This window comes from Panthera leo, chromosome A1 (assembly GCF_018350215.1).
Source record: "Panthera leo isolate Ple1 chromosome A1, P.leo_Ple1_pat1.1, whole genome shotgun sequence".
Taxonomy (NCBI): Eukaryota; Metazoa; Chordata; class Mammalia; order Carnivora; family Felidae; genus Panthera; species Panthera leo.
The window spans coordinates 88,270,096-88,326,059 of NC_056679.1; the positions used below are offsets into that span (position 1 = coordinate 88,270,096).

General features: G+C 55.3%; 1 protein-coding gene across 1 annotated transcript; it reads right to left on the minus strand.

The window, feature by feature from the left end:
• Nucleotides 1-4,946: 4,946 nt before the first annotated feature.
• WNT3A (Wnt family member 3A) lies at nucleotides 4,947-45,803 on the minus strand. Its single transcript, XM_042905348.1, has 4 exons — nucleotides 45,702-45,803; nucleotides 31,229-31,470; nucleotides 11,746-12,011; nucleotides 4,947-5,486 (listed from the first exon to the last, which is right to left on the minus strand). Exons 1-4 carry the CDS (start codon nucleotides 45,770-45,772, stop codon nucleotides 5,007-5,009), a joined length of 1,059 nt encoding a protein of 352 aa, XP_042761282.1. The 5' UTR covers nucleotides 45,773-45,803; the 3' UTR covers nucleotides 4,947-5,006.
• Between the last annotated feature and the right edge of the window lie 10,161 nt (nucleotides 45,804-55,964).

A 55,964-nucleotide genomic window follows, 5' to 3' on the forward strand; every position in this document is an offset into this window, starting at 1 on the left:
GCCCTGGGGAAACCCCCTCATCCCACTTCCTCTTGCACTGGAGGGAAACTGAGGCCAGCTAGTAGAGTTGAGGGTTTTGCCTCCTCATTCACTCAGGCTCTTCTTCCCCACCCCCCTCGCCCAAACACCAGGCCTGCTCTGCGGCCCCTTGGGGCAGGGTCAGCCCATCCTGGCCCCCTTCTGGTGGGCTCCTCCTCTCTCTGCCCTGGAGCCAGGGAGAGCTGAGACCATCTCCACGGTGGTCTTGCTCCCAGGCCTACAAGGGGGACTCACACTCAGCACCCAGAGGCCAGAGCCTGCCCAGGTCCCTGATATGTTGTGTGTCCTCAGGTCAGCACCTTGCCCTCTCTGGGTCCCCGGGGAACAGAGCCTGGTCTGGCCGACCCCTGAGGGTGGCCCTGCCCCTGCATTGTCCCTTGTGACCTTGTGGCCATGCCCACGCATTGCCCCCCACCCCACCCGCCTCTCCAACCCTTTCATCTGTGGAGCCCCCAGCACCTGATACCCAGCAGGTGCCAATTAGGGCGGCTCCTGCCTGGGCCCTGACTCAGAGGTGCTGTGTGGCCACGCTGTCTGTGTGTGGTGGATGGAGCCCAAGGGTGGCTGGAGAAGGGCACCTGTCACCCCCTACCTCCAGGCCTGACACTGTGCCGAGTGTCTGATCCAGCTTTATAGCCCAGGATGGCCTTCGGGCTGCGTTCAGACTCCCCTGCTCTGGACTCACCCTGTGGAGGAGGCTGGCTGCCTGTGCTCCTGCCTCGGCCTGGGCCCTGTGCACTTAATCACTGGCTCCTTCTTATTAGAGCATCGGCCTACAGCCCACCTGGCCCAGGGGACCCCCGGGGGCCCCAGCTGGGGATCCCCAGTGGTCAGCTGCAGCCCTGGAGCAGGGGCAACCCAGCCTGCAGTACACCTGGTGGCAGCACAGCCAGCAGGAGGCCATAGCCTTGGGGTGGGACATGGGAGGGCCAGCCCAGTGAGGTGTGGTGGGAGGGGTACTGGGAGTTCAGGGCAGGGTCTGTGTCCTGCCCCACTGCCCCGCCTGGCCCCATAGGTTCTGTCCTATGGGATAAGGCCATGACTCCTCACCCCCAGCATATCTCTAATGGCCCTCCCTCTAATCCTACAGGGCTCTGTTGGATTGCTTACTCCTGCCTGCCCTGGGTCTGTGAATCCCTGTCCAGAATCCCCTTCCTGCCCTGGGTCTGCATCCCCTTGTCTGAGATCCCCTTCCTGCCCTGTGTCTGTACCTTCCTGTGTCTGTACCCTTGCCTGCCCTGGGTCAGCACCCCCTTGTCCAGAACCCCTTCCTGCCCTGGGTCTGTACCTTCCTATCTGGGATCCCCTGCCTGCCCTGGGTCTGCACCCCCTTGTCTGGGACCGCCTTCCTGCCCTTGATCTGCACCCCCACCTTGTCCAGGATCCCCTGCCTTCCCTGGGTCTACGCATCCCTGTCCAGGGCCCCTGTCCAGCCAGCTGTGGCCTTTCTGCAGAGAACAGCTCTTCGCCCCTGTGCCCTCAGGGATGCCCTGGGGCCCAGACACTCCGGATACTGAGCTGGCGGGCACAGGGCTTCTCTCCGTCTGCCCTGGTGAGGCCTCCTCCAGCCTGCCCCAGCCCCCTCCCTTCCAGCAAATGGCCCCTGCAGGGTGGCTGTGCTGGGCCTGACCTCTAAGAGGGTGGGGGCTGGGTCTTCAGCTCTTAGCTTCCTATCATCTCTCTCCCATCCCTCACCCATCCCAGCCTGTGCCCCCACCCCTGACCCCTCTGCTTTTTCCCTCCCTGTGCATTGGTCTGGCACAGCACACAAATGGGGCACAGTAGGGCAGAGACAGGAAGAGGGATCCTGCACCTGGCTTGGAGAGGTAAATGTGTGGCCTTGGGAAAGCCCCAGCCCCCACTGCTGCTCAACCCTGCAGACCCCACATACCCCGAGTAGAGTGGACGTGGGTGGGCAATAGCCACGGAGAGACCAAGTGGGACTCTGTCCAGAAGGATGCCTTGCTTACCCTGGGGCTCTCCCTGCCTGGCCTGAAAGGAGGGTAGGGGGCCCCAAAGGCAGGGTCACCCCATCCTCATCCCCAGGTCTTGAGCATGGTGCTGGGATGCAGCCCACCATACACTTAGAAGATGCTGACCCCTGCCAAGCCTTGCACACTTGAGCTATGTCCTGCCACAGAGGGGAGGCCAGGCACCCAGGGTCAGCTCTGGCCCCTGGCCTGACGTGGACATGAACAGGTGGGGGCCCCTGGGGGATCCGGGCCTCGTGCAGTGGCTCTCTGCCAGCAGGAGATGTTCCTCATGGCCTCCAGGCTGGATTCCAGCCAGGTGAGCTGTGGTGTCTAAGTTGGCCTTGGCCAGAGGCAGGAGAGGCCAGGCCCAAGAGAGGCACCCTGATTTTCAGGCTCTGTCTCAGCTGGCGAGTCTTGAATTGAGGTGGTCTTTCTTGCCTCCCAGCCAGGCCAGGCTGCTGGAAAACCCTGTGACTGGGCCATGATGTGGACCTCCAGGAATGTTCACTGAGTGAAGCGTACTGTGGATATTTGGGGACATGTGGGGCTTACAGTTGACCTGGGGAAAGGCCCACGGCACCACTGATTTGTGTGAGGTCTTCCCGCTGCACGGCACATCCCCGGAGGCAGGCAGGCCTTCCCCACCCCTCTGCACCCCTTCCATCTGTCTGCAGTCTGCCCTGCCCCAGGACTCAGGGCCGCCTCTTTTCCTTGGTGGCCATCCCTCTTCCTTGTCCTGGACTTCCGGCCTGTGGAGGCCACAGCAGAGGCCCCAGGGGTCCCTGAGGCACGCTCCTCTGTCATGGCCTTCAGACATCTCCCCTCCCAGAGGACCACCTCCAATCCAGCCCCTGTGCCTCGCCAACCCATTGCCAAAAATCCAGTACAATCCAGGCTCATTTAGTTCTTCTTCTTTTTTTTTTTTTGTTTGTTTTTTACTTTCCCCATGGTTGGAAACTCACAAGCTATGACTAAAATAGTTTCTTTCATAGAAAGAAAAGGAAACCGACAACAACAACAACACATCTGTTTGTCTAGCTCCAGTGTATGGTGGATATAGCAGCATCGGAAATAAAATTAAAATAAAAAATGCACAATTCAAGGCAGAGGGAGGTTGTGTCCCCAGAGGTGTGCCGGGCACCTTGCCTGGGTGCGGGCCCTCAGGGCCAGGGGCTGGGGCACATTTCACAGTGGCAGAGGCTGGGTGGGGACAGGTCTCCTGGTGGGAGGTCCCTGTGGGTAGTGGCCAAGGGTCCATCAGCCTCTGGTTCCCAGGCAGGGCAGATGAGTCAGGGGGAGGCTCCAGAACAATGGCCAGTGGCAGCCAGGTCAGGCACACAGCAGCAGGAGCTGGGGTCAGTCCTGGCCACGGCGGGGGGTGGGGGGGGTGGGCAAGGGGAAGGAAGACCACCCTTCTGGGGGCTGTGGGTCCTTTTCCTGCGGCATGGGTGTGGACCCATCCTCCTCAAAACTCCCAAACAACGCAGCCCAAATCCAAGTGAGCATCTGAGGCAGGGTATGGAGTCTGGCAGGGCAGGGGCTGGACGGCAGCAGAGATGAGTTGCTGGGGCGGTCTGGCCCCCTTCCTGCCTTCCTCTTACAAGGGCAGTGGACCAGGGAGGTGCAGTGAGGTCCAGAAACTCAGAGGGAGACAGGGTGGGGCTGGAAGTTTCCAGTTCCAGCTTTGCTCCTCTCCGGTGGATGTGAGATGTGAGGACAGGGAGGACGGTGGGCCAGGCAGTCTGCATAGTAGAGGTCCCAGCTCATCAGGTCTGACTGCAGCCAGGGTTCCTGGGAAGATGGCCCGGGGGGCGGTCTGAGGCAGGAGCACATAGCAGCCAGGGCACAGCTAGGCCTCGCGGGCCAGGCCCCTCTGCTACAGGACTCCTTGTCTTTTCCCCAGTTCTTGGGGCTCAGTAGGGTGAGCGTCTTCCCGGTAGGTTCCTGGTTGCGAGCTGTGGCAGATGCCAGGGTGAGGGAGGGGTGTCATAAGACCTCCAGTCGCCTGAATTGTTGCAGAGCACCAGACTTGGAGGGTGGACTCCAGGGCCCATAGGAAGGGGTGGGAGGGCCGGATGCCACCCCACGGGGTTCCCGCGGCTAGTTCTGCCCTGAGAAGCTGCTCCTCTCTCGGGCGAGGTGTAGCGGAACCTTACAGGTAGGCCGGTGGGGAGGAGGGGGGCAGCACGGGAGCCCCGCCCCCAGAGATGACCCCTCCCCACCCGGTAGCTCCACCCACGGACCCCGCCCTTCCAGGGATAGCTCCACCCCGCCCCGTCCCCATCCAGAAAGCCCGCACCTGTGTAGAAGAACCCCACCCCACTCAGGAACCTCACCCTTGCCCTACCACAGGTTACCCTGATCCCATCCAGGGGAGTCCCAGTCCTGGGGCCCCGCCTCCCGAGAGAAGCCCCGCCCCATCGAAGGAAGAAACCAGAACCAGTCGGAGGACCCCGCCCCTATTCAGGGGTCCCTATTTCCGCCCTTCTAGGGAGGAGCCCACCCCCATCCAGGAGCCCCACTCGGAGGCCCGCCCCCAGAGAGGAGCCCTGCCCCATTCAGGGAGGAAATCTGCTCTTGTAGGGCGGCCCAGTCCCCTCCCAGGGAGCCTCATTTCCGCCCTACTAGGGACAGGGCGGGGAAGGTCCAGCACCCATCCACGAGCCCTAGTTGGGAGCCCTGCCCTATCCAGATTGGAGCCCCGCCCCCGCCCTATCCGGGAAGAAGCCCGCCTCCATTCAGAACTCTCAGTTGGGGGCCCACCCCTATCCAGGCAGGAGTCCTCCCGATTCAGGAGCCCAATCCCCACCCGCAACACCCTATCCGGGGAGGAGACCGCCCCCAGAGAGGAGCCCGCCCCCGACCTATCCGGGGAAGAGTCCTCCCCCATCCGGGACTCCCAGATGGGAGCCCCGCCCCCAGACAGGAGCCCCGCCCTCGCCCTATCCAGGGAGCAGCCCGCCCCCTGCAGGAGCCGCACGCTGGGCGGGCGCGCTACTTGCAGGTGTGCACGTCGTAGACACGCGAGCACTCCTGGCAGCTCACATAGCAACACCAGTGGAAGACGCAGTGGCACTTCTCGCGGCGCCTCTCGGTGCGCGCGTTGTGGCCGCGGCCGCAGCACAGCAGGTCGCAGCCGTCGATGCCGTGCGAGCTCACGTTGCAGGTGCGGTCGCGGGTACCGAACGAGCCGGTCTCGGGGTTGGGCTCGCAGAAGTTGGGCGAGGCCTCGTAGTAGACTAGGTCGCGGTCCGTGGGCACCTTGAAGTAGGTGTAGCGCGGCCGCAGGGTCTCCACCCACCCGCGCGACTCGCGGTGCTTCTCCACCACCATCTCCGAGGCGCTGTCGTACTTGTCTTTGAGGAAGTCGCCAATGGCGCGGAAGTCGGGCTGCGACCACCAGCAGGTCTTCACCTCGCAGCTGCCCGACAGCCCGTGACACTTGCACTTGAGGTGCATGTGGCTGGCGATGGCCTGCAGGAGCGCGCCAATGAGGGGCATCAGGGCCCGCCCAGTGCAGCTAGTATGTGCGGGGTGGGGGGGGGGGGCTCTCCCCACCTTCCCCGGGGCTGTGCTCTTGGCCTGTGGTCCCCCCGCCCCATGTTCTCCTGGCAAACTCAATGCAACCTGTCTGTTCCATAAAGTCCCCTCTCCATGCGTCACCAGTGCCACCTCTTGAGCCAATGCCTCCCCTGGCCGACCCAAGATCACCGGAGGGCACCTCCGGTGCCTGACAGCTTCACCTCTCTCCTTGGCTGTGTCTTATGACTGGGGGAGGGAGGGAGGGAAGGGACGGACAGTAATGATCAGGTTCAGGCATACAGGAGGGAGGACATTAATTCTGACCTGGAGAACCCAAAACCGCAGCCCAGAGGACGTGTACAAGGCCTGGTGGCAAAGCTGGGGGCTGAACTGAGCACGGATAATGGGGGTGGCTTGAGCAGAGCCCCTTCAGGGCCCAGAAAACTGGATTTATGGGGCTGTAAGGGAATAGGAAGAGGAGGGAGGTAGTGCAGAGAGACAAGGCTGGGGGATCTTGGGGTCTTGAGGAATGTGTTTCTTTCCTTCTCTCTTTTTATTTTTATTAAAAAATTTTTAAGTGTATTTATTTATTTTGAGAGACAGAGAGAATGAACAGGGGAGGGGGCAGAGAGAGGGAGAGAGAGATCCCAAGCTGGCTCCACACTGTCAGTGTACAGCCCCATGTGGGGCTTGAACTCACCAACCATGAGATTATGACCTGAGCCAAAACAAAGAGTGGCTTACTTAACCAACTGAGCCACCCAGGTGCTCCTCTTTCCTTCTCTCTTTGAGGGAAGGGATGGGATTGGGGGTGAAGGGGCCTGTGACTCAATCCGAACTAAGGTTGCACTGCCCACTGTGGTGGGCACCTGCCACCTGTGAGCCCTTGAGATGTGGCCAGTCCACAGTGTGGTGTGCTGTATGTACAAACCAGATGCTGGCTTGCACAGAGTCCCCAGGCTTCATGCAAGAAAAGTACATAAAATATCCCCTTCACTATTTTAATATCGATTGTGACCATTATGGCACTGATAACACGTTGGTTGATATACTGGCCTTAATAAAATTTCATGGTAAAACTAATGCCACTTGTTTCCTCTTTAAATGTGGCTACTAGAAAATGCATAAGTATGTATGTGAGTCCCATCATACTCCTGTTGGACAGTGTAAGGTGGGCTCTGTGTCCATACGTGAGTCCTGTTATACTCCTGTTGGACAGTGTAGGGTGGGCTCTGTGTCTGTACATGAGTCCCGTTATATTCCTGTTGGGCAGTGTAAGGTGAGCTCTGTGTCCAGATGCTGCCTGCACCCCGTCCCCCTCACCTACACTTCCCTCTCATACTGGCCCTTTCCGGGGGTATCTGTAATGACTGCATCCCTCCCCTCAGTTAATTTCTGTTTCATCTCCATTTTCTTCTTTTCTCCAGAGACCTCTTCAGTCTCTTTAATTTTACTTTTGTCAAAGTTATACATGCATATACTTTAAAGAGACCAAGAGTTCCTGAGACTTGCTCCCACGACCATGCACACACAGCACCTGACTGACCGGCCAAGGCAACAACTTGTGCATCTTGCATCTCTAATAGAATGTTTGCTTGCTACTCCTTGAGTTTGGGGGGTTCGGCAATGTCTCCCCTCTCACCATGGAGGGTGGGAAGCCAGCTCTTTATCATCAACCCAAACGTGCCAATGCACATCTCCCCAGCCCTCTCCACCCCAAAAAACTAAAGCAGAATCCAGTTACATGGATATCGAGTGCTGATGCTATTGGAACTGTGTTCAATGTCATACTCAGCTGAGCCCTGTTGTAGGGCATGATTACTTTTTCTTTCCTACAAAACTTTCTTGTTGCTGTTTTTAATGTACTTATCACGGATTCAGACTCAGATTTTCCCCAAACTGTGTAAATATTCTCTTCAAGATGTTCAAACATATCATGTATTCTAAGATTTCACCTTCTCGGAGACATCTCTTTGAGAGACTTTCTGGTAAATTTTGTGAAATGTGCATGTCTGAAAACACAGTTTTTTCTACTTGAAAAGTTGACAGGATGGTTTAGCTGGGTATAAAATTCTTGGTTTACAATATTATTTCCCTTCCGAACTCTGAAAGCAGCACTCCATTTTTATTCCAGCTTTCATTGTTGTTCTTGGAAATTCCGATGCCATTTTGATTCCCAATCCTTTGCATGAAACCCAAGACTTGGAGGGCTTCTCTGTCATGGGCTGTGAACTTCATAATGCTAGGTCTTGGTATGGGTCTCCTCTTTCATATGCCAGTCACTTATTTGGGCTGTTTGGTCTGAAACTTGTGATCTTCAGTCCTGGGAACCTTCCTGCCTTCTTTGCTGATTTCTTCTTCATGTTCACCATTGACTGTCTCTGACAGAACCTTCATATTCTCCATTCTTTCCTATTTTCCATCTCTTTGTTATTTTCCTCTACTTTATAGAAGAGTGTCTCAAGTATCTGCCAACCTTTATGCTGGGAGATTTGTTTCTGCTATCCTACTTTCAATTTCTAGTGGCATTTTTTCCTTCTCTGAATATTCTTTTAATTTAACATCCTGTTCCAATTTTATGGAACAGTATTTTATATCTCTGGGTATAGTGGTTTTTTTTTTTTTTAACTCTTTTCTTTCTTTTTCAAAACAGTGTTTATTTATTTATTAGGAGAAAGAGAGAGAGAGTGCAAGTGAGGGAGGGGCAGAGAGAGAGGGAGAGAGAGAATGCCAAGCAGGCTCCATGTTCAGTGTAGAGGCTGACTCAGGGCTCAATCCTACAACATGATCCTGAGATCATGACCTGAGCCAAAATCAAGAGTCAGACACTTAACCGACTGAGCCACCCAGGTGTCCCTAAAATTGTTTCAATTTTTTTTTTTAATTTTTAAAATATAAAAACAGGGAGGGGGACAAAACATAAGAGACTCTTAAATATGGAGAATAAATAGAGGGTTACTTGAGGGGTTGTGGGGGGGATGGGCTAAACGGGTAAGGGGCATTAAGGAATCTACTCCTGAAATCACTATTGCGCTATATGCTAACTAACTTGGATGTAAATTAAAAAAAATAAGTTAAATAGAAAATATATAATCTTCTCACCCAACATGGAGCTCGGACTCATGACCCTGAGATTAAGAGTTGCATGCTTTACCAACTGAGCCAGCCAGGTGCCTGAAATAGTGGTAGTTTTGAAGTTTTCATCTCTCTTTACAATGTCTCTTTCCCATAAGTTTTGTTTTTGTTTGTTTTGGTCTTTAACTTTGTGGTTGCAGGAGGCCTTCCTCAGATGTCCTGTGATCCTTGGATGTCTGCTCATATTTAAAAGCAGGATACCAGGGGCCCCTAGGTGGCTTAGTTGGTTAAGCACCTGATTTGGCTCAAGTCATGATCACAGCTTGTGTGTTCAAGCCCCATGTTGGGCTCTGTGCTGACAGCTCAGAGCCTGGAGCCTGCTTTGGATTTTTTGTCTCCCTCTTTCTCTGCCCTCCCCCACTCATGCTCTGTCTCTCTCTTTCTCAAAAATAAATAGACATTAAAAAATAAAATAAATAAAAGCAGGACACTAAACATCTTGTTGGAAGCTCATGTGCTTGGTGGAGACTTGTCAGGATGGGCCCTCACTACAGAGTGACCTGGCTGTGACCATGGGGGAGTCCCAGGTAGGTATCTTTAAGTCTCCTCTTGGGTTGGTCCAATTCCCAGGGGAGAATCTTCTACTCCTGTCTGGAGGGTCAAGCTTCACCGTGGCATATGGAGACTAGGAAGAGAAATGCATGTGTAGATGGGGACTACTTTCACTTGGGAAACCAGGCTGTGCTTGGTGTCCCTCAGTCCAGACACACTGTGCTTTGCCCTTTTCAGAGACTACATACCCAGACTTCTGCCATTGTAAAGGACGGGTGTTTCCTGGATGTAAGGAGATGGACAGAAAACCTGGTGGGTTCCGAATTGCTTTTAAAATAGATGATCAATCCATTTCCTGTTTTTAGACCCAGTATTTGTCTATACTTTTCAAGGCACCTGTTACTAGTAGTTCCTGGGTTGGCTGTCAGAGTTCTCCTCTACTGGTTTAAGATTCTGCTTTCTCCTAAGACCCAGTTATTCATGGATCTGCTTCTCAGTTTGCAAACTCTGGCTGCCATTGTTAGGTACTGCTTTCCACGTTTTCAGGAGTTATCATTAATTTATATGTTATGTCATTCATTTGTTATCATTTTAGTGGGGTTCTGGGAGGTTGCAGAGGGAAATGCTTATGTTCACTTTGTTGTCTTTCACTGGGATTTCTCATACATCTTTCAGTTCTACAATTGTGATGTAATTGTTTCCTAAATATATTCTACGCTTTTTATAGTTTCCAGTTCTCTGCTGAAACATTCAGACTCGCATTTTGGCTTTGTAAACCTAAATAAGCATGTATATTTTTTCACAATCTGTGTCTCGTAATTGTAGTATCTGGAGTCCCTGTGGACTCATTTCTGTGATTTTTGCTGATGATCACTCATTCTGTCACCAGCTTATGTGATAGGTTATCTTTGATTATGTGCTGGACACTGTGGTTGAAAAATTATTTGTAGTAACATTTTTTAAACATTGAATAAGGTTATCATCCTCCAAAGAGGATTTGTCTGCCTTTTTCCAGGTGCATGGGAAAACCAGCAATTTGGAATCACCATAATTTGTTCTCAGATCTTGGGATTTTTCTAGCCTGCACATGTGTACAAGGGCTGGGCTACTTCTGGTTTGCCTTTAGTCCTCAGGATCCCAGGCTAAACTGAGGAGTGATGTCCTAGAGATAGCACCCTTGATGAGCCCCTTTGGGGCTCAGTCGATTAAGTGTCTGAGTCTTGATCTTGGGTCAGGTCATGATCTCATGGTTTCTGGGATTGAGCCCCATGTTGGGCTCTGCGCTGACAGCATGGAGCCTGCTTGAGATTCTATCTCTCCCTCTCCTTCTGCCCCTCCCCCACACACTCTCTGTCTCTTTCTCTCAAAGAAAATAAACTTAAAAAAAAAAGAAAGAAAAAAGAAATCTTTGCCTACTCCAAGGTCACAGAGATGTTCTTTCATGTTTTCTTCCTAACATTTTTGTTTCATTTTGTTTTACCTTTTGCATTTGGGTTTGTAATTGGCTTTCTATATGGTGCGAAGTAGGAGTCAGGTTAATTTTTTCCACCATATCGTTATTCAATTCACTGAGCACCATTTATTGAAAAGAGACTATTTTTTGCCTGCACTGGACTCATTGTCCTTGGGATAAGTCAGGGGACTGTATACTAGTGGGCTTCCTATGCTTTTAACAGGGCACTTTCACATCTGACGGGGTGCTTTGTGCCCAACACGAAGATGAGTCACTCATCTTGTTTTCTGTTGCTGGCAGGTGAAGCCGCTGGTTCCAAGGCCAGCACCATCTTTGTGCTGCTCAATCTGCTGGAGCCCTCCAGGTCTCCACATGGATCCCCTCGCATAGGCAGTCAGTCCTTCGGGCCCAGTTCTTTTGAACAGGGCTCACAGAGCCCTTCACGGCTTGGTCCCTGTTTCTCTGTCCCTCCTCTGCTTTCCGTGTTCTGTTCTTCCAGACAACCTCACTTGCAGTCCTGTCCTATACTGTGGGCTGCCTGAGGGTCTCCTGGCCTTCCCCCAACCTAGATAACTGCTGGTTACTTTGCACATCTCCTCTCAGTGCTACTGCCAGCAGGAGGCTTTTTCTGAGATGCCAGCCTGGAGTGTGGCCCCTCTGCAGTGCCTGAGTCACCTTGAGAATGTGCATTTCCTTATCACAGAACTTCCCTACGCTGTGCTGTAGTGGCCTCGCTGTCTTCCTCCCTGGACTTGTGGGCACTCCTGCAGGGCAGACCCTTATCCCTCCTGCCTTCCAGTGGCCTTAACTGCACCGGGCTGTTTCAGATGGCCTTGCCACCCCAGTCAGCCCTCCCACAATACTCCCACCAAACCACACCCTGCAGGGAACCAGGTCATACATCCTGCCCAGAAAGCTTCTATTTCTCTGGGGCCTCAGGAATGTGGCCAGAGGGGTTTCCCAGTGCATCCCCCAGACCCCACAGGCCCATGGTAGGATGCCTCCCCACTGTACCCCCAGGATTCACTGGGCCTGGATGGATGACCCCCTGTGCACCCCAGAGTGTGCAGGGTCATGGTCACAGCCACTGCCCCATGCTCCCCCAGGACGAGCCAAGAGCTGTCAACATACCTGGCGTCCAGCCTCATTGTTGTGGCGGTTCATTGCAGAGCGGGCATCTGGCCGGTTCTCCCGCGCGTCTGCAAACTCCCGAGACACCATGCCACCGAACTCGATGTCCTCGCTGCAGCCGCCCCACTTCCAGCCCTCACCCGGGGAGCCCTGGTGGCGGCTGCTGCAGCCACAGATAGTGGCGGAGCCCTCAGCACAGGAGCGCGTCACGGCAAAGGCCACGCCGGCAGAGGCAATGGCATGCACAAAGGCGGACTCCCGGGTGGCTGTGGAGAGAGGCAACAGGGTGGGCAGGACCTGGCAGGGCTGGGGTGGTGAAGCCGAGCCCTGGGCATCGCCGCCCCTTTCAGGGCAGGGCTCTGGGCACCTGGGGTGGACATGGGTGCTGGAGGCCAGGCAGGGCTGCAGGGGAGAGGGGTGCCCTGTGCCCAAGGAGGAGGGTGGGTATTGGGAAAAAGTACTTGGAGGGCCTACGGGCCCCAGGAGAGATGCTGGACATCATTCCCCGCGAAGAGCCACAGGGACCCCTGTAATATGAAGGTCAGATCAGAGCCAGTGCTGGAGAGGATGTGCAGAATCTGAGCCCTGTGCACTGCTGGGGAACTTGGTGCTGCATCTAGGAAAGCAGTTTGATGGCTTCTTGCAACCCTATGCGTACCAGGTGACCAGGCCACTCAGCTGGGTATTCACCCCTTGAGGAAATGAGGTGGTCACAGAGACCAGGGAGCAAATATCATGGCTACTTTATTTGTAATAGCCTCAGCCTGGAAGCTTCCAAATGTCCATCAACAGGTGAATGGACAGAAAACTGTGGCACCAAATCAGTAAGTCCGGGGACATGATGAACCACACGGTGACTTGTCAGCAATACCGTGTTGTGTGCTTGAAACTTGCTAAGAGGTCTTACATGTTCCAGTCAAAAGAGAAACAACTGTAACCGTGTGGTGTGCGTGATGCGTAGTCACCAGACAATCATTTTGGTGATCGTTTTGCAGTATATACACATGCATGTGGGGATGGGCCCGACCTGGCCTTCCATGCCGGGCATGGGGCGTGTGCCCTGCTGTGTCCCCGCATCCATCCTGGGCAGCAGGCCTGGACGGTGCTGGGGCTCCCAATGGCTCCTGTCACTGTCACAGGGATGCTGCTGCCTCCTGACCCACATCAGTGCCCAGGGGACTTTGGTCCTGGGAGGGGGATGGGCAGGGAGGCTTCACCTTGGGAGGGGGATAGGCAGATGGGGGGGGCATTGTCCTGGGAGGGGGATGGGCAGGGGGGCTTTCGTCCCAGGAGGGGGATGGATGGGGGGACTTTACCCTGGGAGGGGGATGGGCGGGGGGGACTTTGGTCCTGGGAGGGGGATGGTGGGGGCTTCACCCTGGGGAATCAGCAGAGGCTGTAGCCTACCCCTCACTCTTCCTCAGGCTTGCCTGCCCCAAAGCCCAGGCAGGTGGAGGCAGGGGAGCAGTGAGGGTTCCAGCCAGGAGCATGCACACACTGAGACTCACTCAGCACCCAGCACACCTGTCACTGAAAATCCCACATTTATTCATCTGGCACTGCCCCCCCTTCCCTGTGAGTCCAGCCTTCAGCATCAGCCAGCTGCACCATCAGAGGCTCCTGGTTGGAACCTACACTCCCAGCCTGCAGCTTCCCCCATCCACATGCATGTGCCACATGTGTTGCACACACACACACACACACACACACACACACACACACACACGCACGCACATGCATATGCATGCACAGCCATGCAGGCAAACACACATGCACATACGTATGCACACACGGGCTGTGCCTGGTCCCTTTGGAGTTCCTGGCCTTATGTCCTTGCTTCACCTGCACACGGGCCTCCCCCACACTCAGCCCTCATCCTTCCCTCAGGCTATTTCCACTGCTCCTCTGGTCACGTGCACCTGCCCTGTCCCTTGTCTGCTCTTCAGGGTACGGGCCTTGCAATCCCGGTCCAGTCGGTGCCTGGCCCAGGTAGCTGTCTCCTCAGTCCTCTCCCCGGCATGCAAGCTCCCTGAGGTGGGGGGCTGTGTTTCGTTCATTTTTGGTTTCCAATTCCTGTAGATGGTGGGTGGGGAGTGAGGGCCCGGTCTAAGCAGAGGGCCGGGCCCTGGGCTGTACCGGGAGGCCCAGCAGGGCCAGAGCCTACCCTGGACAGGCCTGTGCCGTGAGACTGGATCTCCACCCCTGCCCACTCAGCATCCTTCCCTGCCCCTTTTCCCGACGGCCAGCCAGCGGCCACCTCCCCCAGATGCTTGATGCCTTGGCCTCACTTTGCTTCCATAATACGGCCAGCAGTTCTCAGGCAGGCATGGAGTGGCCTTCTGTGGGCCCAAGGCACGGTGAATAAAGGCCAGTGTGCTCTGGTTGTAGACCCCCTGCCCTTCTGCCCCTGCACTCCAGCAGAGCCACGCCTTTGTTTTGCCTTCCCTGAGGGTGGGCTTGGCTCCTTGGGTCCTCACCCCTCCAGAGCCCAGGCCTGGGGCTGCTCCTGCCCTCCAGGCAGGGCCATGTGGGCTGCTGGGCCAGGCAGGTGTTTCCTAGGTATTCCTGGATCTCAGTGCACACAGCCGGGTGCCTTCCGCCCTCTTGCTGCTTCCAGCTGGCTGAGGGCCCCCTGGTGGCCCTTCTCCAGGCCCTGGGTACCAGCTCCTGCCCAGGGGGCCAGAACCGCTCCTCCTGGAGAACATGCCTCCCCTCCTCTGAGATAAGCAGAGAGCCAGCGAGCCTGGGGCCTTGCACCTTCCTTGAACAAGGGTGTGGCTGCTTAACAGGCTCAGGCAGAGGGGCCAGGAGGGGCCAGGTCACCAGACACACTTGAGGGGAAGGGCGTGCTCAGGGCAGGGGGAGGGGTCTCCCTTGAACTTGGAGGAAGAATTCAGTCCTGCCCTGCTCTCTCACCAGCCGGCTGTGTGACCCAGCCCTGGCCTCCCTCCCCTGTGGGCCTCAATCTCCCCTACCCAGTAAGGAAGGGGCTCGTCACACATGAGGTCCTGAAGGCTGACGGTACCTTGTAGCCTGCCTCCAACTTGTTCATGAGGAAAGGAAGCCTCTAAGGAGAGGCCACAAGACCCATGGCCAGAAAACCATGAGAGCTTGTTCTGGCAAAGAGAGTCTGCTTGGAAATGGAAGTCACAGCGTCCAAGCACTTTGGGACGGCCGTGCCCTGACTTTGCAGACGCCTGGCCCACCCCACCTTACCTGAGGGGTTGGGGCTGCGGGGACCACAGCAGCAGACAGGTGGCTGACGCAATGTGCCTCCTGAGAAGATGCTCCAGGGACACCATGGAGGCCTTCTCAGCAAAGAATCAGGAAATGTCAGATAGACCCAAGAGGCCTGACCTGGTTCCTCCTAGTCTTGTGGGCATGAAGGGCCAGGGCCAGGCATACCCAGGATGGGATCCCAGATGGGTGGGAGAATGGGAGAAACCTGGGAGTGTAGTTATCATGGACGGATCTTTGTGCTGATGGATGCAGCTGGCTTTGCTAGCACTGGGGATGTCTGAGAGCGGACATGGACCCTGAACATTGCTCCTGCCACATTTCTGTATGTCTACAATTCTTTCTAAAGAAAAAGTTAAAAGGCATGCTGAGGTCATGGAGAAGGAAGACCGCCAGCATGTCCAGGTGACACCTCACAGTGGCAGGGACATCTGACCCAGGGGTGTGGGATTAGGCTTCACTGGGGCAGGAATCACAGGGCATGCCGGAAAGTGTGTGTGTGTGTGTGTGTGTGTGTGTGTGTGTGTGTGTGTGTGTGTTGGATAGAGAGCCCATTGCTTTTATCAGATTTCCACAGGTCATGAGCCTAGTGGCTGGAGTAGGAGGAGGTAGGACAAGGCTCCCCTGAGGCTGTGCGTGGGGAGGACACAGCGAGGACTCCAACCAGGGTCTGGAGCCCTGGCAGCCGCCCCAGTCACAGGAAAGTTCTTAGCCACCGACAGCTGCTTTGTCAGACGTTTCTGCTTCTGTTTACACAACAGAGGCAGCTAGGGAGTGGGAGGGGAGCCATCACACCGTGGGAAGGGAATCACATCTTTGGAATGAGATTGGAGACACCTCCATCATGTCACTGTCACTGGCAATGGGCTGTGGCAGGTCAAGAGAAGAAGAGGGGGCGTAGGCCCCTGGGAGGGAAGCCAAAGGGCCAATGCTGCCAGTTTGCCAAGTCCCTGGGACAGAGCCTGCATGAGCCTTTGGAGCTGCTCAGGACTGCCCTGCTGGCCCCAGGATTCTTCTTCACACCCGTGAGATGGGCTCTGCCTCCCTGGGTCTCAGAACTTCAGGACTAGACCCATCTTGCTTCCAGACTCGGATTTCACAGGCTTGTCAAACACCAGAGATCATTTGAGGACTGAATTAGGACTGCCAAGGCTTGTTGCTTTTCCATGAGAGTATAAGATATGTGAAAAATGACTATCATAATTTTGGAGGTGAGGTCAGGGTTGGAAAAAGGAAGAAGAAAGGGAATTTAGTGGCAAAGTCATTCTGTGAGTTAAGCATCCTCCATGCGGAAAACCATCTTTGCCAGAAATTTGCCATTGTTTCATTACTAGTTACGGAGTTCATGCAAAGTATCAGTGATCTATTCTTCCTTCCATTCATCTACCATCTATCCATTTATCCATCCATCCATCCATCCATCCGTCCATCCATCCACTATCCATGTATCCATCCACCATCCATTTACCCATCCATCCACCCATCCACCATCAATTTATCCATCAAACCATCCATCCATCAATCCATCCATCCATCCATCCATCCATCCATTTATCCATTCTTCCACCCATCCACTATCCATGTATCCATCCACCATCCATTTATCTATCCATGTACCCATCCACCATCCATTTATCCATCCATCCCTCCATCCATCCACCATCAATTTATCCATCAAACCATCCATCCATCCATCCATCTGACATCCATCCATCCATCCATCCAACCATCTATTCACCCATCCAGCATCCATGTATACATACATCAAAACATCCATCCATCCATCACCATCCATTTATTCATCCATCCACCATCAATTTATTCATCAAATCATCCATCCATCCATCCATCTATCCACCATCCTTCCATCCATCCATCCATCCATCCGTCCATCCATCCACCATCCTTCCATCCATCCAGCCAGCCAGCCAGCCAGCCATTTACCCCTCCAGGATCTGAGAGTCTATAAGAAGCTATACACTAGGCTCAGAACTAGGAATATGAGGTGAGTAAGATGTAAGGTGCCCATTCTCAAGAACCATGGTAAGAAATCTGCAAGATAGTGATTGCTGCTCTCTCTGATGAGATCTCTAACAGCCCAGGCTTTTGAAAGTTCAAGGAATTACCCATCTAATCGTTAATTAAGTAGAAGCTGGATGACCCACTATCAAGTGGAAGGAATCCCTGCATTGGCAAGGCGGAGGGTGAACCAGGGGAATCCTGCCTTTAGTGAGAGACTCTACTGTTGTGGATCAGGTTCTTTGCTTTGGGCTGTGCTAAGTCACCTGCCTTTGGGATCTTACAGTTTATGAGGAATAGAATAGAAGAAACAATGACACACAGTGGCAGTGTGAACTCTGGGGCAGGCTTGGGATGGATGGATGGGTAGATTAACTGGTGAGTGAGTGGCTGGCTGCCTGGCTGGATGAATGGGTGGGTGGGTAGATGGGTGGTAGAAGGATGGATGGATGGATGGATGGGTAGATGAGTGGATGGATGGATGGATGGATGGATGATGGATGGTGGACAGATGAATATTAGATGAATGGATGGGTGAGTGGGTGGGTGGGTGGATGGGTGGATGGATGGATGGAGGGTGGTGGGTAATGAGTGTGTAGATGGTTGGATGGATGGGTGGATGGATGGATGGATGGGTATGTGGATGGATGAGTGGGTGGGGATATATATTGGATGGATGATGTATGGGTGGATGGATGGATGGATGGGTGGATGGAAGGATGGTTAATGAATGGATGGATGGTGGATGGATGGATGTATGGATGGATGGATTTATGGATGGGTGGATGGATATAGACAGATGGATGGTTAATGTCTGGGGCAGCTGAGGGAGTCCCATGTGATGAGAGGTGGGTGTCTAGCAGAGGGCAGGGAGAGATGTCCAACAGGCTCCATCACAGCTAGGTCAGTGGGGCACTAGGTGTCACCTGTGAGATTGGCTTCGGCAGTTACTTTGCTTCCCTGGGTTTCAGAACTTTAGAACTAGGCAACTTAACAAATTCTTGCTTCCAGATTTGGGTTCCATGGGCTTGTCAAGTATCAGAGATCATTTGAGGACTGAATCAGGATTGCCAAGTGTTGTTACTTTTACTATTTCATGAGAGGATAAGACAAGCTTAACTATCATAATTTCAGGAAAGAACATTTAACAGAAAAAAAGGGGTGTTTTTTCAGAGTACTTTATATTGGAAAAAGTTCATCTTGCACATTTCACCATGTAGCTAGCAGTTAGCAACTGTTAATTGAGCATTGACTATGTTTTAAGTGGACAAGAAGGCTGCAGCCTCTGTTCTGGAGCAGACCTTCCTGTGGGGAGGTCCCCTTGGGGCGCTGTTTCACCAGGGACCAACAGGCCACCCTACCTTTACTTTGGCAAATCCTTTTATTGGGGCTGAGAGAACCGGCTCAGGCAGGAGGAGGGGCACTCCTCTTTGCCCGCTGCTATCACAGGTTCTGCAGGCTCCTTCAGCCCAAGCATGCAGAGGCTCAGAGTGGGTCAGCCACAGGCCCTGGGCTGCACAGTAGTGAGTGCTGAGCCCAGACAGGGTGGAGGGAGAGGCTCCTGCACCCCCAGTAAGGCTCCTGCACCAGGCCGTTTCTGTGGCTGCAGCCTCGAGGTGGCTGGGCCCACCTGTCCTCTCCTGGGGGAAGGCTGTGGGAGCTTACACTGGATGAGAGGATATGGACACTCATATATGCTCTTGTGATGAGACTGTTAGCCGGAGGGGGCACTGGGAGGGCTTTTCTAAGAAACAAATGTGACCTCTGGCAGCAGAAGGTCCCGGAAGGGGGCTGTGGCTCAGATGTGACCACTGATGGATGAGGTGAAGCTTCTGGAACATTCTGTGTCTGCCTGGGTGGACCCCTCAGGAAGCACTGCAGAGAGGACGGCCTGGGGGCTGCCCCAGCACCAGTCACTCCAGTCAGTGTATCAGTGCAGACACCTGTGGGCCCGGGGCCATAGTTCTTGGAAGGACACCTATTTCTCTAAAGGGTCCCCAGGTGATTCTGATGAAACCCTGGGTTGAGCCCACAGGCTCTATTATACCCTAGGGCTCCATGACTCGCAAATTCACCCCCTCCTCAAGATGGTGGCCAGACCCAGCATCTGTCCCTGTGGAGGGAGGCCCCCAAATGGCACCCAGCCAGGAGAAGGGAGGGAGCATGGGGAAGGGGGAGGGGATTTCTGATACCACCTCCTCAACAGGGATGTGCAGGGGCCTAGCATGGAGGGTTCTGATACTTGCCCATCAGAGGAACGTCAGTGGCGGGGGGGGGGGGGGGAGGGTGGTGGGCGCTAATAACAGGGGCTTTGATGCTTTCCCCCCATCAGAGGGACATGGGGGGCTAAAAACAGGGGCTCTGACACCTCCATCAGAGGGACTTGGGGGCTGATATGCAGGGCTCTGACACCTCCCCCATCAGAAGCACATGAGAGGGCTGATATGGGGGATCTCTGACATCCCCCATCAGAGGGACTTGAGGGGGCCAAAATGGAGGTCTATGACACCTCCCCCATCAGAGGGGCTTGGGGGGCTGATATGGGGGGCTCTGACACCTCCCTCATCAGAAGCACATGAGGGGGCTGATATGGGGGATTTCTGACATCCCCCCTTCCTGCATGGGCGGCAGACATTCTGTCTGGCCCCCACATGAAGCCTGGCTCCTGATTACCAGCCTTTGGGACTTAGGGGTCTGTCTCCTGTCAGATGGCTGCAGGGAGGGACCTGGGCCCAGGGCAGGGTGGGTATGAGTGCCCCTGAGAGCTGCAGGGCCTATCAGAACTTTTCTTGGCTGACCAGAGGCAGAGGAAGGGCCCTCCCTCAGGTGAGCTCACTTCCCTAAGACCCTTTGGGACTCCGGGCTGTGTTTCTCCCCTGGGCAGGGCTGACCTTGAGGCAAGACCCCCAAAGCACCAAGGTTAGTGCTGCTCACATGTGTGCAGAGGAGTGCAGCGGGGGTGGGGGGAGGGCTCTCCTGTCTCTATGGAGCCCCCCAGGACACTGCCTGCAACCACAGTGGCCCTGGCCAGGGCAGGGGTTCCCAGTCCTCAGCCCCAGCACTCGACCACCTTGCAAGGAGGCTCCCTGAGCACACCCCGCTGCGGCTTTCCTCCCACCAGGTGTGTGGGGTGAACCCCCATTCTACATACCAGCACTGCCCAGCCTCACCCACCATGAGTCCTCCCGGTGCTCTGGATAAGGAGAGCATATCCCTTGTGGTATCTATGGTGCCCACAGCTGATGGGCCTTCCCAGAGCCTAGGATGGGGGTACCCAGCCTCGGTGAGGGCCTGGAGCATCTGGGAGAACATGGGGTGCATGTGGCACCCCCAGCATAAACAAGGCGCAGGCCTTACTGAGCTCTCTCCCTCTCTGGGGCCTCCCAGGGCCCTGCCCACCTGGCAGGTGAGGCCCGGGGGAGGGGAGGACACAGAAGGGTAGGTCAGGGTACCCTGCCCTTCTCCTGCTACGCCTGAGCGGGGGCACAGGCCAGCAGACGCTCCCGTCTCCCTCCCTCTGGCCAGCGCGGGCCCCCAAGACTCCCCCAGAGCACTGAGTGCGCTGGCGCCTCCTCCGCCCACCGACGCCCCAGCACCAGGAGGGGACTGAGGCTCCGCGGGGCCGCCAGACGGTCGGGAGGCCTGCCAGAGCCCCGGGCCAGCAGGTGCGCCCCTCCGACGACGCCCACCGGCCTTGGCCCGCGGGAGGGGGTGTCGCGAAGGCGGCCGCACAAAGGAGGGGGCACCTGAGAGCGGAATGTGCCCGCGCCCCGCCGCGGCCGCGGCCCCTGACACCGCCCGGCCGGCAGCGCGGCCGGCGTCCCGATTACCTGCTGGGGCTAATGAATCTGGCTTTGTGAGCCACTGTCACGCCGCGTTAGGCCCACAATGGCCCGCGATATTTTATATGAATTTCCCCCTCGTCGGCGATTAGGCCATAGCCAGCCAGTCATAGCAACCGGGAGGTATGCGCGGCCGAGGGGCCGGCGGCGCGAGGGGAGCGCGCTATTCACACGCTTTAACACAGCGCTCCGAGGGCGTGTGAATCGCCCGCAGCATTGCTCTCTGCCTTGTGCTTAATCTTGTCCTCGTCGTGGGGACATTGTGTTCCGAGCCGGGCGCGGCGGGGCGTCGCCGGGGTCTCTCCTGGACCCTCTACGCGCCCCCGCTGCGCAGAGTTAATGATATACAGGGGAGGCCGCGGAGACCGGCCGGCTCCCCCCCATCCACCGCCAACCGAAACACTTTCCGATGCGGGTCAGGGGTCGCAACCTGGATTCGGGACGCGTCTCCCCCCCCCCCCCCCCCCGCCCCCCAGGGGCCTCAGTCTCTTCCCCAGGCCCCTCCTGGGCCCTGCGGCTTGTGCCGGGCCCCGTGCCTGTGCGCTGGCCTGGACACACAGTGCGCGGATGGACCACCCGCTGGAGCCTGACGGGGGAGGGGGGGGGAGGGGCTGCTCCGGTTGGGGACGGGGCGGACACATCCCCAGACCCTCAAGGAGACAACAGGAAGGTGGGCATCAGCGGGGGAAGGGCACTGTCCTTACAGAAAACGTGATGGACACCTGTGGACCCCGCCCAGAAGCTCCTAGAGAACTGACCACTCGATCCTGTCAGGGATCAGCCTAGGCGCCCCCAACTCAGCTGCCTAGTGGGTGAGGTCCAGCTGCAGACCCCACAGTAGGGTCAGCCCACCTCTGCATGGGCAGTGAAGTCCCCTCCCCATGTACTGCTGGGGACATCTGCTCCCTGATGAAGAGGACCAGGCCTAGCTCGCCTGTGGCCCTGACACCCCAGGGGAGCCGGGGAGTGCGGCCCCAGGGCACAGGGGCTCTGAGTGAATGGATGTGCAAGCTGGGGCTCGGGGTCCTGGCTGCACCATGCCTGTGCACTGCAGTGCTGGGGTGCTGATGGGACAGGCATCAAGGCCCCTGGGCCCCTTTCCCTGCAAAGTCACATGCTACCCGAAAGCCCACGGGCCTGGACCTGGGCCACTGTGGCCACCGAGATCCCCCAGGGGCCCGTCCTGGCTGGGCCTCCTTCAGGCTGGCAGCCAGCCTGTGTGCTGGGACACTGAGCCCTGGGATGGCCCCCTCACCTCCCTGGGGGTCAAGAGGAGGTGTTGGCCAGCTCTCTGAGGAGAGCTGGTCCTTCAGGTGCCTGGGGGCCTGCCTGGAGGCACAGATAGCCGCCATGCACTCGACATTCTTCACATGCTTTCTGCCCCAGGACATAAGTCCCTTCTGGGGTGAGCAGAGGGCGGTTCTGCTCAGCCTGGGCTCACTTCAAGTGCCCAAGCCCAGGTTCCGTGCAGGCAGCTTTTGGGGGCCCGGCCGGCCCACCTGGCCCCCAGCCCCGCATGCACACACGTGCTCACACACACATGCACATGCTCGCACACGTCCACACAGGGCCCGGCCCCTCTCCTCAGCTGGCTGGGCGGCGTTAAGCCCTGTTCAAGAGGCCGCCTCAGCAGGGGTGGCCAGGCGTCCCGTGGACCCTGCCACAAAGCCTGGGTGACCTCTGACACGATTAGGGTCGCCCTGACCCTAATCCAATCAGATTGATTACCGCAGGCGCGGTCAGGCAGGCAGGCTGGGGCCTCCACAATGGCCTCCCAGAGCTGGCCTCTCTCTGGGGCACCTGGCAGCTCCTTCCTTGAGGGCCATTCAGCTCTGTGGCCACAATGAATTCCGCCATTTCTCAGCCCCGTGGAGGGCAAGGGGGAGAGGGGGCTTTCTATTTCCATCAAAGACAAGTGGTGAGGGCCTGGGGGCTGAGACAATTTTCCTGCAGCAGAAATGGAGGAAGGGTGGAGGCAGAAGGGGCAGACGGGAGGGGGCAGGAGAGCAGAGGGCAGAGAAAGGAGTGTGGACATGGGCAGGAGACATGGGGGTCATGGGGGAGTGGATGTGGGCAGTGGATGGAAGTGGACACAAAGAGGGGACATGGGGAGAGGATGTGGGACGGGACGTGGGAGACATAGGTATAAGTGGACATTTTATAGGAGAGGTGCCAGGACACAGGCTTTCAAGAAAGCAAGGGGGTACAGGTGAGGATGGGGCTCCCTGGGGCTAAAGCCCAGAAGCCAGGGGCTTGTGTGGTTCTTGGGTCCCTGCTCCCTGGGCACTGGGGGGCCTGATCTCCCCTGGAGAGAGCTCTGCTGTCATCCCAGACCCCTGGCAGGTATTCTCGGCACCCTGCAGACCCCTCCACAGGCTGGGGTGTCCTCAGGAGTCCTGGCCAGGCCCTGCACCACTCCTCAGTGTCCTCACTTGTGACCAGAGCCGCCATTCACCAGATAAGGGTTGGATTCAAGTCCTCCCTCCATGTGCGAACACTTAGCATGCCCCTAGAAAGCACTGTAAACATGCCCCTTTTCTCCAGCTCAGGTAACACCTCCTCTGGGAAGCCCACCCAACCACTCAGCACTTCCTTCTGTAGCACCAACTGTGTGCTTGGCACTGCCCCAGTGTCTTCCCTGCTTGCGTGCTGTGTGGGCATCTGCTGTGTGTGACGGGGGACCCACGGTGTACTGAGAGCACCCTGCAGTGCCTGGTGCTTGTCCTGGGACAGTGATGGTGGGGATGGAGTCAGGAAACGTGGAGAAGCTGTGGGGGCCTGGGCAGAGGGTGAAGGAGGAAATGGAGCTGAAGACCATGAGGACGGAGCCACTTTCAGACTGCAGGGAGCAGGGAGCAGTGAGGACAAGGTGCACAGGCAGGTCTCATGGGCAGGAAAGCCTGTGTGTAGCGGCAGTCCAAAGGGGTGGGGAGTGGATAAGTCCCAAGGAGAGGGCCGGGGAGGAGGTGGTGGTAATGCAGGGCAGAGCAGTGGGGAATGGGTGCAGGGGCCAAGGACCCTCAGAGGCCACCCTGCCTGAGGAGTTTGCAGGCATGTCTGAGCATAACTGGTGGGTTGTGGGTTTGCCCTGAAATGATGTAACCTGATGTATGCACATGTCTGAAAGGGATAGAGCTCATGGCCAGGGAGGGTGATGCTGCATCCCAGAGGAATGACAGCTTACCCCATGGATCTCCCAGGCAGGTCCATGTATCGCGGGGGGCAGTGGGGGCAGTGATGCTGTGTCCCAGCAGAATGACAGCTTACCCCAGGGGTCTACCAGGCAGGTCCATGTATCGCTGGGGGTGGGGGGGCATGGAAATGGGCCAGGATCCTTGGATCACATGGGTGCTCCCAAGGCATCCTCACTTCCTCTCTGCCTGCCCCCTTAAACCCACCATCCCCAACTTGTCCCAGGAGGGGACTCCCTCCCAGGCTTCCAGGCCCTGGAGCTCTGTGCAGATCAGGTACATCCAACTCCTTGCTCTCCACAGTGAAAGGCAGACCCAACCGAGCCATGAGCTGACAGATTTTTAAAACTTCTTGATAATAGATCACTATGTGATTTTTGTCACACATAACTCAGGAAGAATTCAGAGAATCGAGAGATGCATCATAGCAAAACTCTCCTGTGTTACCTATTCTTTTGTGTGAATGAGGAACCTCACACCTGGATCTTTAACATTTAAGAACAGGTTGCCCAGTGGTGAAAGACGGAAAGCTGCCCCTGAGATCAGGAGGAAATCGGGGTGCTCATTCTGCTCACTGCCATCCCACATTGTTCCGGAGGCTCCAGCCAGGGCTAGGAGCAAGAAAAAGAAATAAAGCGTATCCAGATTGGGGGCAGGAAGGAAAACTGTTCCTGTTACTAAATGGTATGGAAACCCTATGGAATGCATAACACCTCTATCAGAACGGATAGACCATCAACAATGTTACAGAACATGAGGTTGATGTTGGAAACCAATCATCCCTTTCCATGCACAGCCACAAATAACCCAAAGGTGAAATTAAGAAAACTTTTCCACTTACAACAGCATCAAAAAGAGTAAAATACTTTGGAATGAATGAAACAGAATAACTGTAAGGTTTGTGCACTGAAAACTGCCCCATGTCTCTGAAAGAAACTGAAGGAGACCTAAGTATATGGAGAGACATTCCATGTTCATGGATTGGGTGGCTTAACATCAAAATGGCAATACTCCCCAGAGCGATCTGCAGAGTCAACCCAATCCTTAAAAATTCGAGGTGTTTTCTTTTTCTTTTTTGCAGAAATTGACAAGCTGATCCTGAAATCCATACAGAATGATAAGGGGTCCTGGATAATTGAGCAGTCTTGAAAAAGCAGAGCAAAGTTGGTGGACTCACACAGCTTTCTAACCGTATGACAGAACCAGCAGAGAACAGACATGTAGAGTATGGGGTAGAATAGAGGCCAGAAGTCAACCTACATTTCCTTCTCCGACCTTCTGGTGGGGTCTGACCCAGCCTCACACTGCCTTCCTCCACCACCCAGGGGGTAGCTTCTCCAGGTAGGTCAGGCTCCTCTCTTCTTCCTGACATTCTTTCTCACCTGGGCAGCTGGAACCATCCAGGGGGTGTCTAGGGACCTGCTGGACATGCCTTCTCAGGCCACAACACCCCTGGCCACAGGACACCATAGGACCTGTGTGGGTGGCAACCACACCACACATGTGTGCTTACACATGCACACACACATACATGTACATACTCATGCACACATAGGCACACCCACCCACCACACATGCCCCCACATGGCTGATGCGCCACAGCGTCCTGAGACCCTGACTCCTCCCACACATGGCAGCAGCTGTCCCTATGGGGATGACCATGTAATTACCCCAACCAGCAGTTCTGTGAAGTCAGCTGAGTGGCAATTAGTCTCCCATTTTATAGACAGGGACGCTGACACTCCAGGAAGCCAGCTGACTCACCAGTCAAGGTCACATGGTGTGATCCCCCTCCCCTACATGGCCCCTGGGCATGGCCACAGCCACTTGAAGTCATGGAGCCTCAGGCCCTTGAACAAATGCCATCCAGCACAACCAACCCTCCATGAATGTTGGGTTGCACTCTCAGGAAACCCTTCAGCTATCCATGCACACCAGTGGTCCCAGGGCCCAAATGTCTCTTGTCCTGCCTTCCTCGGCATACCAGAGGCAGCTGCACTGGTGGATGTTCTCCCTAGGGGACCTCAACATGCCACTGAGGGATGGGGTCTGTGCCCCCTATCTTAGAACCCAGGTGGGCCTTTGTAACTGTCTTTGACAACAGAATGTAGTGCTGCATGGCCTCTGAGGCCAGTTCTCAAAAGGTGGTATGGAGTCACATCAGCAAAATGGCAGAGTGAGAAGCTCCCAGGGCCCAACCCTCCAGAGAAACATGGAAAAAAGTGGAGCAAAAACTGTCAGAGCCAATGTCATCAGAGCCCTGAAAAGGGGTTCAAGGTTGTTAGCAACCAGGCAAATGCTGACTCCAGGAAAAGGTATCTCTGAAAAGGTTACACAGCCTGCCACCCTCAGCAAAGAGAGGTCTTAAGATGGCCAAATGCACTGATCCCACATAGGTGGATGGTTCCAGAGGGAGGAGAGTAGATGTTCTCTGGAAGAATTTGTCTGATTTGACCTGTCTGGGGGTTCCCTGAAAAACTGATGCCCACCTCAGAACTCTCTTGGGATGTAACAGTGGTTAAGCAGGGGGTATTCCTGGAAAACACTGAAAATGAAATGAACAAGCTGCTGCCTGTGAAGCAAAAACTTATAGTTGGGGCCAACAATAGACATACTGATCGCCTGGGGGGAAAGGTGGGGGAGAGCTGCTTTGGGGAGTGAAGGGTTTGCAAATCTCCTGTGGACCAGGAGACCTAAAGCCCACGTGCAAACCAAGGGCAGAATGCATACTCAAGAGAGACCTTCAGCTCCCACCTGTGCTGATCTGCTCAGTGCAGGCAGGAAGCGAAGGCTAAGGCAGAGCAGTGAGCAGACTAGCTGAGGTTGAAGGCCTGCACAACACAGCCAATCTGCAGAGACCAGAGGAGTATTCTTTCTTCGCTTTGTTTCCCTTTTTATTTCCTCCAAGGCAAAGGAAATTTTTGCCAAACCACAAGCTAAAGAAGAGTCGGTAATGAAACAAGCTAGTACAACCCACAATAAGCACACTGAACTCTGTGGAGGGGAAATAATTTGATCTCCTGAGTGACCATTTATGAAAATCACAAGGTACAGATTCCAACAAAAAGTTACAAGGCATGCAAAGATACAAGGAAGTACAGGTCCTTCATAGGAAAAAGGAAATTAACAGAGGGTATCTCAAGGAAGCACAAATATTGGATATAGTGGACAAAGACTCTGAATCAACTATCCTAAGTCTGCTCAAAAGGATAAAAGAAACCAGGAGAACACGGTCTCAACAAAGAGAGAATTTCAGTAAATAGAGAGAAATTACAAAAGCAATGAAATAGAAATTGTGGGGCTGACAAGCATGATAACTGAAACAGAATATTTGCTAGAGGTTTTCAACAGCACAGCTGAGCAGGCAAAAGAAAGAATCAGTGACCCTGAAGATAATTCAATTGCAATTATGCAGTGTGAGGAACAGAATGAGATAAGAATGAAGAAAAATGAACAGACCCGTGGGACACCATCAAATGTAGCAACAAACACCACATTGTGGGAGTCCCAAGAGAGGACAGAGAGAAAGGGGCAGAAAGAATATTTGAAAAAACAATGGCCAAAATGTTTCAAATTTGATAAAGAACTTGAATCAATATATCCAGGAAGTTCAACAAATTTCAACTTGGATAAACATAGAGATCCACACTGATACATATTTTAATTAGCTATCAAAAGACAGGGAAAAAGAAAATCTTTAAGCAGCAAGAGAGAAGCATCTCATTGTGTACAAAGAGTCCTCCATGAGATTAATAACCAATTTCTCATCAGAAATCAGAGTCAGAAGGCAGTGGGATGATATATTTAAGGTACTGAAGGAAAACAGTGTCAACCAAGAATTCTACATCTGGCAAGACTATTCTTCAAAAATGAAAGATTAACCTAGATGAAATGGATACATTCTTAGACACACACAAATACCAGAACTGACTCAAGAAGAAATAGAACATCTGAACAGACCTAAATAACAAGTAATAAGATCAAATCAATAATTTAAAACATCCCAAAAAAGCAAAGCTTCGCTTGTGGACTCTATCAATTAAAGAAGAATCAATCAACACCAATCCTTCTCAAGCTCTTACAAAAAATAGAAGAGGAGGGAACACTTCCTAACTCATTCTCTGAGGCCAGTGTTGCCCTAATACCAAAGCCAGACAAAGACACTACAGGGAAAGAGAACTACAGACCAATGCCCCTTGTACATATTGATGCAGAAATCCTCAACAAAATACTTGCAAACCAAATCCTCCAGCATGTTAAAGGGATTATTGACCATGACCAATGGGGATTTATCCCAAGAATGCAAGGGTGCTTCAGTGTAGAAAAATCAACCAATAATAACACATCACACTAAGAGAATGAAGGGACAAAACCGCATGGGCATCTTAATTGGAGCAGAAAAAGCATTTGATATAATCCAACACCCTTTCATGATATGAAAACTCAACAGATGAGGAATGGAAGTGAATTTCCTCAACCTGATAAAGGGAAGTTATGGAAAATCCACAGCTAACCTCTTACTCGATGGTGAAAGACTTAAGTGCTTCTCCCTAAGATCAGGAATGAGACAAGCTTGCCCGCTGTCGTCACTGCTACATGACATAGTGTGGCAGTGCTGGACAGAGCAATTAGGCAAGAAGAAGAAATCAAAGGTATACAAATCAGACAGAAAGAAGTAAAACTGTCACCATTAATAAGTGATATAATCCTATATATAGAAAATCCTAGGGGTGCCTGGGTGGCTCAGTCGGTTAAGCGTCCAACCTCAGCTCAGGTCATGATCTTGTGGTCCATGGGTTTGAGCCTTGGGTTGGGCTCTGTGCTAACAGCTCAGAGCCTGGATTCTGCTTTGGATTCTGTGTCTCACACTTTCTCTCTCTCTCTCTCTCTCAAAAATAAACATTAAAAAATTAAAAAAAAGAGAAAATCTAAGGAACCTACAAAAAACCTCTCAGAGCTACAAGACAAATGAAGCAAAGTTGCAAGATATAGGATCAAAACACAAAAATTAGTTATATTTCTATATAGTAGCAATGAACAATCCAAAAAGGAAATTAAGAGAATAATTCCAATTACAATTACATCAAAAATAAAATACTTAGGAATGCATTAATGAGGGAGGTACAAGACTTGTGCACCAAAAACTACAAATTTTTGCTGGAAGAAACCAAGGAAGACCTAAATACACAGGAAGGCATCCCATGTTCATGGATCAGAAGGCTTAACATTGTTAGGATGACAATACTCTCCCAAATAATCTCCAGACTGAATGTATTGCCCATCAAAATCCCCAAAACCTTTTTCACAGACATGGAAAAGCTAATCCTAAAATTCATATGGAATTGCAAGGCACCCAATTGCCAAAACAATTTTGTAAAAGAAAAACAGACTGGATGGTTTATACTTCCTGACTTCAAAACACACCACAAAGGTAAATCCATGAAAATAGTGTGGAACTAGCAAAAGGGGAGTCGTATAGACCAAAGGAATGGAATTGAGAGTCCAGAAATAAATCCACACATCCGTGGTCAATTGATTTTTGATGGGGGGCCAAGACCATTCAATGGGGAAAAAAATAATCTGTTCAACAACTGATGGGGCTGGAGTAACTGGATTTCCACATGCAAAAGAATAAAGCTGGACCCCTACCTCACACCACACACAAACATTTACTCATTATAGATCAAAGATTAAATATAAGAGATGAAACTATAAAACTCTTAGAAGAAAATACAGATGTAAATGTTTGTAACCTTAGATTAGGCAATACTTACTTTGATATGACATTTCAATAGATAAGTTGGACTTCACCAAAATTTAAAACTATTGTGCATTACAGGACATGGTTACAACAATGAAAGGACAACCTATACAACTGGGAAAAGATTTGCAGATCATAGATCTGATAAGAATACATTGTCTAGAATATATAAAGAGCTCTGAGAACCCAACAACAAAAAGACAAGCACTCCAATTAAAAATTGGGCAAAGAACTTGAATAGGAATTCCCCAAAGAAGACATACCGATGACCCACAAGCCCATGAAAAGATGCTCAACATCATTAGGCATTGGGGACACGCAAAGAAAAACCACAATGAGATACCACTTTGCACCCACTGGGATGGCTGAAGGGAAGACACAGAATAACAAGGGTGGTAAGGATGTGGAACTGGAACCCTCATGCACTGCTGGTGGGAACGTGAGATGGTGCAGCCCCTGTGGAAAACTGTGGTGTTTCCCCCAGAACTTACACAGAACAATTCCACGCCTGAGAATACATGCAAAAGATTCAAAAACAGGTATTTAAACAGATACTTGTACAAAAATGTTCACAGCAGCGCTGTTCACAAGAGCCAAAAGGTAGAAATCACCCAAATGTGCATCAGTGACCAATGCATAATAAAATGCGGTCTATCTGCACAGAGAGCTATTACTCACCCCTAACAAGGCCTAAAGTGCTGACACACGCAGTGTGGACGAATCTTGAAAACATTATGCTGAGGGAAAGGCACCTCTCTCCCTCCCCAATTGTCTGTGGGGCCCAGCCACCATATTGCAGAGGCCACTTTTGGGTGTTGTTGCTGAGCATAGCCTCAGCTGCCAGACGTGTCCCAGACCAGGGACCAGCTGAGATGCAGCACTGTTGACCTCTGATTTGCAGGTGTCAGGACATATGGCACATGGTTATTACTGCATAAACCACTATGTTTGGTGAAAATTTGCTCTTCCCCAAAAGTTAACCAACACCCAACCCTCATCTTCTTCTCCTTCCTGGACCCAGGACCCAGGATAACTCCTTTGGTGTGCCTCTGTGGCCCCCAACCCCTCCTCCCCTCCCTATGTTTTATTGTTTTAATACAAATTTTGTTATTTTCTCTCCAAGACCCCCCTGAAGTCCTGGCTCCTGTGGGAAGCCTGCGATGGTTAATCTCGTCCTCCCGAGACCATACAATTTGCTCTTGGGGAAGGGGAAGCAGGAGGGATCTCTGCATTACCCTACTCCTTTTGGAGCTGCAGGAGCCCCCTAAGAGGCTGAGGTCTGCAGGGCACTGCCCACCCACTGGAGGCGCCGCTCCTATGCTGAGCACAGGGGAGACACTGAGGTGGGTCAGGGCAGAGCAGCTCCTGGCACTGAAGGGGAGCTGCAAGGACCTACCACGTCCACCTGAAGGCCGAGATGGGGGCCCGCGTACCTTTGTCCAGCACGGGGCCGAAGATGGCCAGGCTGTTGTTGACGGTGGTGCAGTTCCAGCGGCGGCCGCGGAACTGGTGCTGGCACTCCTGAATGCTTATCTTGATGCCCTCCGCCACGCTGGGCATGATCTCCACGTAGTTCCGGCAGAACCGCAGCTGCTTGGGCACCAGGCCCGGGATGCTGGCACACAGGATGGGCTGAGTGCCCAGGGATGAGTACTGGGGCCCGATGGCCAGGGACCTGGGGAGGAGGGGAGGAGGCCTGGTCAGTGGTGCAGCCGCCCTGCCCGCGCTCCTCAGTGCGCACACGGCCATTCTGCATGAAGGAAGCGCGTCTGCACCCTGTAGTGGATGGTACCAAACATCGTCCAGACGTGCATGAGGCGCGGTGGGAAAGCAACCAAGGAAACGGAGAGTGCAAGCCTGCCTGGTGCTCTGCACAAGTACAGGGGCTGTTCTGTCAGGGTGGGGGTAGCAGGGCAGCGGAGCTTTGGAAATGTGGGGAGCACAGTGTACAACCAGTCAACCCCAGGGGGCTGCCCAGAGGAGGGGGTGCCGGCGGCCAGACAGGGCACAGCAGCGGCTGATCCATGGGGTGAAAATCACCCTGCACTCACACCCGCGTGACAGCCGCTCTTGGCTATTTACCCAACAGACAGAAGGCCATGTGCCCTCCATGCCACGTGCCCACAGACATTCATGGCGCTGTGATTAGGATGGAGCCACTCGAGTCTGCACCCACAGGGCGCAAGGGTGAACAGCTGCTGTTCACTCCCTCTCGGAAATGCGGCCCAGCGCACTTCTGACAGGTAGCAGGTGCCAAGGGGACACCTGGCTCGGCCAGTTTGTGCCTGCACCTCCGACTGTGGCTGTGGCCATGAGCAGTCGTAGATGAGGACATAAACCAGGGCTGCGGTTCCTCCTGAATTCCTGTGGGAGTACCCCCCTGAGCGGAGGTGCAGAGGGAATGTCTCGGGGATGGTTCCCACTCACCGCGCACCTATGAAATTTAAGTTAAGTTGAACAACAAAAGAGAGAGAATTTTGGCTTTCCAGTCCCACCAGCTGCACACAGCTGTGGCTACCGAGCTGGACGGTCAGATAAGGGACATTTTGGTCCCTGTGGAAAGTTCTATCAGACAGCACCGGCCTGGGGCGATGGAAGTGCTCTGTGTTGGTTACACACGCGTTTATGTCTCGAGGCTGACTAAACCATGTCTGTTTTACTGTATGGACTTGCATCTTGATTTCAAAGAAAGAACTGTCAGGTCCTTTTGGGGGCAGAGCAGAAAGAACTTCTACAATTGTATGGGTGACAAGTTGAAACACCTGCCTGGACCCGTGGGGGACGCTGGATCCCACCACCTGTGGACACGTCGGCCCAGTCCTGTGGGGAACACTGGATCCCGCCACCTGTATACTCCTCGGCCCAGTGCCCCAGGCGACCCTGCTGCCTGTTCACGGTCTCCCACGTGCTCTCCACTCCCACCTCGGGAGCCCATCTCTCTGCTTCCTCTGGGCTGCTGGGTATGCTGCGTCCCATGCCTGGAATGAAGATCTAGAGCAGCCCCTGGCCTGGCAGGGAGGCCCCTGCTTATCTGGTAATTTACTCTGGTGGGCTCCCGGCGAGAAGGTCTGACTCTCCTTTGTTTGGAGGGGGAGACGCCTCAGCTGAATCCCCAGAGGCTCTTCTTGTTTGCGTCGGGGGGTGGGGGGGGGACCCAGCACCCAGAGAGAAGGCAGATGGGAGGCTTCTGTATGTCTGAGCCGTCCACATCCCTGCATGATGACACCGATGTTCCAGATGTCCTACGTGGAGTCTAACCCGGTTCCAACCAGCTGTGGTGAGAGCCATAGGAAGCAGGGACTCACTGTCAGAGAAACAATCTTCCCCCCTGGAAACACTCTGGAAATACACAGCAGATCCCCCTGCCCGCCTCCCGCCCATCCTTCCCTCCTTTTCCCAAACCTTCAAGGCCTCCTTGCCAGTAGGCACGAGCCCAGCCCTCCAGCACCTGAGGCTGCCTCCTGGCTGCAGAGGGAAGCTTCCTCAGTGCTGTCCAGCCGGATCCAGATCTGTCTGCTCTCCCCACACAGCCTGTGGGCCTTGTGCAGTCACACTGGCCTCCCTGCCTCCAGCAGGCCCTCCACTGCCCCTGTGTGGGTCACCCTCCTGGGCTCCCTGTGCAGCACCTCTGCCTCATTTAGGAAGGAGCTGGGGAGCAGGCCACTGGCCCTGGAAGTCCCACCTCGACTTGTGCTCCCCTGGCCAACTCCCGACAGCGTGTGCTCCCCCACATTCCTGGGTGGACCACCACATTCACCCTGTCTTCACCTCCCCTCCTCCTCCCCAAGAACATCTCCTGAGAACTAAAACCTATCTTTCTGCAGCCAGATGCCTGAGCCAAGCCTCCCTGCTACAGGCAGCAGGTCCTGTGTCCCTGATCTTCCATGCCCTCAGTGTCTTGGGTCCCTTCCACTTTCGAGCCCCAGTATCTGACCGCCCTCCCTTGGCGTGCTCCCCACTGGTCCTGTCTGTCCTCACGCTAGTGCCTTGATGAGCAAACCGGCCAGGACCCCGTGTCAGACACTGCAGGCCACACCACTCTCGAGTATGTCTGTGTCCCTGGCCTGGCCTGGGATGGTGGGGCCGGGCCATTGCTTGTGGGGAATGGGGCAGCAGGGCTGGCTCGTTCCCTCGCTCGTTCCTTCATTACACACAGACCCTACTGAGTGCCAGTTGCCCGGCCATCTTTCTTCCACATCCACCCCACAGTCCTGAGAACCTCAAAGCTTCCAGAAAGCCCAACCATCTGCCTCACCCCTGTGTGGTCTTTCTTCCCCAGAAAGTGTCCTGTGATCTGGGCCTGGCTCTCCATCACCCCGGCCTGCACGGACATCTGGGAAGGGAGACCAGAGGCAGGGGCCACTCCCATGGGGACCCCTGCGCCGACCTGGGCCATGAGCATCCCAGGGAGCTGGCAGAGCAGGTGGGCGGTGGGATGGGAGGAGAGCTCGGCTCGTGGGCTGACTGGTGGCATGCAGGCCAACGTCAGTGTTCTCTGCCCTCGGGGAAGGACCCTCAGCCTGTAGGTGCAAGCAAGGCCTCTAGGCTGACAAGATGGGCCTGGCCAGGCTGGAGCACAGGAACCAGGCAGAGAGGCCAGGGGGCACAGGGGGGCGGTGTGGGGAGAGACAGGTGGCATCTGTCCTGTGTTCCCTCCACTACTCAAGCTTGCACAGAGAATCTGTAAATACAGGGTGAACTCCCCCAGCCTGTGCTCCTTCAGAACATTGCCACCAGCACTGCATGTCCAGGCCACTCCTGCCGGGTCCTATGCCTCCCACCCACCCACCATGCTGCCCCTGTCCTAACCCCAGGGACCCCAGCCTGGGTCAGTGCGTGTGCCACGCAAGGGTGGCTCTGCCCACACCTGCCTAATGTCAGGTGTCTGCCTCCACTGTGAGGTATGTCTTGAAGTGAACCCTCCTCGTGTTCCCACCGTCCACACGCATGCAGCACGCTCCGGGAGAGGCCACATGCCCCTCCCCCTCTGCACCACCAGATGTCAGCAGGAACTGTTGAGGTGACACCCTCCCTAATGAGTGGAGGGACCCAGGGGGAGGGTTCCGGAGAAGCAAGTAACCAGGCCTTGTGAGGACACAGCTGGAAATAACACAGGGCGGGACCTGGGTGGGGGTGGTGGGGTACTCTTTCAGGATCCTTCTTCAGCCTCTACGGTCCTCCCATACAGGAGTCCACCTCTGTCTCCCTCTGGGGGAGGCCTGGCTGGTCACCCATGAGGCTCCTTTCTGCCTCCGACCGAGATAGGGCTGCTGTGGCTGGTCCTGGAGGCCACACCGGGCCAGGGAGGTGACCGTGGGAGCCAGGCTGATGATTTTCTATCCATTCACCTTGGAGCATCCAGGAGCCCAGGAGAGGTGCCTTGGGGACCAGTTGGTGGGCGAGGCTGGGGACCAACTGTCCCAGTTTCCCCAGGACTGTAAGCTCAGCTGGTCACCCCCAGTGAGGGTGCCCTTGCCCCTGCACTCCATGAACCAGGATGCCTCACTGATGCAGGACCACACAGGCCGTGATTTCACACAGATGTGGACCTCTCGCTACTGATGAGCCGGCCCGCATGCTCGGGGTCAAAATGAAAATGTGAGATGAACAGATGGGTGCGTGGAGGCAGTGGTCAGTGGCGGGATAGCCAGGCAGAATAGCCCCGGGCTGTGGGCACACAGATGTTCCCGCAACCATTCCAACCGTGGGCCGTTCTCCACAGGCAACACTTGGAAGGTCTGACATCACGGTCTGGTGCGGGGCTTTCCGATGGGGGCTGGCTTCCTCCAGCTTGTCCTCTGTGGTCACAGCCTTGCTTCAGTGAGGAGGGGTGGGGAGGGTCTGCCAGGAGGAAACCTACTCACTCCATTTCTCTCTTCTTTACTTGGAGACTTGGGACGCGTGGAAAAGAAAGGCACCCTTTAGTTCAGACATACTCCATCAGGCCTGTGGTGCTGGCCTCCTGGCCAGATGCCAGAGCCAGGACTCATGCCGAGCGGAAGCTGGGAGGGAGACAGAGAGCCCAGAGCCTGCCCCCCCCCCTCCCCCAGGACCCCTCAGCTCCCAGGTCAGAGCCTGCCTTCCATCAGGCTTCCCTTATGCCCCCCAGGCCATGCCTTGGGGAGAGCAGAGCCGGGACTTCCCAGCTCACAGCTTCTGGCAGCAGCCTGGTTCCGGGGTGCTGAGTCAGCTCCTTCCCCCCCACCCCCCTTCCAGGGCAGGCCCCAGCTCGCCACATCCTGGAGCCAGGCATCAAGGCCAGGGTGCCAGCCCAGATGCTGCTCCAGCTGTTCCAAACCTCTGCCCCACCCCCACCCCCAAGCCCTGTCTGGGTTCGTCTCACACCCACGCCGGACCCCATGCCCGATGCCCCTTGGACTGCTTCCAGAAAGTTTCCTCTGCCCCAGAGGTGGCCAGGGGAGGGTGGAGAGCTGGGAGCTGCCGGTCCCACACAGAAGGGGGCTGGCATTGTGGGTGAGAAGCGGTCAGGGGGGCTTGGCGGGACACTGGATTGTGGCTTGGCCTCGAAGGCAAAACCCAGTCATTAAAAAAAATCACATTAAAAATTTAGCTGGTGTTCACGAACCTTAGTGTGGTGATCATTTCATAATATATACATGTATCACATCATCATGTTGTACACCTTAACCTCACACAGTGTTATCTGTCAGTTATGTCTCCATAAAGGTAGGGAGAACATCCACAGTGGATGTGCACTATCCCCCCATACCCTCGGATCCAAATTCCTCATATACAGGGAAGGTAGATGTCCTCCATCCATCAACACTTGGGAAACCGCAATCTCTAAGTCTCTCCTCCCACACCCTCCTGGGAGGAAGCGGGGCGCTTGGGGTGAGGCCAGGGGCAGAACAGGAGGGCAGGGAGAGGCTCCGAGCCATGCAGTGGCTGCCTCCAGGGGATGGTGATGTACTGGCCTGTCCGAGGGCCTTGCCAGGGGCTGGAGGCAGCACTGAGAGCTAGAGGGCACCACCATCCCCATGCCCTTTGTTCCCCCAAGTTCTCTGAGCACAATAAAATGCAAGGGCACTGAATGCACTCTGAACTCCTGAGTCATATCCCGGAGGAAAGGACATCCTGGAAAGGTGGTGATGTCAGCCTGCGCTGGCTGATAGTAAGGCACCGGTGGTCACCCTGTGATGAGAGCGATGCGAGCATGAAGGATGGGTAGGGGCAGGCTCTAGGTGGTGCTGTCAGTGCCGGGGTGGGTAGGGGTGGGACAGATGGATGAAGATCTCCATGGTGCTGTCAGTGCAGGGGTGAGTTCGGGTGGACTCTCCATGGTGCTGTTGACCAAGCAGAGGAGCCAGAAACGGGACTGAGTCGCAGCACAGGGTAAGCAAGCGAGCCCACCCAGTGGTTGATCAATGCCTGGGTTGTCATATCTGCTTTCTCCTGGTGACATTGGCTCCCAGGCCCATCACTGCTGCCCTTCGTCAGAGGCAAGTCTGGTTGCTGTTCACGGTGGGTGCAAATACCGATATCATTTCCCCGTCCCGGGGGTCCCACACCCCGAGCTTCCAGGAGGGGCTGCGTGGCTGTGCACCCTGGGAAGGAGGCACTCCCTCCAGGCCCAGACACTGAGGGGCCCCCAGAGGCCCCACCCCGCTGCCATGCCATCGGGACCGTGACCATAGCCAGGATGCCAGGCCACACTTACAGACGTAAATCAGGATCACCTATCTCACACGTGCTTTCAAAGCATAGCCTCTGTCCAGGAGGAGAGGTCAGAGATGTTGGGGCATCCAGAGCAGCCGCTGGCTCTGTGCCAGGAGCCCACGTCCCTGGACCAGAGAGGCACCCCCGCCTCTCAGGAGCTAGAACGATCTGGCTGGCAGTCACCAGCACGTGGGGACTGGGTCCCCCGAGCCCAAGGACCCACACGTGACAGTGGGCGAGGTCAGGAGCTCACTCTCCCCCAGACGAGCTAGCACTGTGAGTGAGGCTCCAGAGACCACAGTGGGGACCACAAATGAGCCACCCAGACGTGCCACCTGCTGAGTGCCACTGTGTCCCGTTTGAAGCTGTGGAGTCTGGCCACTTGTAAGTGGCAAAGGGGGCCTACTGTCTGCTACCTGTCCCCACAAGCTGCTCACACCCAGGGGACAGAACTTCCCCAAGCAGTCGAAGGCCCTCATCACCTGGGCACCTTGGCCTTTGTGAGTCTCTCCTGCCCCTTCCTATCTCCCCATAGGCCCCACTGGCACCATCATGTCACCTGTGTGGCCTTGCACTTGGCTGGCCCAGTGCGTGACTCCCTGTGACCCTCGCAACCTTGTGGATGGCACCCTGGGACCTCCTGGACCAGGAATCTCGGCCCAGATGAAGACACCTGTGTGGCATCCATGTGTTAATATGACTGGATGGCTCCTAAGGGCCCCTTTCTCCCCATACTCCGATGCCCTTAAAATGCATTGAACTCCAGGCTTGCAGAATAACATTTAGGGACCAGAGTCTCAGGCAGTGTAGGCTGCCCCAAGGAACACCATGGACCAGGGGGCTTACACAAAACACATGTATCCCTCACAGGTCTGAGGCTGGACCTCCAACATCCAGGTGTTAGCACATTCGGGGTCTGTGGGGACCCCCTTCCTGGGCTCCTTGAGATGGTGGTGGGGACAGAGAGAGCCCTGGGCTCTTGTTCTCCTTATGAGGACACGAAGCCCATCACGGGTCCCCCTTCCTAACACTGTCACCTGGGCTCATGCATGAATCTGGGGGGTGGGTGTGAACATGGGTCTGTGACAAGTCAGATATATGTCGCAACACACAGCCAGCACTAAAGACCCTCAGCACCACTAGTCTCTGGGGCCCCACTCAGCCCCGTGTCCCCTGCAGGATGGTCACAGAAGGGTGACGTGACTGGCAGCCTGTGCCTGCCCCCAGCCAGCTGCGTTAGGACCCACTGTGCCTCAGTTTCCCCTGCTGACACGCAGGTATGCAGCTGTCTCTCCTGATGTCGGCACAGGGGCCACCCAGCTCCAGGTCCCAAGGAGGCGAACCCGGGGTCTCTGCCCCGCACTGTGAGGGGGCCCAGGACCTGGCCTCACAACCCTCAGGCACCATGCTGAGCTGTCACTGGGTGTCGGGGCTTTGGGTTAAACCCTCATCTTGCCCTCGGCCTCACAGCTGTTACAGGTGTGTAAATGGCTCCAGACAGGGACGGGAGGGGTGGGGGTGCAGCCAGCCGTCCCTCACTTACACCTCTGTCCCTCTGTCTGGGTCACAGTGAGGCCCTGACCCTACTACTTCCTTCACCCTGCACCTGGTGCCGTGATTCAGCCTGTGAGGAATGAGAGCACTTCTCCACAGTGCAGGGAGCTGTCCCAGAAGGTGCCCACACCCGGCTGCCTGGTCGGTTGTCACACCCGATACCCCGAAGGCCCCTCAAACCCAGAGTGCCCTGACCCTGAGACACGGTCCTCCTCCTCTGAGCCTCTCCCCGGAGTCCCAGCCCTGAGAGACTTTCTGCAGGGCCGTCCACACGGCCGAAGGGCCAACGTCCAGGAGCAGGTGGCGGTGGCCCCGCCTTGGACCTGGGACAGGGTCCCTGAGCTGCAGACCACATGTGGCGGAGAGGCCGGCTCAGGCAGAGCAGACACGGCGCCCCCACAATCCTGGGAGATGTGTGAGGCATTCAAGTGGAAGGTGGCCCACTAGGGAGTGTTCCAGGGTCCGGGGAACACACGGTTGCTTAACAGTTTAGTGATAGCTTGTTTCTCAGGAACCGGGGGATGTCACCTTCAACCCAGAGCGCACATGTGTGCGGCCTGGAAAGCGGCCCCTGGACTCCAGTCCCAGCCTGTGGCTGGGGCCACGTGAGCCGCGCCTGCCGCCCGCCAGCGTTAATGGTTTTCTCCCTCCCGGGAGGGCAGCGCTGTGGAAGTCTGGGCGCCTTGCCAGGCCATCCTGCTCAGGGTGGAGCGGAGGCGCTGGCTGTAACACGCAGGGGAGGGATGGGCTGATGGCCGTCACCCGCGGGCTTATATCGCGATGGTGCAGTGGGGGTGGAGGGCACAGAAACAGCTCTGGGCAGAGGAGCCCCACTCGCTCCACAGACGCAGGAGGCACCTGTGCACTGTCCCTGCAGGTCTTGTGGGGCGGCAGCCTCTTAGGTGTCTGTGAACCTGGCTGGGTTTCCTCCTGCAGTAAATCTCAGCAGGCACGGGGTGCCTGTGGGCTGTGGGCTCCGCTCCATCCTCGCCTGTGGCCCTGTGTGCTCCGGGGTGAGCAGAGACTTTGTGAAGTTCCCAAGGACTGTGGGACAACATCTGCCTGAGGCTCCAGAAGGGGCTCTGAGCAGTGGGGTGGCATGTCCATCTGCACCTTCTTGAGGAAGCGCTCTGTGGCCCCCGCCCTGCTGGCCCCCTTCTCCGGGCCCCGCAGAAGCCGGCAACGTCTTCTCTTGTCCTTCGAGGACACAGAGCTGCACATGGGCCCCGGGGGAGCAAGGAGGTCGGGGGCCCACACTCTCCCTGTGGGTCTCTGCCCAGGAGGGCTCTGGCTGGTCCCATGGCTCTCTGTCTTGGGGACAAGGTGTGAGGTCTCGCTGAGCCCTGAGGGCTCCCTAGAAGATGAAAGGGGTCTGTCCTGTCTGTATGGAGCTGTCTGGGAGCCATAGGGGCCACGGGCTCCTCCAAGGGCATTCTCTCTGCACCCTCCATGCACTGGGGACCACTGGGAGACCCCCACCTGCCTCCACGCTCCTGCCCTCTTCTGCCTAGAAGACCCCTGTGGGAGTTTGTGCAACTTGGACACTGGGAGGGCCCGTGGGGGGTTGCTGCAGGACCCTGGTCCGTGCTGGGTCCCCTCCCCTGCCTGCAGCCCCCCCCCCCCAGCCCCGCCGGCTGAGCCGGGATTACTGACACATACTTTGAACAAGTCCTGGCAGGCGGGCAGAGACTCCTGTGCCCACGGCCATGCATTTGCCCGCTTCCCTGGGCGGCTGCAGCACGTTTTGTTGGGGAAGGAATGCAGAGGCACCAAAGCGTGAGACACCTCCAGGGTGTCACCTGGGGAGGCTGTGAGGGAGACCGAGGCAGCGCTGCCCAGTATGCTGTGGGGATCCAGCCCCAGAGCTGGGAAGTCAGCCAGGAGGTGTACTGGGAGGAGCCCAGCTGAGGGGCTTCTGTTTTTCACGGGAAAGATCCATCATTCACTCTGGAGGGGGGGTGTCAGGTCTCCGGGGCCGGCGGGCTCTGCCTTCCTGGGCCTCCACTCCTGCTCCCCATGAAGTGTAGCTCACCACCTCCCAGCACCGTGTGGGCACGACTGTCACCTTCAGCAAGCCCATCTGGAGCCACTCCGCCTCTGGAGACTTCTGAGCCCTTCACCCGGGCTTGGAAGGAGCAGACGCAAACTCTCGAATGTGGACAGTGCTGGGTGGCTGACTGTGGAGGGACGCTGGTCCACAGGCAGGATCCCCCACCCAGGCCTGCCGGGCAATGTAGAAGGTGCTCCCTGACCTAACAACTTGGGTTTGGGGTTTTTCAAGTGTCCAACCCACTATTACAAAGTGCATAGAAATGCTGCATGAGAACAGTACATAATACAAAACCCAACAGGTCACAACAGCCAGGACATCCCCAAGCGTCCCCTGTCTTCCATTTCTGTTCTTATTTCTTCAAGGACAACGTCCCAGGATGGGCCCCGGGGGCCACTTGCAGCGTGACTGCTCCTTTCATTGAGGCTCCTGTCCTGGGCCACGCCCGCCGGCCCCTGGGGGCTGGAGATCTGTACCCGGGAGCTGGGAGGGAAGCACAGCTTTACAGCTTTTCTCTAACTAAGACCATTTCCTCCATCTCCTCCCCCATTGTATTGCCTGCCACAAAGGATTCTAGCAGGTTTATGCAAATAAAACAGAAAATCGTCTTCTAAAACAGCGAGCCCAGTGAGACACAGGGGACACCCTGGCTGGGAGAGGCAGTCTTGAGTGTGTGGGCGGTCAAGTCGGGGGAGCCCCAGGTGGGGGTGCAGATGTGGACCTGGTGGTTCTGACCATGCGTGTTTTACCTGTGGCCATTTCTCACGTGGCCCCTTGATATAAGGATGGCCACTGGTGGGCACCCCGCACCCTGAGATCCTACAACACCAGAGGAGTGACCTGGTGTCTGGATTCCTCTGATCTTATGACCTCACTACTGTCCTCACCAGCCTCAGGGCTAAAGAAAGAGGCAGAGAAAGAGGGAGAGAGACAGAGATAGGGAGAGACAGAGAGACAGAGACAGGGAAAGATAGAGAGACACAGAGAGACAGAGACAACAAGAGACAGAGAGAGATAGAAACTAGGAGAGACAGAGACAGAGAGAGACAGAGAGATAGAGATAGGGAGAGATAGGGAGAGACAGAGACAGGGAGAGACAGAGAGACAGAGAGAGACAGAGACAGATACACAGCAGCAGGCAGACTAGAGAAGTGAGCAGCAGGGGTGCCCTGGGGAGGGGCGCAGGGGTGCAGAGTCACCAGAGGCAAGGCAGCTCAGGGAAGGCTTGTGTGTGGGCCCTGCTGTCTGAGCAGGTGAGCCCTCAGGTCCCGAGTCATCTGACACAGGCCACCCCTCACCCTGGTGGCTCACCCCTGGGGCCATAGTGGCGCCTCCAGAATGCTCCTGGCTGGCTACCCTCTCTGACCTCAAGTGCACCTGCACCCCACAAACACAGAGGAGACCCATGTGGGGGCCTGAGGGGCGGCACGGGACAGGGCATGCAGAAGAAGCTCTGGGAGGTGGGCAGGCTTGTTTCTGAGTTGGCCTTCCAGGTGGCAAGCAAGGCGTAGGGGCCAGATACTAGCTTTTAGCTGGGAGTCCCCTGCCAGGAAATCTGTGTGGGGGCAGTGGTTAGGGACGGTGAGACGATTCTGGTGTGGGGGGAGAACCAGGGAGCACTGCAGTGGGAGAACGTCCCAGGCCACAGATCTGACCCGGGTGGCTTCACAGGGGAATGTCCTGGGTCAGCCCGGGTGGCATCTGCTCCCAGCACAGAGGCTGTGGAACGCAGGGTCTGACTCAGAAGGGTGAGGCTTTTTGTGTTGATGAAGACAAGGCAGCTAGCTGCTGGCTACCGGGGCTGTCACTGCAGGGCAGTGAGGGAGTGAGGTGGACGGCAGAGGGCAGGCTGGCCAGAACGGGCAGGACATGGCGGGAATGGGGCAGAACAGCCTGGTGGGGGCAGTGGGGGGCCTGGCCTCTGCTAGGGGCCCAGGTTAGGCCCAGGGGGCTTACAAGATGCCTGCAGCCCAGACTCAGGGACACAGGAGGAAGGGGCCCAGAGCACAGCACAGAGCTCTGGTGCCTACAGAGTACTGTTCTCCGTGTTCCGCGCATCCTGTGTTTGCTTAGTTCTAATTCCGTGACACTCCTGTCTGCTCAGAGGAGTGGTGCAGCCCTGTCACCTCTCTGGTTCCTTCCCTGGGAGCCCCCCCCCCCCCCCATCTGTCACAGGATCGCATAAGGAGCCCACAAGGCACACTCTCAATGTTCAGGTCGTGGGACTGTGACCGGGTCTGGGCTCCCCAGGGACCTGCCCCTGGCACCGAGGGTGAGGGCTGGGTGAGGGGCGCTTCCGCCCCGCGCTGGGGAGCGGTGGCTTTGGGATTCCCTGCAGGGCGGCGGCCAGCTCCTCCACCCTCCCACCAGGAGCCACACCAACTTCAAAAGCCTAATTACTCCCGATTTGGGCTGTTTCCTCAGCGTCCCCGCAGGTGAGAAAGCCCCCGTTACTTTCACTTTTATATGCAAGGTGTGGGGAGAAGGGGGGTTGCGGTAGCTTCGCTGGGGGAGGGAGGGAGAAACGGAACAACCAATTAGGGGAGGCTGAGCGTGAAGGTGAGAAGTTATAAAGAGAGGGTCCCTCAGCCGCACTGGGGGGAGGGAGGGCTGGGGAGAGGAGGGGCCACGGTGGGAAAGTCCTCCAGGTAGGGCGTGCAGACAGGAAAGCTTTCCCCAGCTAGAAAACCCCGAGTCTCTCCCTGGGAGCCGTCCTTCCGGTCTACTTGGCCTGGGAGCCTGTGGGGGTACGGCTCCTTCCCCTGCGGCTGGCCGGGGCAGAGAGGACGCAGGAGGGTAAATCCGCTGTCCCCAGGGAGCCCTGAGACTGTGTCCACCACAGACGTTTCTCCTCAAGAAGCAGAATCCCCAAGCGTGAGAATCCCACCAGGAACAGAGTTGGGGTTCCGGGGCACCCTTCTCTCTGGGGCCAAGGGCTGCTCCAGAATCTTGCTGGGGTGGATTGCCCAGAGGAAGGGCCTCTTCCGGCTGACCTGGGAAGCGCAGGGTGCGGAGCATGTGCGGGTGCGCTCACATGGAACACATGTGGCCGGGGTGGAAAGGGGGGCATACCTGTGTTGGGGGGGGGGGGGGGGTGGTAAGGCCAGGGAGCCTCAGGGCCAACAGGACAAAGATCCCGAGGTGTGGGGTAGCCAGGAGGCTGGTGACAGGGCCCTTCCTTTCGGGAGGAGCGCGGGGGCGAAGGGCGCTTCCTCCTGCGCCCAGGAATGCGGCGGCGGGTCCTAATTAGAAGCCTGCGCTGGAGCGGGCGGCCTCGGGGCTCTCTCGGACGTGCCCCCCAGCCCCCCGCGGCCGGCGAGGCGGGCGTCAGGGTCCCCGAGGCCGCAGCCCACGCTCCAAGGCCACAGGGCGCTGCAGGTGCGGCGCGCGCCGGTGAGGGACGCCCCGGGTCCCCGAAGAACGGCCCAGCAGCCTCTCCCAGGTCCCTGGACTGGCCCGGGCCTCCCCTCCCACCCCGCCCCGCCTGGCTGCGCCTGGACCCGCGTCCCCAGCCAGGCGCCCCTGCTCCTGAACCATCTCGAAGAGAAAAATTATTATCGGATTAGATGTACTTCGGCTCGCTTGGTTCCCCCCACCCCTTCCCCTCGGCGTAATTATTATAATTCCAGGCAAGCCGTCGGAGAAGGTTCCTGTGTGTGTGTGTGTGTGTGTGTGTGTGTGTGTGTGTGCGCGCGCGCGTACCCGCCCGCCCGCAAGCATGGGTGTGGGGAACCTTCTCTGGAACCGCGGGTCTTCTGGTTTCATGCCCCTACTTGTGACCCTCAAATCTTGGGCTTCTCAGAGCGCAACGCCGCGTACTGCCTCCCTCCCCCCTTTCCCTACCGCCCGCGACCCTCCCGGTGGGGGCTCTGCCAAATCAGATCCCGAAGGGATGGTAACACTGATCCTCCCCCCCCACACACACACACCATATCTGTGCAGTAGACACTCGGGACCTTTCCTTTGGTTCGTCTACATTTCCATCGTCAGATTGAGGAAGGTCTAACTGAAATGTGCCTCCGACGGGAGGACCATGCAGAGAGAGCCCCAGCGGCCCCTCTTTCCTTCCCCGTTCAGACAGGGGCTCACGAAGAAACCCCTCGGGTCGTGCCCCCCGCATCCCCCGAGCCTGAGAGGCCAAGGCTGGTGCTGGCCCCAGGGTCCTGGCCCGCCACTCCGGGCAGGTCCCGCTGTCTTTACGTAACTGCGCTGCTGCCCCAAGCTGTTGGGTCTGGTCTCACCGACTTTGTTTGAAGGTGTGCGTGCGCGTAAGACCGGGTCCGTAAGGAACGTGTCCTTGTCCCCCGCGCTGCGCCCAGCTCGCCCGCCCAGCTGCTTCGGCTTCGTGCTGCCTGGCTGTTGGTGCCATCTGCGCAGACAGTGTTCCCGCCTCTCCCCAGCCACTGCGCCCTTTCCGACGCCGGGGGCCCCTCTAGGCCCGGGACACCACTGTCCCCGGAAGCTCCGACACCCGCGTCCCAGCCCTGGCCCGAACAGGTCGAAAGTGGCCGCCAAGGAAAACAACCCGCCAGTGCCCCGTGGAGCCGCAGGGGCAGGGCGCGGGCTCCGGGCCACCGCGGGGCCCTGCCCGAGGGGACGGCGGCGGCTTGGGGCCGCTCACTCACCACCAGATCGGGTAACTGCCCAGCGCCTGCTTCAGGCCGTAGAGGAATAAGAAGTATACGAGCAGGGCCATCGCCGGGCGGGAGAGCGCGGAGGGCCGGGAGTCCGCCCCGAGAGCACGGGCGCCGGGGCGGGCCGGGCTCTGGGAGCTGGCGGGCGGCGGTGCTGGGCCCTCCTGCGGCCGCGAGGTGCGCGGGGTGCGCGGGTGTGCGCCGGTGCGCGGGCTCCGAGGGCGGCGCTGCGCCAGGTGGGCCGGCGGCCGGGCGGCGGACCGGGGCCCGGGGCGGCGCGGGCCGGCGGGGGCGGGGCAGCGCCGCGGGGGGCGCCCGCCGGGGCCCGGGCTAGGGCCGGGGCGGGGCGGGCAAGGGGCGGGCGGGGCCCTGGAGCTGGGGCGGCGGCGGCCCCTCCCGTGGCCGCGGGGTGCGCAAGGCGCGCGGGGCGCGCCAGCTCCCAGGGCCGCGCTGTGCCAGATGGGCCGCTGGTCGGGCGGCCGGCGGGGGCTCAGGATGGTGGTCCACAGGCGCCCCTCCCAGCCCCAGGGTCGTGCCTGCCCGGGACTCCAGGGCCGCGCTGCGGTGTGGAGCCCTGTGCGCCCTGCGCTCTCCGTGTGACGCACGGTCCGGCTCTCGCTCCTGCTCCTGCTCTGTAGTGCGCTCTGTCTCTCGCTCTCCAAGTGGCGGGTCTGCTCTTCCTTTCTTCCATCTCCTCGCCAGGGGGGTCTCTTCGTCCGAGGCCAGTCCCTGGAGCCGCTCCCCGCTGGTCCGCTGGGAACCGAGCTGACCGCGCAGCTCGGCTGCGGAGACCCGCGGTGATGAAGGCGGCCTGCCCTGGGGACAGTGGCTGGGTGGGCGGCCAGGGCACGGGCCCCTGTCTGAAGGTCAGCACTGGGACACGGGCTGTCTGGAGCGTAGGTGTTGACGCCTCCACTTTGTTCTCCGCACCCCACCAGGAAAGAAGACGTCCAGTCCCGGGCGCTTCCTAGCGAGGGCAGGCAGTGCAGCGGGGCATCTCTCGCCCTGGGACCTCCAACCTCTGGGGCGGCCCAGAGCTCCTAGTCTTCCCCAGAAGGGATTTCTGACGACCTAGGTAAGCTTTATGAATTAGCTGATGGGGAAAGGGCAGACCAGAGAGTAAAGAGACCTATCCGAAGTCTCCAGGAGCAGCTAGCCAGTACCCACCGGATAGTCCACTGCAAAGCCCTCCTTGCATATTCTGGGGTATGCCAGAAGGACACCAGGGAACTTTTATTTGGGAGGGGAAGACCCGGTTCCATGTCTCCCCAGCTTCCCCTGGGGAAGCTGGTAACAGGTGAGAGGGCCTGTGCCTGCCAAGCGCCCTGTGGGAGACCTGTAAGTCCCTATGATAGGAATTCATGTCACTGCTGTGGAGTTTAGGGGAGCAACCTGCAGGTAGAAATCCCAACTCCGGGCTCTTTGATGTCTCTTTTCTTGTGGGTCACCTGCTTCTCCCATGAGTCCTCTCCAGCCATGCCTCACCACCTGGCCTGCAGTGTGGGGGCCCCATGGAGAGACCGTGGGGTGTGCATGTGGCCTTTTCTCTGGGCAGAGGTGCCTTAGCGTCCCTCCAGGTGCCCCAATGAGAAACAGAGGCAGGCCAAGCCCACTGCTTGCTGCCCCCACCCACCTTGGTTTCCACATCTGGGAAAAGAGTCAGCCCCAGGGGTGGGTCACCTGGGTGATGGGTCAGGAGTCTTTTCCCATGTATGGAGCGAGAGCCCTTCTCTTTCAAGGAAACTTCCCTGCACACTGCCTTTGGGATCCAGTTAAGTCTATGCATGCCCGGACCCTCTACTGCACCCCTCCCCTCACCTCCAGTCACCGCAAGCCCCCCACCTGCGGAGGCAAGGAGGAAGATTCTGGAATGAAGTAGGGTGGGTGGGAGGGGAGCTGGCTCACCCGCCTCTGGACTTCCCCTCTGTCTCAGTGAAAATCCCACCCAATTATCGCATTACCGGGGGCCTGGGCTGTGGGAGTGGGGTGGGGGCCCCGCCGAGGCAGCTCCTGCTCCCCCTTGCAGCTGTGGGGCCAGGGGATTAGAGTCCTAATGGGGGGCCCCCAGAGGCTGCTGGCTCTGCACACACAGAGGGGATGGAGCTGGTGGACACAGTCTTCTCATCTGCCAGGCCCCTCTGGGCTCCCTTGGCCACTGGTTTCTCCCTCCTTTGCCTCTTCCCTCTGCTGTGCAGGTGAGTGCAGGGGAGAGTGAGCTGGGCAGCCCTTTCTGATGCAGGGGGAGAGAGTGGGGGAGTTCCTCCGAGGATGTGCATCTTGGCAAGCCTTTGGGCAGGCTGCAGCCTGGTTGAGCAGCTTGATGGTGGCCCTGGGCTGGGGGCTTCGAGAGCCCTTCCTTACCCACCTGTGGTCTTCGCACGCAGAGACCTTGGAGGGAAGGCTTGCCTGGCTTGGCCTCCTGGGTCTGGATGACAGGGGGCCACCAGCCCTCCAGGGATCCTGGGAGACACCAGAGAGGGGGAGTGGGCATCCTCCATGCTCCGGAGTCTGTTTCCCGAGACCCCGGAAGCATGGGGGTGGGGTGGCGTTCTTTCCCACTCCCTGACTTTCAGCGGGAAATTCTGCATCTTGGCATGAGGGTAGAGTCCAGCCTGACAGGTCTTTGCTCTGTGCTGGGGGGTTCTGTGGCGCCTGCCAGGGGCCCGCTGGCTCCAGGCCTCCAGCGAGTCCAGGAGCCCGCTGTGGCTGAGGACGGTTTCCTGGCAGCGCCCCCTGCTGTCATGCAGAGGGAACTTCCTTGGCAGACCCCCGCCACAGGGCTGTCGAAGTATTCCCCACTCAGGGATGACCCAGTAGGAAGGATCCCATGGTGGGCTCCCAGAAGCCCCAGGGTAAGCCCCCAGGGGAAGAAGGCACTGTCCCAGGAGGTCTGGAAGGCCAGCTGAGAGGGCAGTTTGCTTAGTGAGGTAGTGAGCTCCCTGTCAGTGGTGGTATTTGAACCCCCTGTGTCAGGTGTCAGTCCTTCCTGTCCTCGGAGGGGAGGACCAGACTGCAGACCTGCTTACTTGCTTCCTGGAGCCCTGGAGCCTGTGGTTGTGAGCTCAGGAGGACCTGGGATCCTGCCCCATGCACGGGTCACCCAGGGACAGCTGCTTGTCAGGTGGAGACTTTCTGTCCCTCATCACCATTTACAGAACCCAGGCCAAGAGAACAACCTGATGGTGTGGCTTAGCAAGTGACTTGGTCCAGATAACAAATGTAGTAATCAGTAGGTCTTTGAAAAAAGTACGGTTTGTAAGTCATTCTCCCATGACTGCAGTTATGTGGGGAGGTGGTGAGGCCCCTCATGTCACCAGCACCTCCTCTTTATCACAGTAGCAGCCAGGAACCCAGCGGAGGCAGCATGTATCTCTCCCACAGATGAGGCTACTGCTGTGTGTCTGTGAGCATGGAAAACACCCCCCCCCCCAACACCCTCGGGGATTTGCTGGCACACCCTGGGTGCCTTGGCACACAGTTTGGGAACAGGGCTCTACTGACAGCAGCGGGGGCAGGGGGAGGGGGAGGTCCGCTGTCACCACTGGCCCACAGTTTCCCTCTTATGTTGTGTTCTAAAAGCCTTTCCTCCCCAGCCCAGATCTGAGTCAAATGTTCACTCCCTCTTGGTTTCCAGAAGGTCCCTGTAAAGGTAAGCTTTCACATCAGATGACTTGTCTGAGACTGTTTGAGTACAGTGATGATGCCACATGCTCTGGGGGCCTGGTCCCCCACTGTCCCAGGAAAGGACCCCAAGGAGGCTCAGGGCGGTGTACCACCAACTTCCCCTATGCTCCAGAGGGACTCCAGGCAGGTCAGGGTTCTCTGTGGATTACATATGCCACAAAAGTAAGGCCCTCCAGATCTGAATGTCAGTGGTGGGACTCAGGGCCTCGAGGCAGGGAGAGAAGCCAGGACGGGGTGGAGAGGGGGTGGTGGGTCGTGTTCTTGTGGGGAGCACCCATGGTCCCTGGGGCTCGTCTCTGTGCCTGGGCTCCTGGGAGATGGGGCAGACCTTCTGAGAACCCACCCATCTGTCTCAAGTTACCCTCCACAGTGGGCACTCCACCCCAGCCGACACTGGAGCCCTGGGTCAGCTCCTTCTTGCACAGAGTAACCGGGCTCAGGGCAGTGACAGGGGACCCAGGGGTGTCTGGACCCTTCCTCCAGACACCTCCAATGCCTATCTGCTGGGGGATCACCAGCCTGCACCTCTGGGGCATTCCATGGAAGGCCGCCATCAGGCTCAGAGAATGTGTGTCCCCCACAGCCCAGACCCCCCTGTGCATTCTGGGGTGTGCAGCCCTAGCTCATGCGTCTTACTCCGTGGGCACCCCAGACTCCTGCCTCTGCTCCACTTAGGACATGGCCACCTAGCAGGCGTGGCTGACACTGTGCTTGCCAAAGCTTGCGTTATTCTTGAGTCCACTGTCCCCGGTCACTCTGACAGACAGAAGTGGCCTCATGATGTTGGAATTTGGAGGGCAGGGGTGGGGGGAAGGGTGGAATCTTGGAGTCATAGAAGCGGGGCGCCAAGTTCTAGGTCCCCAAGTAGCCACGCTGTGAATTCTCCGTGAAGGAGTACATTTGCTCCTGATGTGCTGGCATCTCCCAGCCACAAAGTCATGGGGCCCAGAGCAGCTGGAAATAGAGCCATTGAATCCTGGCATCATATGATTCCCAAAGCAGGGAGCCACGGCTGCAGAGTCTTAGACCCATAAAAAAACAGAATGTGGGGGTACAAATAAGCATGGCAGTCCTGTCATCACCACTGTGTGCGTGCTGTAAGTCAGCTGCCCTGGGGTCTGGACCTCTTTGGGGTCTCACTCACCTGCCAGATGCCGAATTTAGCCCAGCCTCCCTGCCCAGGGTGCTACCGGGTTGCACAGCCGCGCTTCTGGGCCGACAGCGCCACCATGTGGAAACGCTAAGCGAGGTAGTGTGGTCCGGAAACCAGGGTTCGCTTGCGGATTCCCCCGCCTGCAGGCCTCTGGGCTCAGCTGCGGGTGGGGCAGGCCCAGCCCCTCCTCAGTCCTCAGCATTCCTGCCTCCCCCACCCCCCTCGAGTGCAGATCACTCTCCTCCTGGTAACCAGTGCCCACAGCCCTGGCTAGTCTGCATTGGGTGCAGCTGGAAAACTGCTTGATTCCCAGACAACTCGAGATGTGGTGTCACTACCCCTCAGGGCATGAGTCACCGCTCAGGCCCCAGGGGTCAAGATTGAAGCTCTTGGGGTGGGCGTTCAGAGTGTCAGGGCCTCGTTAGTGGCACCCTTCCTGTGCTGCCCATGACCTGCCCACGGTCTGTGATTCCCTTGACACCAAGACCCTCACTCCTTCTGTGCACCCTCAGTGCCACCTCCGGTTCCATCAGCAAAAGCAGGGGGAAGCATGCACCCCTCCACGCCCCTCCTTGGTCTGAAGAGGCCGGATGTCACCTCCCCACACCTCTCCAGTGGGCACTGTGGGTCAGAAGGGGTGAGCAGGGCAGGCCAGGGTCTCCACTGGCCACTCCTTCCATTTTGCTGCATTGGGATGTGGTGCCGTGTATCCTGCAAAGCTCCATCCCTGCCTTCCTGCTCTGCAGCCCACCTGCTCCACCCCCCGCCTCCCCAGCTTCCCCATCAAGTAGCTTCTCTCCTGCTCTAGGGGACAGCATTTCCACCAGTCCAGCTGGCCCAGGAGAGTCAGCAAAGCCTGTATTCCCATGTCCTGACGCCACAACCATCTCCTGTCTCTGAATCTTCCACCTGCCCTACAGCCCAGCTCCTTCCTCTTAGGCTACAGGCTAGATGCTACCTCAAGTGGAACTATGTTTTCGCATTTCCACTTCCATTCCTTGTGGCTACTATGTAGAAATAATACTGATTTTACTGCATTGAACTTCCACCCTTCCTAAACTCACTTGCTAGTTCTAGTAGTTTCCCCCCCACCTCCATAGATTCTGTAGGGTTTTCTAGACAGACATGCTGTCATCTGTCAATAGAGACCCTTTTACGTCTCACTTTCAACTCTGGATATATTTCATTTCTTTTTCTTGCCTTATTACATTGGCTAGAAATGCCAGAACAGTGCTGAATTAAAGTGGTGAGGGTCAATACCTAGTTTTGCTCTTGATTTTGGGGCACAAGCGTGCAGTGTTTCATTTAAGTATGATGTCAATGGTAGTGTATATATATATATATATATATATATATATATATATATATATATGCCCTTTATCAGGTTGGGAAGTTCCCTTGTCTTCTTAGTGGGCTGAGTTTTTATCCAAATGTCAGAATTTGTCAGTTGATTTTCTGCATCTGTTGAGACAATTGATACTTTGTATTATTTTGGTCTGTTAAAATACCAAATTGCATTAATTGATATTTAAATATCAAGCCAACCTTGCATTCCTTGAATAAATTCCATTTGCTCGTGATGTACTGTCCTCTTTATATATTGTTCAATCAAACCTTAGTTAAGGTTTTTTGAATCTGTGTTCATGAGGGATATTGGTGTGGTATTTTCTTTTCTTATAATATATGAGTTTGGAATCAGGATAATTCTGGCCACATGGACTATCCATGAATATTAAAAACTCATTAGTGTTCTAGAAGAGTTTGTGGAGAATTGTTAGTATTTTTCTTGAATATTTGGTAAAACATGCTGATCAGCACTCAGGGATGATTTGAGGGAGCACTCTGCAGATCATGGGAGTGGTGTGCACACAGTTCTGTCATCTCTGCTGCTCTGTCTTGTGAACTCCAGCCAATCTGTATTCCTCCACTCCCAACTGTGTCCCCTTAGCTCCATGAAGTCTGAGGACTCCTGCTGGGTCATCCTCCCTCTGGCAGTGGGGACTCTCCCCAGTTGGCCTGGCACTTGTAGGGCTCAGCTTGTTGTTTCCCCTCTTTTAGGGATAACTGCCCAGCATGTTTTGACCCTTACTCTCTGTAGTTTCACATATTTTTCTCATCACTTTTCTGTTCTTTGTTGTGGTTGTTTTATATAGGAAGGCAAGTCCATTCCCTATTCCTCTGTGTCAGATAGAAGCAAAAGTCTTCGTGCCAGTCATCTTGACTCATTTGGTTTTCATCTGGATTTTTTCTAGACATTTATGTACCTTCTTATTTTGAGGTATCTGGGTGTTTTACACATGGTCTCATTGATATTTTTGCCTTCTTTTTTGTTTGTAGAAGTTCTTTATACATCATGGATGCAAGTCCTGTGTGTGTGTGTGTGTGTGTGTGTGTGTGTGTAGTTTCATGAAATTTTCCCACAGTGTAGAACTACCACTATAATCTTATGAAACTACTCTACCACCTCAAAAAACTCCCTATATGATTCCTTTTGTCCATAACCCCTGGAGACCACTGATGTATTCTCCGTTCTCAATAACGTTGTCCTTCTGAGAATGTCCTATAAATGGAATCATGTGGCATGTGACTCTTTGAGACTGTTTTCTTTCACACAGCATAATGTTTTTGAGTTTCATTCACATTGTTGAATTTATCAATAGTTCATTTATCAATAGTTCATTCCTTTCTGCTACTGGGGAGTATTCCAACATAAGGAGGCACCATGTTTGTTGACCCATTTACCCATTCTCTTGTTAAAGGACATCTGGGTTTTTACCAGTGTTTGGCAATCATGAGTAGGGATGCTATTAACTTTAGTCTGCATGTTTTTTTGTGTGAACAAAAGTTTTGTTTCTCCCAGGAATAAATATCTAGGAGTTTTACAGACTGGCTGCACAATTTTGCATATAATGACACATATATGTCTCACCAGCAACATAGAAATTCCGGATACTCCACATTCTTGTTACACTTTGCATTTTATTGGCAGGGACTTTTTTTTTTAATCTTAGCTAACTTAATAGTTAATGGGTATGTAATGATTGTCTATTGTGGTCTTCATGTTTATTTTCCAATGGCTGATGTTGGTGAGCATCTTTTCATGGATCACTTTACCTTTTGTGCATCCTCTTTGGTGATGTATGTTCTCAAATTTCTTACCCATTAAAAAATACTTTGTATTTAAAAATAACTAGATCCACACACACAAAAATACATAAAGTTTCCATGTACCTTCATTTGCTTTCCCTCCTTGGTATATGTTACATAATTACAGTACAATGTCAAAAGCATGGAATTGGCATTGGTATGATGTGTGTTTATGGCTTTTCTCCTCTACATGTCATTTACTGCCACCACAACCAAGCTATGGACCTCTTCCACCACCATAGAGCTCTCCCTCAGATTACCTATTTAGAGAGTCATCCACCCCTGCCCTCAAATTCCTACCCTGGCACCATGCATCTATTTTTCATCTCTATAATTTTGTCATTTCACAAAGGTTGTACACATTAAATCATACAGAATGTGACCTGTTCAGATTGGCTTTTTCACTCAGTATAATGTCCTTGAGCTCCATCTTAGTTGCTGTGTGGACCAAATGTTATTTTATTTTTGTATTGGTAGGTACTACATTTAATGGGTGTGCTAGAGATTGATTAGGCATTCACCTAGATATTTTGGTTGTTATTTTAGCTATTACAAATAAAGTAAGCCATTTATATTTAATGTAATTGTTGATATGTTGTGGTTTATATCTGACATTTTATTTTTCGTTTCCTGTTTGTTCCCTCTGTGTCTCTGTTTTCTTTTACATACATTCCTGTGGGTTGCTTGAACACATTTTAGAATTCCACTTTAGTTTATCTACAGTGCTTTTGTGTTTTTTTGTGTGTTTTTGAAATAATTTAGAATTTTAATACAGTTCTTTCACATATGAGTAAAATGAGTCTTGCTAATAAAACCAAATACAAATGAGTTTTAAAAATCATATTCTCTACTGTGCTTTTGAGTAGAGCTTTACTTATGACTTTGTAAAGCTTTTTTACTGGTTGGTCTATGTATTATATTTTGTGTATGTAACACACAGTCTACTGGAGTTTGAGTACAAGGTAGAAAACTTCCATCTCTTTGCCAGATATTTTACCAGTTCAAGAACATCCTTTCGTCATCTTTCATTTATAACATCATCATCTTAAACATTTCCTTCTACAGACTGTGAGAATCACACAAAACAGTGTTCTAATTTTTGCTTAAACCATCAAACACAATTTAAAAAACTTAAGAGGGGAAGGGAATCCTATTGTATTTACCTACATTTTTAGTCTTTCTTCTTCCATAATGTTCCTTGATTCCTTCTTTCATCATTTCCTTTCTGTTCCATGAACTTTTTTTAAAAATTTTTAATCTTTATTTATTTTTGAGAGAGAGAGAGAGACAGAGCATGAGCAGGGGAGGGACAGAGAGAGAGGGAGACACAGAATCTGAGGCAGGCTCCAGGCTCTGAGCTGTCAACACAGAGTCTGACACTGGGCTTGAACTCACCCACTGCAAGATCACGACCTGAGCCGAAGTCAGATGACTGAGCCACCCAGGTGCCCCTCCATGAACTTCTTTTAACTCTCCTTTCAGAGCAGGTGTAATGGGGACACATTCTCTTCATTTTCCTCCCCCTGGATTGACTTCAGTCTCTCTTCATTACAGGATTTGGCTGACCATAGAATTCGAGGTTGACAATTCTTTTCTTTCTTTTGAAAAATATGCCACTTCCTTTGGTTTCCATGGTTTCTGATGATAAATACACCACAATTCGAATGGTTTTCCCTGGTCAGTAAGGTGTCGCTTTCCTCTTGATCTTTTCAAGATTTTTTCTTTGTCTTCAGTTTTCTCAAGCTTGACCGTGACGGTCCTGCTGTGCATTCTTCCCATTAATCTTGCTCAGCTTCTTGAATCTGTAGGTTTAAGTCTTTAAAAAAATTTTTTTTAATGTTTGAGAGAGGGATGGAGGGAGGGAGAGAGAGACAGGCAGAGAGAGAGAGAGAGAGAGAGAGAGAGAGAATGAGAGTTGGGGAGAGGCAGAGAGAGAGGGAGACACAGAATCCGAAGCAGGATCCAGGCTCTGAGCTGTCAGCGCAGAGCCCAACACGGGTATCTAACCCATGAGCTGTGAGATCATGACCTGAGCCAAAGTCTGCCACCCAACCAACTGAGCCACCCAGGCGCCCCTGTAGGTTTAAGTCTTTTACCAACTTTGGGAAATCTTTCCCACCCTGGCCATCTTTCTCCTGTCCTTCCAGGATTCCAGTGACACAGGACTTCTGCCGTCCACGGGTCCTTTGGCTCTGCCCTTTTCTTTTCTTTCTGATGTTCAGATTGGGTGGTTTCCATTGTGCTGTCTTCGCATTCCCTGAGTCTTTTAT

Excerpts from the sequence above, each read along its gene's own strand:
- WNT3A (XM_042905348.1), bottom strand. The coding sequence starts at position 45,772 with ATGGCCCTGCTCGTATACTTCTTATTCCTCTACGGCCTGAAGCAGGCG. Across the intron at positions 31,471-45,701 it reads GGCAGTTACCCGATCTGGTG|GTCCCTGGCCATCGGGCCCC; the intron begins GTGAGTGAGCGG and ends CCTCCTCCCCAG. Across the intron at positions 5,487-11,745 it reads ACAATGAGGCTGGACGCCAG|GCCATCGCCAGCCACATGCA; the intron begins GTATGTTGACAG and ends GCGCTCCTGCAG.